This window comes from Erigeron canadensis, chromosome 1 (genome assembly GCF_010389155.1).
Source record: "Erigeron canadensis isolate Cc75 chromosome 1, C_canadensis_v1, whole genome shotgun sequence".
Taxonomy (NCBI): Eukaryota; Viridiplantae; Streptophyta; class Magnoliopsida; order Asterales; family Asteraceae; genus Erigeron; species Erigeron canadensis.
In genome coordinates, this window is record NC_057761.1 from 52784643 (window position 1) to 52856731 (window position 72089).

At 31.9% G+C, this 72089-nt stretch overlaps 8 protein-coding genes across 10 annotated transcripts; 6 read left to right on the forward strand and 2 right to left on the reverse strand.

The window, feature by feature from the left end:
• The first annotated feature begins 1032 nt into the window (after positions 1–1032).
• On the forward strand, positions 1033–3091 carry LOC122585274 (GATA transcription factor 9-like). Its single transcript, XM_043757393.1, has 2 exons — positions 1033–1398; positions 2183–3091. The coding sequence occupies exons 1-2, from the start codon at positions 1102–1104 to the stop codon at positions 2912–2914; spliced, it is 1029 nt and encodes a 342-aa protein (XP_043613328.1). The 5' UTR covers positions 1033–1101; the 3' UTR covers positions 2915–3091.
• A 4827-nt stretch (positions 3092–7918) lies between these two features.
• Positions 7919–12014, reverse strand: LOC122584983 (protein NONRESPONDING TO OXYLIPINS 2, mitochondrial). 3 transcript variants are annotated; one of them, XM_043757079.1, is made up of 3 exons: positions 11796–12014; positions 11559–11677; positions 7919–8157 (listed from the first exon to the last, which is right to left on the reverse strand). In XM_043757079.1, exons 1-3 carry the CDS (start codon positions 11927–11929, stop codon positions 8132–8134), a joined length of 279 nt encoding a protein of 92 aa, XP_043613014.1. In that variant the 5' UTR covers positions 11930–12014; the 3' UTR covers positions 7919–8131. The 3 variants fall into 3 exon arrangements, with proteins under 3 accessions (XP_043613014.1, XP_043613012.1, XP_043613011.1); XM_043757077.1 differs by having other exon boundaries at positions 11496–11677; XM_043757076.1 differs by having other exon boundaries at positions 11485–11677.
• Positions 12015–13551: 1537 nt separating this feature from the next.
• LOC122594864 (mitogen-activated protein kinase kinase kinase 1) lies at positions 13552–14175 on the forward strand. The gene has a single exon (XM_043767167.1). It carries the CDS (start codon positions 13552–13554, stop codon positions 14173–14175), a length of 624 nt encoding a protein of 207 aa, XP_043623102.1.
• Positions 14176–18147: 3972 nt separating this feature from the next.
• LOC122585193 (ultraviolet-B receptor UVR8) lies at positions 18148–20491 on the forward strand. Its single transcript, XM_043757305.1, has 5 exons — positions 18148–18274; positions 18373–18534; positions 18720–18755; positions 18900–19012; positions 19094–20491. Exons 1-5 carry the CDS (start codon positions 18187–18189, stop codon positions 20348–20350), a joined length of 1656 nt encoding a protein of 551 aa, XP_043613240.1. The 5' UTR covers positions 18148–18186; the 3' UTR covers positions 20351–20491.
• Positions 20492–22103: 1612 nt separating this feature from the next.
• On the forward strand, positions 22104–28840 carry LOC122585591 (nuclear pore complex protein NUP85). The gene is made up of 18 exons (XM_043757715.1): positions 22104–22579; positions 24187–24289; positions 24400–24510; positions 24639–24722; positions 25486–25557; positions 25660–25716; positions 25791–25910; positions 25987–26187; positions 26286–26396; positions 26481–26518; positions 26604–26760; positions 26841–26999; positions 27083–27229; positions 27316–27386; positions 27485–27572; positions 27663–27719; positions 27807–28025; positions 28469–28840. The coding sequence occupies exons 1-17, from the start codon at positions 22149–22151 to the stop codon at positions 27999–28001; spliced, it is 2202 nt and encodes a 733-aa protein (XP_043613650.1). The 5' UTR covers positions 22104–22148; the 3' UTR covers positions 28002–28025; positions 28469–28840.
• A 5218-nt stretch (positions 28841–34058) lies between these two features.
• On the forward strand, positions 34059–35120 carry LOC122594873 (F-box/LRR-repeat protein 2-like). The gene has a single exon (XM_043767178.1). It carries the CDS (start codon positions 34059–34061, stop codon positions 35118–35120), a length of 1062 nt encoding a protein of 353 aa, XP_043623113.1.
• A 5583-nt stretch (positions 35121–40703) lies between these two features.
• LOC122584399 (probable transcriptional regulatory protein At2g25830) lies at positions 40704–50062 on the forward strand. The gene is made up of 7 exons (XM_043756581.1): positions 40704–40864; positions 41109–41272; positions 41639–41700; positions 47400–47556; positions 47868–48145; positions 48909–49029; positions 49728–50062. Exons 1-7 carry the CDS (start codon positions 40774–40776, stop codon positions 49818–49820), a joined length of 966 nt encoding a protein of 321 aa, XP_043612516.1. The 5' UTR covers positions 40704–40773; the 3' UTR covers positions 49821–50062.
• Positions 50063–51108: 1046 nt separating this feature from the next.
• LOC122586050 (carotenoid cleavage dioxygenase 8 homolog B, chloroplastic-like) lies at positions 51109–54197 on the reverse strand. The gene is made up of 6 exons (XM_043758162.1): positions 53910–54197; positions 52366–53109; positions 52041–52234; positions 51692–51881; positions 51478–51580; positions 51109–51254 (listed from the first exon to the last, which is right to left on the reverse strand). Exons 1-6 carry the CDS (start codon positions 54195–54197, stop codon positions 51109–51111), a joined length of 1665 nt encoding a protein of 554 aa, XP_043614097.1.
• Between the last annotated feature and the right edge of the window lie 17892 nt (positions 54198–72089).

The window sequence follows — 72089 nt, forward strand, 5'->3', positions numbered from 1 at the left end:
ATATATATTACCTGCCAAAGATAATAAAATCATAACCAAATAATGTTAGTGGTGCTAAATAGTGTATATACCTTCCAAAATACATAGAATCTTAACTGCCTTAAATTAACTAATTTAATAAATCTGATAAGTAACACAATCTAGTATAATGTTTTATGATCAGATGAGTAATGATAATAATTATCAAGTTGTTCAAAAAATAAAATAATTTTTTTCCCCAAATAATTATCCTTGTGTCATATCTATAAGACTATAAGTCATGTAATTCACTATATATATTTTTTCTAATCGTATTCTTTGATTTTATCAAGTGTTAAGTTATGATCATATATTTAGGATTATTAGGAGAACTTTGTAAAAAAGTTATAAATTTTTTTTTATCAAAGTAAATATTTCATAATAGAAAAACAATTGGGTACCTAAAATAGATGTCGCTTGAGTAGAAGATTTAGACGCATGAGATCGATAATAAACATGTGCTAAAAAATTGAATAAATTGTGCATGTTTTTAAACAAATCACTTAGACATTTATATATATCGTTCCTTTTTTCACGGTATGAAGAATTAACCCTTATCACAATCATGAAATTAATTTCCAATTTCATAAAAAAAAAAGAAAAAAAAAGTTTTCTGTAATATTAATAAATTTTTTTAGTAAGCAAAAACTATCGACACCTTAATTACCATATGTGGTGAAAGTATGAGGACACCATCTGTAAACAAAATACAAGATTGTATTTGGTATTTTTTCTAAAAACAAGGTATATATATATCTCTTTGTTGAAGTTAGGTACTGTAAATCTAAATTCAAATTATGCATATATTTACTAATTTCTATTTAGATATTTAGAGATTTTGTTGATATAAATAAAATAAAGTAAATAAATGGTGCATGTTCATAGATGTCCACCCATGCCCCGTTTGAAACGCAATTAAATTCTCTCATTTTCTCACCTCCCCCCACCTCCCCTCTTTGAATACTTCACTCGATCACAACACACACTCTCACATACCCCTTTCTCTCTTTAATTTTTTTTGTTTTTTTGCTACGTAATATCAATTTCTAACATATAATAATTCCCAAATATCTAATTTTCTTAATGGAAATCCAAGAGCTTGTCCAAGAATCATCATCACCATACTATGACGATAATAACGAAAAACGCCATTTGGAGGCCAAAACAACGGACGCCCATTTCGTTGTGGATGACCTTCTTGATTTCCCTAATGACGACGTGGAAGAAGAGGTGGCGGGTGACACGCCGTCCACCACCACAGATTCTTCCACCGCTCTCGATGATAGCTCTAACTCGTCACCGCACCATGGTAGCCTTGGTGGAGATGAGGAGGGTAGTGGGAGCTTTGTCGACACTCAACTCTCTAACCTTTATGTTCCGGTACGTAAATATATTATTTATTTGCTAGTTAATTAAATATTTATCATTCTTAATTACTGATTTCAATTCAAGATTATCATTTTCTGTAGTTCGTGTTAATTAGAAATATCCATGCGCAAATTAATTAACGTTTTTTAAATAAAACATGTTTTAAGTGTAAACCATGCATTTTGTATATATTGACGGAATAAATGATTTAATTAAACTATATTATAAGTGTACGTACGTACCATATAATTAAAACATTTATCTATGTATATATATGAAGTAAATATAGGTGTAAAAGGGCCTGTTGTTTTAATTAGTAGTCGTCTTCGCTGTAAAAAGGAAAATAACTTGAAAATTTTTTGTTTGTGGAAAATATATTTTGTACTCGTATAGATTACGAGGAGTGTCTAATAAAGTAACTAAATTGCGTACGTACGTATATTAAATGACACAACTTTCCCAGTGGCCGGTATCATATTTTTTCTACTATATACAATAAAAAATCATATGAAAAATAATTCTAGTACCATTAATTAATAATGAAGCACATAACCTGTGTTGATATACATAAAGTTCACGTTGGACCATATATATATATTATCATCACTTAGGGTTCACGTTCTTGGTATAGCTTCTAGTTAAAGAAAAGTTCACATTATCTTCTTTCTTTTTTTTTTGTTTATGCGAAAATTAAAGGTGAAAAAAGCTAGAAAAGTAAATTGTGGATTTCCTTAAAATCATACATGCATATGGTAACTAATATGTGTATGTGGATAATTTGTTTGTTTGATGATAGAATGATGATTTAGCTGAATTCGAGTGGCTATCCAATTTTATGGAGGATTCTTTCTCAAATGAAGACTTGCAAAAACTTCAACTAATATCCGGGGTAAAAGCCCCATCAAAATTTGGATTTCATCATACTACTACTGCTACTACTAAAGAGAACAACAACAAGCCAATGTTCAACAACGATATCATGACTGTCCCTGGCAAGGCACGTACTAAACGTTCTCGGGCCGTCTCATCCAATTGGGCCTCCTCTCAACTTCAAGTTATCTCTCCCATTGCCCATATCTCATCAAGTTATCATCATGAGTCAAATAATATTGTCTCAAAAGCATTTGGAAAGAAGAAATTGAAGACGGCTACGACAAACGATAAAGAATTTCACGATAGGTCATACAGAAATGAAGATGGAAGAAAATGTCTCCATTGCGCAACGGACAAGACCCCTCAATGGCGTAGTGGACCCATGGGTCCAAAAACATTATGCAATGCTTGTGGGGTCCGTTACAAGTCAGGTAGACTTGTACCTGAGTATCGACCCGCTTCAAGCCCCACATTTGTTTTAACCAAACACTCTAATTCCCATAGGAAGGTGCTTGAGCTTCAAAGGCAAAAGGTGCAAAAATCACAACATCATCAACAATTTATGCATCAACAAAATGCCATGATACGAATGCACGATGGTGACGACTATATGATGAACCAAAATACTAATCATGATTACCGGCAGCTCATTTAACACATTTCTGGTGTGGGAAATTAGTCGGGTCAAAAGTTGGTACTCATAGCTCTTAAAGTGAATTAGATTATTTAATTACATTTTAATTTTAATTTAGATTATTATGTAATAATAACTAAGGGGGTTTTGTAGTTTTATTTGAAGATATAATTTTAGACCATCATATTATTTCCCGTATAGATAAGTTCTTGTGGGAAAAACATACCTCATGTTAATTTTTGCTCCCATCCTTTTATTGATTTCAATACTTTTTTATTATCTAGATTGTTTCTAAGTCTTTTGAATAAACAAAAAATAAAGTGTTAATAAGATGAGCAAATATTAAGCTTTTCTAACACTCTTCCATTTGTGTTCCTTCATCATTTGAAAATTACTCCGTGTATAACTTCGTGATCAAACATAAGTTATGAAAAAAAGTATATATAAATGAGTAATTGGTCTAGTAGTTCAAAAAAAAAAAAAAAAATTTAAATACTAACGATTAATATTTACTCGTTGAAAAGAAAGAAAAAAACAGATTAGTGTAAAAGTCATATGCTCATATTTGCGTTGAAATAATACGTGGTCCCCGTAAGAGAGTAACGGCAACGGTATTGCAGTAGTTAAATGGATATAATATATGAGGTTATTAAATGTAATCAAAAAATGGTAAGATCGTAATAAGTATACTACAAGTTGTAAGGATAAAAAAAAATTAAGCTTTAAATTTCACCAATATGATTTTATAATAACTAGTTAATTAACTCGGGTTCAACCCGGACATATTAATAAAAGTTTTGTAACAACATGTTTTCGTCACTAAAGTTGTAACGAAATTAATTGATTGGGTAAATTCTTAAATTTTTATGTTATAATTAACTAAAACATTTTATAGTTTTGATAAGAAAAATTTATATAGCTACCTTTAAATTTTTGTATCAAATATACTTAGTGTACGTAAACTAACAAAATAAATATATTATTCATAACCTCAAAATATTATACTTTATGTTTCAACAAAATATAATTAGTTTATTAACTTGCATAATAATTTAAAAACTGTTATGACAAAATTATGTACATGATGGAAATTGTATAAGGTATTAGAATAATAAAAACATTTTTTTTTATTTAAAAAATGACATCATGAATAACAAAAATAAAAGTGAAATAAATCATAAATGAAATAATCAAATTTTAATTTACATGAAACTTGGGCTAGAAAAGAAATAAATTACAAATCATAATTTAATAAGTTAATGATTTAAATTTTAAATAAAGATGATGTCATAAATCAAATAATAATAAAAAATAATTAATATAAAGAATTCTAATAATGACAAATGTGTATTAGTTAGAAAATAGTGATGTCATAAACATTTTGTTTTATTCATATAAGATATTAGAATTGTGCTCGCACGATGTCACGACGATAGTGGTAACGGCCGCGAAGTGACGACGGCGATTGTGGTATTATAAATATATTATGCGAATGATCTATGTTGTTAATTATTTCATAAGGACATTATAAATATATTATGTGAAGATGTTTAAATTACTGAATAGAAAAAAAAATAATATGGTTATTTTAAAGTCTGAATTACTTAAAGGGGAATGATAATTTGTTTTATATAAGAGGAAAGACACATACTTACACAACACACCTTATAAATCTACAACAACTTCTAGTCATGTACAACAATGCATGTTTTATACAGTAATAAAATATGCGCTATAGTATTTACAATTATTGTAGATGATTAAAAATTGTTGTAGATATATCACCACCCTTTTTTTATAGATCTATATAATATCTGGTTTTTACTTTTTTTTTCTTATCTTAATTATTACATCAAATTTCTAAATATTGTTTAAAAATGATCATAAATTTATTATTTTTGTTTAAATATGGTTATCAAAATTTGATTATTTAAATCATAACAATTTAAGAGTTTGATGATCATCTTGAACAATATTTGAAAATTGATAGTAATAAAAAGCTTGTATGAAATATATAACGTGAACAAGATATAAAAATCTGATAAGTTTCAAACAAATGATACATGATATTACTAGATACATTTTGAAAACAAGTTCGATATATTAGAACATTAAAAAAACTTATATTAATTTTATTTTATAAAAGTCATTCGTGGCTTGGATCGAGACTAGTACATGTGCATTTGTTCGATTTGGCAAAGAGAAAGAATGAGATTATAAAAAAATCCCAAGGATATAAAAATAGAAGATATTCATGTGATCATGTGCCTTCATCAATATCAAGATGAACTTTGATTTTTTAAATAACTGGTTTTAATAGTATCAATCAATTTACAGCAATATTTTACTAATCGATCATGTACTATAATGTAATGCACAAATTCATGTATTTTGGTGTAAAACTTAAAAAGCCTCGATTAGTTATGTTATCAGTGTAGAATATAAATGTGTTGTCGTATAAAAAGATATAGTCATGAATAAAAAGTTTTGTAAATTAAAAATTAAAACATCCATAAAGAGTAGGGATGTACTTGGGTGTAGACTATATGTGATTAAAGGCGCCTGGTATCCCGATCATGATTTTGGTAAGCCGACCAGATTATTAATGATAGGGGGCCCGCTTTTTACTCTATCATATATATCATTATAGACATGGGGGCCCACACTTTCTGGTTGGGATACCAAAAAGTCTGGTTGGGATACTAGGGGTGTTTATTAAATTATCTTAATGCCAAAGGTTAAGGGTACCATACACGAATATTTATATTGTGTAATGAAATATTTGTATTGAATTTTCAGCTATTACATGTACCTAACAACTTATATGATTATCACATATCTCATTTACATCCAATAACGGGATTTGAATGTTCATTACAATGAATATTGTAGTAGTTAATATACAAGATAAATATTCGTGTAGTTTATTAACTTAAACCTTAATTTAAACTATGAAGTATTTTTTTTTATAATTTTTACTCAAATAATTTAAGCTTACTAATTTCTCCAAAACTTAATAAGTTATTTACAGAAAGTCATGTGAGCTGGCTTTTTAGCTTTTCACTTATGTTTTCAATTTGTGTCACTTTGTTAATTATGACCTGGTGTTATTTATACTAGAAAAAACTTGGACCCCGCATTGCGGAGTCTCAGTTGTCTTGTTGAAATGGTTACGTTATTTTGGTGTATTTGTATTGAACCTTCTACCACTTATTAGTATATATATACTAATATATTTCAACAAACTAATATATTTGTTGAAATAGTTACGTTATTTTGGTGTATTTGTATTTGAAAGTGTACAATAACTCATAAAGTAATTCGTAATGGAAACCAAAATGGGATACGATATAGCAAAACCTTAATATATTAGTTGAGAATTTAACCGTATCCAATGTAGCAAAATGCAAATAGTAGTACGGGTGTGCCACAAAAGTTTAGATGAATCAAAAGAAAAATAGTGTCGAGAATAAACCAAAAAGTAACCCATAGTAGAAAATTCTAGACGGATGCGATTTAGCAAAGTACAAATAATGGTACGGGGTGTGACATCAACGAATAGCAACTTACCACTTAGGCGAGTTACTAATCACAAAAAAAGAAAAAACGGGATCCGATATGACAAATCCGAATAGTAATACGGGATGTAAAATCAACCATTGATCCGATGACACGTGGTGAGTAATGAGTGGTGACATGTGGCGGAAAATTAAAGGGCATGGCACTATTCATAGCCATGCCCTTTAATATATATAGTAATTGGCTGTTTTGTAAGGCGAAGAAACACGTATATAGCTTTTTTCCCCATTTCATATAGTTAATTTCAGATGATATAAAAAATTTCCCTGCAAGTCCTATAGAGATAGACGCCTTTAACAGCCTACTCATTTGTAAGTGAAAGAACATGACCTTTCTCGTTAAACACGAGTGTATCAGGATCCACTGTGAATAAGCTTATCCAAAAGTAAATATATTCTCTACTGCTAGTAAAACCCTATTACCCAGAAGTCTTAGGTTCGAGACTTCGAGTGTTATGTTAAATATTTTAGGGGTGTCCATATGTATTTAATTTCTACATATAGTGGCTCTTCTAGATATCTGACTTCATCAAGGGGTTCAAATTAAGTATCTATTCTACGAGGGGCTTTATGATTAAGACAACTTATGCTAAACTTCTCAAAACTTCTCACGAGAGTAATTCATACATTTAAAAAAAAAAAAGAAGCTAAACTTGAATGTTAAATGTTTTGCTAACTTATTATGAAAAAACGGAGGCCTGCCAAAAGTCATTATACCGGCAATATTCCAAATGGAGCCCGTTTTGAGAATCTTAACAGGAAATTCTTGTCCATATCATCAGAGTGAATCGGCCTTCATGGTCTCCCATATTGAATGAATGAATGTTAACAAAACAAGACGTCAAGACATCATTATATTTGTTCACTTTGGCACAGGTAACAGAAACCGGAGAGCAGTTCTGAGTGTTGAGTGAGATTAGAAATACCCATGCTAAGGTAATGACACTCAACGTGTACAAGGCGAGAGAATGAAAAGAAGAAATTAACATGGATAATGGTAAATCCTGACGCACACCAGTTCTATAGGGATGGTCGTAGAAGACTATCCCTGTGATAAAGACAAGTTACACGAAGTCTACTGGAGAAATGCGGAGGGTGGAGACTTTGTTGCTATGCGGGGAATATATTTTCGTACAGTGGTGATAAAGAAGCCAAAAGGCAAGTTTTACTAGATCATGTATTGACCAACTTAGTGCTATAATCTTGCCTGGAATAGAACGAATTTATTGGAGGTGTAGATCCAAGCTCACATTTGTAGCAAAGAAAGCCATGAAAATGAAAATGTCAAAGTTGTACAACAAATTAACAATCACATAGGCTTTCCAGAAAGCAACTCAGCAAATAGACCCTGCTTCCATTCAGTTTTTGAGTGTTTGCCAAAAAAATGAATTCAAAAAAAAGAGGGAATCAAGTTTAGTAACAAAAGAAAAGAAAAAAAAAACTAACATGGCAGGAAAATATAACAATAATATTTAGGGATGAATCCAGACAATAACTAAAAGTGAATGAGTAGGAATTAAAGTATCGCAAGGTATGCTTCCATTATACAAAATTGATGCTAAAATCTTTCATATTCATATATATGAAAAAGGACTTTACCGAGCTACCACTCTTGTTAAACAAAAAGCCACCAATTGTATTTTTAAGATGAGGCCCTCCCTTATCGCGGCACACTGAGACCCATCTCTGGATCGAAAAATAAAAAAGAAAACAAAAACAAAATGGGTAAGTGAAGATTAAAAATGCACACTTGAGACCAACTAAATTGTATACGAACATATATAGGCAAGATATACGATCGTTAATTGAAGAAATCCAACCAGATAAGCTGACAAACATCCATAACCAACATATAAAGGCTGAAGTTTATGACATAACACAAAATCCGATTATGTAGTCTAAAAAGTCTAAAAACTATTCTAGAGTTGGTAAACCATAAGTCCATAACCATTGCTGGTGTCGAGATAATTTTAGAAACCATCAATTTTGTAAGAAATATGCTAGAAACATAATGAAGTTCACATTGATTAGTAATAATCTACGCATGGTAATATGATCCATAATAGTCCACTACTGAATTAGCTTAAAACTTATAAGCAAGATTAATGCAGTTATGACGTGGTTTAAAGCCAGAATGTAACTTTCATGTTGAAATGAACAAAATCTTCATATCCCTCTCCATCTTTCTGACTTTCTCATTAACTTAATCTATTACGAGTATTTTTTACTACATTGAATTCGTTCAGCTTAGGAGTAGCCTAATTAGGTGTGCTATTATATGTTGTAAGTCCAAGAGTTTATAACTGTAAATTTAGAAAGAAAAACGGAAAGTAGACGTGGCAACAGATATAAACTTCATTGGAAGGGATATTGATATTAACAGTACCTGAACCATTCCTCCATCCTAATAAAAAATAAAAAACTGTTAAACACCCTAAACAGTTACCCTAGTTTATCAACACCTCTAACGAATAATTCGCCAAAAAAAAAAAATCAGAAACAAACTTTGCCAAATGCGGCATTGCGGCCTATGTATGGTACAAGCTGAAGGGTTTAATAACACATTTCAGTGAGAGAGAGAGAGGGAGAAAGAGGGGGGGACACTGCCATGAGTTCCTTTTTTTCTATGTAGATACATATTGCAAAAGCAGACTTCTAACAATCAGCTTTCGAATGTGAAGTATTAACTTTATTAACTCAACAAACAAATTACAAAAAAACAAACGACCACCACTGAGAGTTGACCTCTAATTAAGGGTTTCATTTTTCAACTCACTTACCACAAACCAAAAGTAGATTGGTATAAACTATGGTGAGAATTTATATTATGGAAATGAACTGCATTGTTTTCCATTGAGTCATTGACCTTTCACTAGCATTAGCCCAATCCAGTCTGGTACCTTTATGGTAAATTTAAATTGTGGGATGAGGAAGAGACTATTTTACAAGTCTACAACCAAATGAAAAAGATATGTAAAACATCGAACAAAAGAATTGGTGAGAAAATCCACTACCTTTCTAATATAATCAAAAACCTCAAGAGAAGCATTCTTACAACTCTTTGACCATGTTGCTTAAAGATAAATAGAACTCTTCAAACAAAGGGTAGGAAAAGTTAATCAAAGGGAGGCTTAAGTCGACCACCAATCCAAGAAAAAGACGGCAAAATCAACATATATAAAACCCAATGAATTCCGCCCCAGCTTCATCACATTTGAGTTTATGCTCCAGCCTTTGGAAACCCCAGCCTAGGTCACTTATATAATCAACTCTTTCGAAGTACATCAACAAGTATGACACACACGGCTCACTGCACCTTTTTCGAGACTTGTCTCAGCAAATAAAATGATTTGGTTCTAACACCCAGCTTATTATCTTCCATGTTTAACCACATCATTGGTATTTATACTCGTATTTTATACTATAACGCATCTCCATCGATCGTTTGTTGTGTACCAAGCGTTTCTTGCTTGGCTATGAAAGGCACCTATTTTATTGAGAAATGGAACAATGCCTTGTGGTATGACTGAACAAAATAGGAAAAAAAGGGTATCGAAGTTTGGAAAGCCTAGTCGTACACCTCATGTGCAAGGCTCTTTTCAAACCTTAAAAAACTTGATACAACTATTATTCAACCAATTGGCAATTCAAAAATGTTTACCACAAAACCAAGACAGAAATGTATGAGAAACTAACTATATATATACGGAGGCAAAATAGAGTATAAAGTACTTGTGAATAGGTTAAACAAGAAAAATGTCAAAATTTGTAAAGGAAAAAGCCAAATCATATGTATGAGTTTAAAATAGGTTTCGAGAAAGAGTCTGATCCCGTGTGTTATACTACCTACGAATGAAAACTTTATAAATAGTTAATTGTAGAATTGAGCTAGACAAGGGGATGTCATGATTAAGTGATTAACACCAAAGATTTCGAAAAACATAATGCTAACTTGAGTTGAATCAGCTACGGGTAGATTCTAGTCTCTCACCATCCCGCTTCCTACTCCCTTTTCTCTCTTAACATGAAAAACCTTGGGCTTGCTATCTGTTTTTGATCTCTTTTTATTCAACGTAAGAAAATGGACATAAATTAATCCTAAGATCGTCTTGGGTTGTTAACACAAAAAAAAAAGATGATGTTTTATTGCATCAAACCTTCCAAATTTCTCTCTGATTTGAGCCATATTGTTTTTAGAGTTTTCTACATAATGAAAATACGGATATAAGAAAGAATGATGGATGTTTGCCCTGGGGTGGGTTTCTATAGTGTAAAGGAGTGAGAGATTTCACCACGTGTTAGATCTCTCACAAATTCTTTTTGGCTATGCTTTAGTGTGGTTATAGACTTGGAAATGGCATTTTTGAAGATGACGTGTAGTCCTAAATTAAACTACTCCACTCGAACACCAAGTAACACATTTAGAGTTACTTTTGTTAGTACCATAGCATAATTTGCATACTTCTTTTATAATAGCATAATAATTTCCGACTCACAGTGCATACCTAGTTTAAACAATGCCTGCGAGTTTTCCTTTAAGCGATAACAATTGAAGGCTTATAAGTAGTACAATATCCACAAGTTTCTTTTACATGTTGATCAAGGTACTACTTGCTACCACATCCCATTTACTCTTGCTCAATATTCATAGCATTTAAAAAATTCCTGCACTCCTTCTTTTCCCATGTCGGCATGTTGCTCCTATAATTAGCCCCTTATAGCCAACCCTCGCCTATTAATCCAACCCATATGGATAAACAAAATTTTTTAAAAAAAAACGAGAAGGATTCTAAGTGGCACAAAGTTAAAACACCTTATATATAATTATACATAAAGTTGCTTACGTTTAATACACATCTATGCACTTATATTATTCACTAGCAAGGTAGTTCCTAATCATAATAACGAACGGAAATGGCATTGCGAATAAAACTAAAGCAAACAAGCATCATCAATGATCACATTAAAGAAAACAAAACGTAATAAAACAAAGAAGTACATATGTATGCTTACAGAGATTAAACCTATAACAGAGAGAGGGAGAGGGGAAAGATGTCAAACGCCCGGGTTTGCACTGGAAAGCATACCCTGTGACAAAGACCTTGATCCCTTTGAATCGATCCCGAGACACGAAGTTAATCGAGCCGATGAGACCGCCGAGTGTAGTGGCAACAATGATTGCACACAACCTATTCGACTAAATGACCTGCACATACATAACAATTATATATTCATTGAACAAAATGTATTAAAAAGAAAAGAGAGAGAGAGAGGGATTGATTAAATGGGAAATGAGTCTATCTATCGGCAGAGGTAGGCCCTACCGGGAGATGGGGGTTGATAATGGGGAAGAACGAGGGGCGAGAGATGGAATTGATGAGGGTTTAGGAGATGGATTGGACATTGATTTGAAGAGTGTGGAGGCTGGTCTAGATATTGAGCGACATCGATACGCCATTTCTTTGTAAATGTAAACGAGGTTTTGATTTTATTTTAGGGTTGTGAAATGGGGAAAGGGTTTTAGGGGAGATCGACAATGCAAAATTATGCCAACGCGGTGATTTGCGTCTTTAGAAAAAGTCATCTACTTAATTAAACTTACTTTATTAAATTATTTAAGAAAAATGATAATGACAGCCCTTAACAACATATTACATGCTTAAAAACTTGTACATTGTATATTAAAAACCGTTCCCTGATTTTTCTAACACCAAGTACAAATTTTAATGCACCCAATTAGTTTTTACTAACAACCCTAAGGGCTGTCACTAACAAAAACCCATTATTTAAAGTGTTTGTTTTTATGACTTAAAAAATAAATAAAAAAATAATTGCATTGATTTAATTTATAAAAACATTATTTATTATTTATTTTTTAGTCACTTAATGATTAAAAACCAAACAAACCCTAAATCAACAACACCAATTAAAATGGAAAGTTATCAAAATTTTATTTTAAAAAATTAATTATAATTTAATAATAAAAGTTGATTCAAGGGTGGAAATATAAGGGTGGAAATGAAAGAAGATGAGAGAGAAAAAATATAAAATGCATTTTTAAAAATTTTTTAAGGATGGAAAGGGCATGAGTGAAGAGGATAAGAGAGGGGAGTGTAGTTTTTATTTCAAAAGTTTCCCCTCATTTTTGAGGTGATTAAGATGGAAAATTTCTCTTTCTTCCCCTCTCCTTTCTACCCTTAAGTTAAACTAAACAATACAATTAGATCGGCTTTAAAGAATCCTCTCCCAACACCACATATGAGGGATAGTGAAAATGTGCGATTTTTATCTTTACTAATGAGTTAATGATAAGGATTATTAGCCAAAACATGAAAGAAATAGGTGTATAGTTAAAAGATAATAATTAAATGTACAACATAACACACGTACCACATCTAATATCCAACAAAATTAACATATAATTAACAAAATTAACATATAATAACTCACTTGAACATATTAAACACAAGCATAATATATATAATCACATAAAACCAAAAATAACAACTATTAAGAGGGACCATACACAAAATTAAAAATAAATGTAAGTTTTTCTAATTTGTGTTTACAAAAAATATGGTAAAATAAAACAAATGAAATAAAATAAAGATTTTCCATAAAACACTCACAATGACATATGACACAGAAACAATGTCACTAATTATTAAATGTTGATTCATGAGTTAGTTGCATACAACACAAAACTTTCAATTGAATTCTCTTGACTTCTATGTAACTAACTTAAAAGGCACAACATGACTTGCCTTATTGACAACCTCAAATCCTTTTCCATGGTTAACCACCTTCAAAAAAGTGGTCCATCTTTGAGCTAGCTAATTTACACCCTGTTCATTTCTCCCCTAGCTAACCAAACACAAGCAAACTAATCAATTATATATGATATATCAATCTGGGCATAACCTTAGGAAATCATTTTCAGCAAAACCTTACAACTTTAGTAAGTCAATTTCTCTACTTTTGGCATGTATTCAATTCAATACAATCCAGTGACTTCTACTCATTGTATAGATACAATAATATAAGTCCAATAAACGTATACATACACCAGCCACAAAAATAATGTCATCCCCGGCACTACTAGAGCCCTTCACAGGGCTCCGCCTTCTCCACCGTGCCAACTCTGACTTTTTCATCCTTGGTGCCACCGGAAATGTCTATACCATCACACTCTCCGCCACCCCATCATGCACTTGCTCTGATGATCCGAACGGCGCCCCATGCAAACACATCATCTTTCTTTACATCCATGTTCTTTCTGTTCCAATCAACGACCCTTGTCTACGTCGCAGCACACTTCGCCCGTGTCAACTCACACGTCTCTTGTCCACCCCAGTCTCATGCAAAACACTCGCGAGTGCACCGATTAGGAAACGTTTTCTTGAACTATATCGTCTTCGGAATAACAGGAACGAGAAAGGGATTAAGGTATCGGTCAACGTTGAAGATGGGTCGATGTGTCCTGTTTGTTTGGATGAGCTGGGGGTGGATGGTGGTCGGAGATTGGTGGCGTGTGCCACGTGTAAGAATCCGATTCATGAAGAATGTTTGATGGCTTGGAAGAAGAAAAGGTCAAGGACAACTTGTGTGATTTGTAGAGCAAGATGGAAAGAGATTGGTGAACAAGGGAAGTATATTAACTTATCAACATATGTTAGTCAAGAAGAAAATTGTGGGGTTCAATAGCTAGCTAGTGTTTGTTAATTATTGATTAACTGATCATAATATACAATTTGCTTTATCTATTGGATTACGTAAAATTTAATTGACTATTTTCATGGCTTTAGTTTCAGAAAAAAATGGTTTTTTTGTCTTTATTATCAAAGTCCAAAAAAGTAAGAAATCTACATTCAAATGACTTGTGGTTTGATTCTTAATGAGATGGTGAAATTCTGCTGCCAATCTACTGTTATTTACATTGTGGTATACGTATACTTAGTATAGAGGAATGAAGATGAACTTTCCATTGCCCATTTTCTATATTTAGGCCCCAATCCCTCGACATTATATGAGAAAGGTTACGATATAGACATACCTTATCTCTATCTAGCTAGGTAGAAAGGTTATTTCCAGGTTTGACCTAAATGATACACTAGGACCTCGAGCCTTTGCTTGAGGTGAAGATTGAATATCTGACCTATGAAATTTTTAATGATTGATACTTTATATATTAACAATATGAGACAAAGTATCCGCGCATTGCGATGATGAGATGGTGGGGGTGATAGGTCATAGAGTATGATAGATAATAAGAGGTGATAGATTATTATAGAGTGTGATAGCCAAATGCCTTAGCCGTCCAGGTTCCGCCCTCGAATTTAAAAATTCGTCGAAAGTATATCGAATGACATCTCTAATGTAAGAGTATGAAATTTTAAGAACACCCATATAAATTTTATAATTTATCGATATATTGTTTTTGAAATAAAAGATTTTGAATGAATTAGATGAATAAAATGATTTATGGAGCAGAGAGAAAGATAGGTGGTTGAAATTTGAGAAAGGGAGAAAAAAAAATGAGTGATTGAGATTTCTTTTAAGGGTATTATATGATTGTTGAATGTTGAAAAGTTAAAAAAAAAAAAAAAAAAAAAAAAAAAAGTAGTATAGATAATTAATGTTTATGCAGAGTTGATGTTGATTAATTATGGAGGTCGTCAATCTAAACAAGAATTAACTAACATCTGTTACAAGATTTCAAAAAAACTACTGTCATATAAGTGAAAAGGCCAAACTTTTATGTTTCATATATTGTACGTTTATAACTTTTTTCAAAACTTCAAAATAAAGATGGCAAAGTTAGGCATTTTAATTAAGCCTTACTAAAAGCATATTACAGATTTACAGGTTATGATGAAAAGAGAAAATGGAAAATGACAAACAATGTATTTTTTCCGTTTGAGTAATGTAGTCTAGAAACATATTTTTAGCCGTTGCCATATGCTCCACGGAAACTTAAGTAGTTTACGAAGGGATAATAAATTTTGGACGAATGTCTATAGTAGGAAATAACTAAAGTTATGTGTATTGTATATAAACAACTTTAAAAAAATGTTTATTGTATGTAAGAAAACATATGTGACAACCATATAGAGGTGCCACTTGTCTGATTTTAATTGGTTGAATACATTTTCTTACATACAATAAACATTATTTTCGAGTTGTTTATATACAATACACACAACTTTAGTTATTTTATATTATAGACATACGTTCAAAGTTTGTTACATTCAAGATACTCTCGTTGAGATATAGAATAAACAAATTAAATAATCTTGACGTAGCAAGATGCGATTTGTAATTACATATGGTGGTTTTTATAGCCGATAACGAATTGTAATTTTATTTTTATCCGTAACTTTAGATGTGATTATGATTTATTTTCAAATACGTACAACTATGAGTTGGTAAGTATAGAATGGGTACGGCCGGGTTAGGGGAAGCTCTGCTTGCACGGGTCTAATTATCACAAAGAGTTGCAAATTCTTGTTTCCAAATTTGTCTTTTATTAGTACACTAGCTAATCAACCCGGGTTCAACTCGGGACGCTTAATTAAAAATTTAAAACAAAAAAATATATAGAAATATGTATTTAATTTGTTGTCAATACATTATAATTTGATACGGAGATAGCAACATACTTGTAAAGATGCATTAATACATAAAAACCGATTAGGGTGATGAAAAATTAAAAAGTAACTATCATAAACCAATGGTAAATATGAAACTAAAGTTAAAGAGTTAGGATATTATCTTTCATATTAATTAAAAATAATTAAGGTTAAAAAAATAATATAAAAAAATGGCATATTGCCTAATATAAAAAATAGTTTTTAAAATAAAAGAAAATCTATTATGACATCATATATTTTTAAAAATAGTTTAGAAAAAAATAATGGCATGCCACATAGGTAAAAAGTTTCTAGAAACAATCTTATTTTATTTATATAAGAGATTACATATACATGTATCTGGTTTCGATCAATTTCACACTTGGATTTTCATATAATCTTTTTGTTCAAACTTGAACTTACATATATAGTTGTCTTGGATTAGAATTGGTCGAAACACTTTATAATAAAAAGGACCACATGTGTGACTAAAAAAAATTGTTCATGATAAGAAAGCTTAAATAAGTCAGAAGTAACACTTAATACTGTCATTCATGGATTATGAATCTCAATATTATTCACGATGATATATATAAGGTGCATATTAAGATGTGAATAACCGTACCTATACCTAAGATAGAGATCATGTTTTCAGGTTATATCTAAAGTAAAAAATGACATGTAACCTTTTAAGGAATAACAATTGAACCCTTTATCCATGTTATAAAGTTAAAGATGTTAACTATTTGATTTGAACTTTACTAGCTTGGTATGATAAAAAGTGTCAGAGAGAACCCCATTTAAATTGTTAGTCAACATGAAAGAGATATGGAATTTGTAATCGATAACTACTTTACTTAGAGATTTGTTATCAATACTTTTCAAGAAGTGTTTCATTTAGAATTGTTGTATTTAATCTGTTTATTAATTATATGTATTTAAGTTAATCCTTGATGACACATGTGGGCTGCGGCTCATATCTAGCGATCAACAGACGACTTATTACTACGATATTTTGATTTTCTTTATAGAAAATTTTCAGGTTAAAACTTTTTAGATATATATTGGGGTGATCGTGAAAAAGTTGGGAAACATTTACCGACATATCTATTCATCAAATATTTTAAACACGGAAAAAGTTTGAAAACATTTACCGACATATCTATTCATCATATACTTAATAATTAAAACCTTAATGCATTTAGTCAAATTTTATTTTATTTTTTACTTAATAAACAAAAATAAATGTCAATTACCTATTTTTTATTTAAGAGAAAAACCAATATGCTTCTAGCAGTAGGGAAGAAACATGTTTCCCCCTCACAAACTCCCCTCATGAAAATCACATATATATAAATACAAATCTTTCCCCCCTCACAAAATCATGAAGGTACGGTGCTTCTAACAACATACTTGTTACCCCATTTACTTAATACATACATATATTATTTATACATTCAACAATTAATTAGCAAAATAAAGAACGGGCTAGTGAGATCTAGTGCTATATTAAATTGAAAAGCCAGTCATTGTTTTATTAATATTGTGAAAATGATTTATACTTCAAAAATGAATGTTCTGGTAATATATAATTGAGAGGGGAACTTACAAATATGACAAATGTAATTAGTGGTTAAACCATCATTATCTATGGCAAATGTAATTAGTACCTAAACCAATTTTAAATAATTAGTAAACTACTGTATTACAATGAAGTAAGTAGAGTAATAAATATCAAAACTACAAATTTGTTCAAAATATATAGTACATGTTAAAAAAAAGGGGTGTCTATAAGACTATAAACTATGGAAAATTGTTAATCACAAATACTGTTTAGTAAAAGTAGATTTGACAGTTGTTTTTGTTTTTTGCTAGAGTTTAATAATGACCAGTAATTTGCTCAACATTAAGCAGGTAATCACGTATTATTCGATTAGTAGTGGTTGCAAATTTGATAACAAATTGTACCAATCCTTCAGATATATATAAGACTGTTGCTTTTAGAGTTTTAGAAACTGTATTTTTAATTCCACCATCTTTTCTTATAATCAACACAAGAAAGTCATACATATACTAGCTGGAGATCATGTCAGAAACCGGAACAAATATTAATAATTCCGGCAGGAAAGTAATTTCAGTAGCTGCTGGGGAAGCTCACACGCTTGCTCTCACCGGTGATGAAATATCACATATCAAGTTGAATCTGTTTTCATGACAAAAATTTGAGCTTATATAGTAAATGTATTGATTGATTTTGATGTTCTGTTTGAAGGTGATGGGAGTGTTTATTCATGGGGTAGAGGAACTTTTGGCCGGCTAGGTACTGGTTCTGAGCTTGATCGGCTTTTTCCTGTCAAAGTTGAGTCTAGTTTCACAGAACGGGTCAAGTTCGTTGGAGTTTCAGCTGGTGCTTATCATAGTCTTGCTCTTTCTGGTAAACTTTTATTATATTGTACCAGATGACAAGTCTATATGCATGCACATCTATATACATATAGATATAGATGTTCCGATTATATATTTTTAGCAAAATGTTATCTGAAATAACAGATTGGCAAAACCAACTTTGTTTGAATGGACTGCATGACTTACCTTTAACTTGCACTAATTTTGTTTCAGATGATGGTTTAGTTTGGAGCTGGGGTCAAAATACTTGTATCCACTCGGTTAATTTTTCATGTTTATTAATCATGCTTCAGTTCTAAGAAGGGAAGTTGGAATAGATCATATGGCAATTACGTTTTCGAAAAAAATCAAAAGATACTTGTGTGGATAATTTACATCCTTGACAGAAAATAGATGGTCAACTTGGGGTCAACGGAGAGAATTCTTTGGTTCCATCTCTGGTTAAGGGGTTCCATGGGCTAAGTGCTACAGATGGCTCGTTAAGAAAGAGTGATACAGCACTTAAGGTGTCAAATTAAAGTACTTTCTGCATATAATTTCAATGTTTAAAAATGTTTATCACTAATTACAGTAGTTTTTACTTCTAGATATCTTCTGTTAAGGCTGGAGGTATGATGTCACTCGCAATAGATGATATCGGGTCTCTCTGGATATGGGGCAACTGTCCCCCACAAGATGCCCCAAAAGAAGGTGAAGAATTCTCACTTCTACCCACATACATTCCAACGCCCGTGTGGAACTTCCATGGGCAAACTGTGGTCAAAGTAGCATGTGGAAGCGAGCACATTGTTGCATTAGTAAGCACAGGCGAAACACATAAAGGCGGTGATCTTGTATGCTACTCGTGGGGCAATAACAATCATGGGCAGTTAGGCCTAGGAGATACAGAGATTCGGACAACTCCTCAAATAATTGAAACATTTGACTCCGAGTCTCCTTGGGTAGCATATGAAGTAGCATGTGGGGCATTCCACACTTCTATACTCGCGTATAAAAAAGAAGACCTTGATTCTTTGAAATGTGTCTGCTGGACTTTTGGACTAGGCGAAAATGGGCAGCTAGGTCTGGGAACCACCAAAAATATGTCACAACCTAAAACTGTTAAATCGTTACCTCTTAATGTATGGTTAGTCTCGGTTGACTGTGGTTTGTTTCACACGAGTGTGGTTTCATCAGTTGGGGATGTTTGGTCATGGGGAATGGAAAACGGGCTGGGCCTTTGTAATGAAGCCAGTTTTACAGAAAGTGAAGGTGGTGATGCTCTTATCCCACGTTTGATCCAATGCAAGGAACAACACGGGTCAAAGTTTTCCGACCCTATACAAGTAGCTTGTGGTGCAGCCCATACTGTTCTTGTTACAGACAACGGATATAAGCTTTGGTCGTGGGGGAGAGGAAGAAGTGGGGTTCTTGGAAATGGTCAAGTGAATGACTTTTTTGACCCAGATCTTGTGTTATGGCCACCCCTACATGAGGATTTTGTGAAAATGGAACCACAATCTATTAGTATTATCAAGAGAACTGCGATAATAGATGATGATGACAAGAGCTCCAAAGATATCACAGAAATTGAAAAGAAACTAGCTATAATGGAACGTTATGCTAGCATTCTTCATGGTTCGATATTTGGGAAGCCTTTTGAAGAGGAGAATGATATACCAGTTTCTCTGCAGAAGTCGGGCTCGTTTGATTTTGGTAGAGAGTGGGAGAATATGTTGGAATCATGTGATCAAGGTAAGCTTCTAAGGTTAGAAATGTTTTATCGTGGCATGCTTACGGGTGTTAAAGACAAGATCATGAAGAAAAAGATTAAGGAGATGATCAAGGAGTGTATCGAATCTTAGATTCAAGAAACAAAGTAGTGCTCAGTAAGGTATATTGATATAGTGCTCACTTGATTTGAATATTTTGAAGGTTCTTCTATAGCATGTGTTTGATGTCTGTAAAGTTCTAAATAGCAATGGATTGAAGGTTATTCACTTGTAGATAACTGTTTAAAAATATGAGTTTTGTATAGCGAGTTAAATAATGGATGCATCTATGATCTTTAGACACAATTTCTATTTAGATTTGAAAATTGAAATGGTATATAACTATGAAAGGTCAAATGAATGAGTTTTAGACATACTTTTAAATTATTATTTTTTGCTTAGCAATAATCATCAATGATAATAATAATAATATAAACTAAAGTTATACTCGAATAAAAGTTGTAGCAATTTAATGTTTACCCAATCATAACAATATCAGTTAAATCATACTAGCACGGTACCCGCGTAATGCGGCGGTATTGTGGCGGCGACGATGTGGTAGTGGGGTCACTGTTGGTGGTGGAGGTGGCGTCGAGTGGTGTAGATAAGTGGTGTAAAGATAATTGATAAAAGATTAATGGAGATATTTTTGATAAATAACTGATATTGTAATTTAATCTTTAATGGTATTTCAAATAATTCCTCCATAACTTCTAAAGAGAAGGTTGTTTTATTTATTAAATAATATAAAAGTATAGATTAGGTGTATAGAAGAATTAAGATTAAGAAATAAGGGTATTTTGGGTATAAAAAAATGCTGAATTTCCTAAAATAGAATAAGTCAATATGTTTTATAAGGGTTTATAGATATGTTTTATAAGAGTTTATAGATAAGTCCAAACAAATCAACAAGTTTTGTTAAGCTTTTATGCGTGTAGAAACTACAACTCTATTTCTTTGATCACTACCATGACATGAATAGAAAAGGTGTTATAAAATAATTGTTAAGTAATTTAACAATTTATCAGTTTCAATTTCATATGATTGTATAAATCTCGTTAAAAACTCATGTTACTCATCAATTACTAAAACTAGATGAATGTCCGCGCGATGCGGCGGCGATGATGATAGTGGTGTGACGGTAGAGGCAACGGGTGATGGTGACGACGAATAAGATGGGTTATCAATATCAATATGTAAACACAACAATCAAAAATCACCCACTTTTCTTTATTTATCAACATGTAAACAAACTTGTCTACCCGTATTTAAAAAAAAAAAAAAATGAATTGTAAGTTATTATATACAAAGCTAAATAATCAACCAACTATCGATAATCTTATTCTAGTTTAGTTGCATCATCATGGAACCTCGCTTTCATTTCTGTATATCTATTGACAGCCTCTTTATATCCATTGGTATCTTACCGAGAAAAGCAAAGTTACTTTTAGACATTCTAGATATTTTTGAATATACAATTGTGGAAATAAGTAGTTCTAGAGAGTTTTTTCCAGTATTAGCCAGGACATATTTGACTAAGCAGTTCGTAACAGTTCTTAATGGAAGTATACATGTAATAAGTTAGAGGGTAGATTGGACATTTCAGGTTCTTACTCCCTTAAAGCCAATTTGTTTTATAAGGGAGTATAGATGGGATTTGACTCAAAACAGAAATCTTTATAAAGCCATCGTATGTTTTTACTCTTAAAAAAAAAAGTAGTTTCTTTCCATAATTTTAAAAGTTGGAAAATTATTTGATCACAACTCAAACTCAAGAGTAAAATTATGAGTTTTCACCGCGCACGTTAGTCTAGTACTCTATAGTCCACCTTAATCAGTGAAAACTCAAAAACCCTTGAAAAAGCCCTAAAATCACAACAAAGGCAAAAAAATGCCCGGCCTTCCAACACCGCCCACCGGCGATTCCTCCGCCGCTGAAATCATTCCTTATTCCCCAAACACAGACACCACTCCTACACTCTACACTCTCCACCACGGCTTCACAACCCCCCCTCGCATCTCCATCTCATGGTCCCACGGTAACTCCCTCCGACTTTCTCTCTTCCGCTCACCAGAAAACCCGAATAATGATAATAATGATAATAATACTGATGAAGAAGAAGTTGAAGTTGGCGGAAAAGTAGTTGAGTTGAAACTAACAGGTGAAGAAGATTATAATAAAAATAATGGCGAGGATAGTGCACGGTGGTGGCGTAAGATTGTTTATGGATCGGTTTCTCCGTTTGCGCATTTGCAGAACAAGAAGAATGCCATGGCGGCGTTATCCGATTTACGACATTCCGTTCCCTATGACGGAGAGTGGTAAAAAATTTTTATCAAATTAATTCTTGTTACTTAAATTTGGCTTTTTTATGCATCTATTGGTGTATGTATATATCCTATAAATGTATTAGCATTTTGTGTAAGCATAACATTTCTTCAGCATGCCCTTTAGAGATATTAGGTATTCACATACCCTAACCGAGATACAAACAATTTCTTATTAGCTTATTTAAAATAGTTGGGGAAGATTTGGGTGTGAGTTTGTTAGTGTTAACACTTTAGTTTTGCCAACGACGAGAGCTAAATGTCACTGTAACAAATACCTTCCCTACTAATCCGAGTGTGATAGGATTCATAAACTTCTCTACACTTCAAAAGAGCCTCAAAGTTTACAAAGTTTTTCGATTGATAATATATAATAGTATGATGATATCAAAATAAACTAACGGATCACCTTCTTCATGTCTACTGCCTACCAGAAACACCACCAAACACCAGACTACGAGAACTACTACTAGAGATGCGCTTAAGGATGAAGTGTACTAGCTTCAACATTATACTGTTCTGCTGTTCATAATCTAAACCCCCCCTCAATATCTACATTCTGGTCATTATCCTCCATGTGAACAATATTCCCTTCCACATTGTGGTCTTCATTGGCACTACTGTTAGTTTTTCTTAGTAGCGCCACTAACAGTAACAATAGTCTCACTGACGGTAGTGGCAGCGACGACGAAGATGGAAAAGATAATGTTGTCGGTGATGAGGATGAAAGTCGGAATGTGGATATATGAGGGTTTTGATGACAAACATCATTGTGTTGATGCTCAGGCACCACAGCCTTCTGATTCAAGCATCTTTGGTGGTGGTTCTCATAGTATGTTGTCTGGTGGTGCAATCGATAGCTAGTATTCTGGTGTTGGTGATGCAAACTGTACGTATGTGAAAGAGGGGATTGCTTATTTTATTTTAATATTATGCAGTATGCACTATTTATCAAAAAAAAGTTGCAGCCTTCAAGGCAATTTTTGAAGCGTATGAATCCTATCACTCGGGTTAGTAGTAAAATAAATTTGTTAAACTAACGTTTAGTTTTTGCTCTTTACAATATTCAAGAGTTAACACTAACAAGCTCATACAAATAATTCATATAAGTTCAAAAGAAAATATCTGTATGTCAGGCTAGGGGTATCTGCTGGTTTTGTTCAGTATCGTTAGAGGGCATATTGTAGAAATGTTATTTGTTAGTTTTCTCTTTTATTGGTATTTGGTAGTGTATAGTATACAGTATTATGTATAAGAACATAGTTCCTGAACCCATTGTAGTTGACTTTCGATATTTATCGCACGGTAACAGTATTATGTGACTTTGTTTTAGTTATGATATGCAAGAGCAGCCTCATGTTATTTTTCATATGGTAAAGTTGAAATTAAACAATAGAATACAATTCAAGTGACATCTAGTTGTCTGGTCATGTTAAAGTTAACAAATTGGATATATAATATAAGTTATAAGAAAACTTGGTTTAGTTTTGAGTTTACGAGTGTATGATTGTACAGAACATGCAATTCTAGTCCAATATCAATTTGTATGGTTTTCCTGGAAGTCATTTCTTACTTAGCGTTGTTACACTTGATGGGATCAGGTCAAAGTATGTTCTCGAGTATAGCAAAGAAATAAATTCTCTTTTAGGGAACAGGAAATCTAGTACTACATCGTTAATTGAAGATCCAAAGACAGTATTACAGGTATTTATTTGTATTGTTCAGTTTTTTTTTTCCATTGTGGTTTCTTGTGATTGCTTTATCTAACCTCGTGAGTTAATCTGCTCGTTTTGTTATAAAAACTTGAAAAACAGAATGTTGAGGAGCCAAGCGCTTTGAAAGCTGCATGGGAGTTGCTGCAAATATTTTATGCTGATAAACAATCTCAGCCTTGGATCCTTGAACAGCTTGTTGATTGGTTATCCGTAAGGATAATGACTTAATTCTTATTTTACGGGAGTAGTCGTAGTTACTTTTTACATTTTTATTGTTTTCTTGAGGTAAGTTTGGTATATTGAATCATTGATGATTTTAAGGATTATACTTCTCTCAGAATTATGATAGTCTATTCTCGGGACAAATGCCAAGTGTTCATTTAAGACTGGCGGAGTTTCAAGCAGACCTTCTCAATATACAGGTTTGAATTTGATGACATATGGTTTTACCTTTGTGTATAGTTTAATGTGTTTAGATTTGTACAAAGTAATATACATTTATATATATATATAGGGGGGATGGGAATATAAGGCTGTCGGGTATCTTAGCTTAGGTGTGGAACACTCACATATTGTTTTTTTAATCCATAAAAATCACGGGGCCCATGCATTTATTCATTAAACAAGAAATAATAAAATATTAGTATGTGAGGGGTTCCACACCTAAGCTTAGGTGCCGGACAGCCTTATATTCCCTTTTCCCATATAAATATATATATATATATATATATATGGGGATGGGAATATAAGGCTGTTAGGTACCTAAGCTTAGATGTGGAACACTCGCATATTGTTTTTTTAATCTATAAAATTCATGGGGGCCCAAACATTTATTCATTAATCAAGAAATATTAAAAAATTTGTATGTGAGGGGTTCCACACCTAAGCTTAGGTGCCGGACAGCCTTATATTCACTTTTCCCATATATATATATATATATATATATATATCATGGTTGTAAATCTCAGTTATCTCGGCCGATATATCGCTTATCGGTGGTCGACCGAGATGATATATTCCCGATAAATCCGATATGTCTCCGATATATCCCCGATATATCGCTTATCGGTGGTCGACCGAGACGATACCAAAAAGCGATATTTACAACCTTGATATATATATATATATATATATATATATACATACACATACCCACATTTCTGAAAATTCGACTTTTCTCCTCAGGCAGTTGAAAATGAGCCTGCATATTGGCAAGCAATTTCTTCAGCACTTGCAGTTGGCTGGCTAGACATTGTGGTAAGCATGTAGACATAATCACATGAAGCACAAATCGTATTGTGAATGTAAAATGTATCCATATTGATGATATTATTTTACAATTCATAATGGCAATTGCAGGTTAAGCTATTGCGTTTACATGGATCTTATCAGCTTAATCAACTAGGGACTCGTGAGGTTTGTTTTCAAGTACTGATTTCAGAGTTATATGCAGCTCAGTATAGAGAATAACAATGCAATTGCTGTTCCAGACAGAGAACGGACTTGTAGAAGCAGTTGCAGTTTTAGTCTCAAAAATGCCACGCATCCGTGCGGATTTACCAGATGGGAAGTTAGGTGAATGCTATTATAACAAGTCTGATTTTATGAGGGTAAGCAGCATATATAAATTACTCTAATATAGCATTCTAAATGGAAATTTTAGTAAACACGCATGTTACTACCTAGGCATGGGAGAAATGGCGAGTACAAATAACCAAGCTGGACTGCAGTGCATTCTGGCTTCAATGCAATCACCATCAAACTAAAGTAAATTTAAAGAGTTTGCTTCAAATCTTGTTGGGAAACCCCAGTATTCTCTCTAGTGCCACTTATCATTGGGTAGAGCTATATATTGCCCACTTTCTATACATCAGACCCTTCACTTCGGTCAGTGGTTTTATTCTTCTATCACATGTTTGATGAACTTGAATAACCCATGATTTAAATTAATGATTTATGCCATCAATATGCTTTTATATGTTCAGGGATTTGAAAGCATGAATGCCTTAGCTCAAAAATGCATCCAGTTAAAACCTACGACTAATCCCCATAAGCTAATGAGACTGCTAATTGGTATTCTGGGAGAAAACACAGAGGTAATGACTAATGAGTGACTATAAACATTTCACTTCACCAATTTGTCACAAGTGTAACATCTTATAACTCTACTCTTTTTACAGGTTGTATTGGCTGAGTGCTCAAGATCATTTGGTCCCTGGTAGGATAGTTTTTTTATTTTTTTTTTATTTTTATCGTGTATATGTCTTATTCATAACTTCAGTGTTTACAACTTTTGGTGGTAGGATGATTGCACATGCTACAGAGTTGGTAACAGCGGGGAGTATTGAGGCAGAAATTCTTATAAAAGAAGAACGTGATAATTTAGGAGGAATAAGCATTGAGGAATCACATCGACTTGTTTATGCTCAAGTGTTATCTTCTCATGCCTTAACTTGGCAAGTGAGTGCATATTCTTCTTAGGCTATTTGATCATGTTAGTTGCGCCTTTTTTCATATTGTACCATCAATTTTATTTGCAGATTGCTCCAATCTATCTAATATCTTGTATGAAACATGGAGTTGGCTTGTTGGAAATCTTGTTGTACAAGCAGCCTGTATATCATAGTCAAGTTCTTCTCAAGAACATTGAGATATGTCGTATGTATGACCTTGATAATGTGAGCTCCAATGCTATGAAGGTAATTTGTTTGTGGGTTGTCGGTTTCTTATAATTTTTGTAAACTCTGTATATATATTATTAAATAATTGCTACTAATAACAGATTGCTGGAGTGCATCACTGGAAGCATGGCAGGAAAGGAGCTGGAGTCTTTTGGTTACAACAAGCTCAGGATGAAGTACATCTCAATCAAATTGCTCAAAAGTTGTTCGACTTTGTTGGGAAGTCAATCTCCGATGAGAGTTTTGAGGTACGTGTGTGTATGGGAAGGATTAATTGAATTATTGGTTTTTGCAACATAGTTAATCAAACCGATGATCTGTACTATACCTGCAGCAATGGGAAGGATTAATTGAATTATTGGGCTCCGAATCTAGAACTGCAGGCGGTCTTGAGTTCCTTCACAAGTATGTTATTGATTTTATCTTCGGTTTTATTCTTCTTTTTCTCTTTCTCTTGGCGCTCCACTTCTTGTTCTGGTAATTAGATAATTGGTGCTGCATAGGTATCGGGACTTCAAAAGATCTTTGCAGCAGGTCCAAGATGGCACTTTTACTGATGCTGCCCGAAAAGCTAGTGAAGCTCTTATATCGGTATGCTGTTACATATTTTATTTGATAGATTTACACTTCATTTTACTAACATAATAACAATTATGGTTTATTTTTTGCTCTGATACCCAGCTTATGAAAAATCCTTCTACGCCTCAACGATTTTGGCTGCCTCTTTTGTTTGATTCAGTAAGTGAATAGTCATTATTATCTTGTTTTAGTGTTGATCATATGTTTGATTAATGTGACCACAATGTTAATTGGTTTTCTTTATAGTTGAAGTTGCTCAACTGGCTGGAGCGTCCTCTGCTAAATGTATCTCAGACTAATCTGCTATTGAATAAATTGCAAGAATTGTCTATGGCAAAGCTGCGGCCTGATTTTGTTGAGGTAGGGCTGCCGCCACAGGCCCTGAGCTCTGTCAGGCTGGCTCTTGCCACTAATTTAGGGCGTGCTATGCTTGAGGAATGATCTGTTCTCACAAAATGTCAAGCGGTATGTTTGTTTGCTCTCATTAGCTATGATGTTATGCATATTCTCTGTACAATCTTTTCTAAGTTTTTGTTGGTTGAATCTTCAGTGTGTTGAGATAATTTCGTGCATTAACTTTGGATCATAGTTTTTCTACTTTTAGTTGCTGATGATAAATATACTAGCTCTTCACTTTTTCTTAGTCTTACAGTGAATTATATGTTGAATGACTTTGTTTGCAGTCATTTAAATATGCAAGAAACCTTTTTTTATTTCTTTTATAATTCTTGTAAAAATGTGATTGAGTATATGTAAATTTGTGGGATTTTGTTAGAAAAGTGGCTAGGCAGGATGGTATTGCGACAAAATTTTCTAATATCTTATCAAAAGAATGTTAGTCTTAGAAAATTTAGATGGAGCTATCTCGCCTCTTATTGCTAGGTTATTGATTCCTTCTTCTGTAACAGGTAAAGTAAAGATTCTATAGAGGCCGACGGCATATTTCATTTGGTTGCTGCTGTAAATTTCTTCTTAGAAGAAACCGTAATACATCTTCCTGAATCAACTAGCAAACGTATATCCATCCATCTGTGGAGTTGTGGTCGATAAGAACGCTATTTGTGTAATGCCTTGAAGTTTGGGTTGTAAAAATATATCTTCATTGGTTGCTTATTCTGCAATACTATGTGAAGTCTATATTTTGCAACTATTTCTTGATATTCTAGCGTTTGGTTTCAGGTGTTACCTTGATATTTTGTAGAATAACGAAAACCTGAATATCATAACATGTAGAACGACCATTATAAGTTGCGTAATTTATAAAGTTTCCATGCGCTGCATATCATATGTAGAACGGCAAAGTTTGCATTCCTTGCGTATCATACTTAGAACGGCGAAGTCTCTATGCCCTGTTGGAAAGTGTTAAACTTTTCGGTGTTTGTTTAAGCAAAATTGCCAGCAGAAAGGCAAGAGCTTTTTATTTTTTTTCTACTGAACAGAGTCTTGAAATGTGATTTCATTACTGATTTCAGCTTAAAGTGGGGAATTGAGGGATTTAAACAAGTTGTTTTAACTCCGCGTGATCATTGACCAGATTAGAGATGATGTTATTCTCTGCTTAAAAGATATGGGTTGTTTAACATATCAAGTGTGAAGATACGGGTTTAATAGCTTAATGTGACAGGCTGGGGAATCCAAGCGGGAGTAGTGAGGGAGTTTTCGATGGAGTGGTGAATTGCATACCAATGGTGATAGCACTCTGCTGGTCATATTGTATTGCTTGTTGGCTACTTGCCCATATTAACTTAAGGTCATTGTTTGTATTTAGCACAAAGTATTTAACTACAGTAAAAAACATGCTGCTGTTGATGTTCACTATTTATTTTCAAGTTAAATATTTATTATTATTATTATTATTATTATTATTATTATTATTATTATTATTATTATTATTATTATTATTTTGGTAATGCCTACCCTTTTGATAAGTAAAAAGAAAAAGAAGAAAAAAATATATATATATATCATAAGTTCATAAAAGAATATATAATTTCTAGTGTTGGGGGTAAAAGATGGAAAATATTGTAAAATAGTCAAACTTAGGATAGGATGTGAAGTAACATCAAACAGTGTTAATTTTTTTTTTTTAAAGGTGAATTTCGCTTGAGAACTTTGTGTCGCGATTTGACAGTGGGAGGTCTAGCTTACGTTGTCTTAACCGGGTCCTCGCTAGAGAGCTCCCTCAGAGTAGAAATGTCTATTTCAAATACCCGATGGGGGGAAAACCCCCTACTAATTCGCCCGAAGGCACGACGATCAATAGGGGTAAACCCTGCCCCCTCAGACTTGAACCTGGGTATACCCAAGTCAAGCCTTCATAGGAAGACTTCCTATGTACTTCTCAAGTCTTGAACCCAAGACCTCTTGCTTGTAGGCAAGTGCTCAACCACTTGAGCTAACTAGAAAGTATCAAACCGTGTTAATTAACATTAGTTGTTTAACGTGCAAAAACCACATAAATGAAAACCTAATTAATAATCCCAGATTAGTGGAAGCAGGTGATTTTGTTCGCTCAGAGGCTCGAGGTAATATATTTATCTTTCTTTTTAGTTCATACTAACTAATTCTAATACAGTAATATTCATCTATAATATAATTAAAAGAGGGGGTTAAGGGTACACTTGGCATCCATAATCCTCCTCCTTTAGCCTAATACTCACTCCTTATTAATCTTCTATTTTTCTATATTTTTTTACATACAAATTAATCCCAATAATTAATTCCATACAAAAAAATTACCTGATCACCTATATCGATATTATTTGTTAATTAATCCTAAATTTATTAGGAAAGAGTACTATACCTTTTTTGAAATATTTAAGTCATGCTTATCGACGTATCCATGAATTAAATTCCATCACTTTAACTTAGTATCCTACAAACTAATTCTCGGTCAAACTCCATTATAAATTCCTGTGGGTAAGTTTCAGTACAACTCTTTGTTCCAAACTTTTAATTAGAATATCAAAATGTTTGAGATGCTCTTTGTTGATGTAAGGGTATCTGTTTTTTAAATACACTTTTTGTTTCTCTTTTTGTTGAGATTAACTCTAAATCGTTTAGTCTAAAATTGTTGTTTGTGTTTGTAGTAAATCTAGATATAACAAACTGTAAATTTTTTATTTAACTAACGTTGAAAAAAAGCGGGTAAACTGGAATCAATATTTATATGGAGTTAATTTAAATATGTTCATTTTTTTAGTTTTTGTATTGATTAAGCTGTGATATTGGTCATAGAGATCTAATATACTTGAATTTCAAAATTTTAACTTCGATTAATATATTTTATGACTACCCGTCCAATGGACGGGCCTGAACACTAGTATGCGAATATGCGATGCATGATTTACCTTTATTTAGCTTAATATATTTATTACGTAGGTTAATAAAAGTTTATATCCCATTTATATTATTTCTTGATTTACATAGTTATCCAAATATAGAGTTAATTATTAAAATGGTACCTAACGTTTGCTCCATATTACTGGTTTCATACCTTTCATTTTGAAATTACGTTGATCATACCCAATGTATGCAAATCTCCACTCGAACCATACTGGAAGCTAACGTCGTCATGTGGCCGTTAAAAATCCCCCCACATGACTTGTACGTGAGAGGTAAAGATGTAATATCGTGTTTCTTAATTACTTAATGGGTACCTAACGTTTGCACGATATTGTTGGTTTCATACCTAATGTTTCTTATTTACTTAAATGGCACCTAATATTTAGTTATTATTTTTTTTATATTGAAAGGTGAATTCCGTTTTAAGCCAATGTCTTAAAAACTGGTATTTTAGTCATACTGGTGTGTAAAATTTCTGGTATTATCGGTATCACCGGAAATACCGGCCGGTACGACTATTTATAATTTGTTTTATTTTTCTTTCATAAAAATTTTCCAAAACTTGTTACAATTTAACGAAAATAGTTAAAATGCATTTATAATCCACTAAAAAATAATATCAAATAGATTTTCATAACAAAATATAAGTTTAAAGTTCACAAATAACTAAAAATAACAATAAAGTATCATAAAAATAATTTTAAAAATTTTCTTTTTCGAAAATACCGGAAATACCGCCATGGTAATACTGAAATATTCTAGAATACCTGAAATACCGATCAGTATTTATTGCGATACGAAGCTTAAAATAATGTTTTAAATACCGATAAATACCGGCCGATATTTCTGGTATTACCGTTGCGTATGCCCAATATTTTTAAAAAAGAAAATTTGAATTTTTTATAAAATTATTTTTATGATACTTTATTGCTATTTTTGGTTATTTGTGAACTTTAAACTTATATTTTGTTATGAAAAACCTATTTGTTATTTTTTTTTGAGTGACTTATAAGTGCATTTTGACTATTTTCATAAAATTGTAACAAAATTTGAAAAATTTTCATAAAAGAAAAACAAAACAAATTAAAAATAGTCGTACCGGCCGGTATATTCAGTAATACCGATAATATCAAAAAAAAATTCCACACCAGCATGACTAAAAGACTAGGTTTTAAGACATTGGCTTAAAGCGGAATTCACCTTTCAAAATAAAATAATAATAATAAGAACTAAACATTAGGTACCATTTAAGTAATTAAGAAACATTAGGTATGAAATTAGCAATATCGTGCAAACGTTATATACCATTTAAGTAATTAAGAAACGTGATATTACATCTTTACCCCTCACGTGCAAGTCACGTGGGGTTTTTTTTAACGGCCACGTGACGGCGTTAGCCTCCAGTATGGTCCGAGTGAAGATTTGCATACGTTGGGTATGATCAGCGTAATTTCGAAAGGAAATGTATGAAACCAGTAATATGTCGCAAACGTTAGGTACCATTTCAGTAATTAACTCTTAGGGTTAAGTCACTGGATGACTAATGTACTTTTGCTCTTTTACATGGTTGCCCATTGAACTGGAATATTAATATATATCACTCACATCCATTTCTAAATTTTACATGGTTGACCATATAGTGACCTGATGACCTACAATGACAAGTTAAATGTTTTTTCTATTTAATAACCAGATTTAAATAACAAAAATCAAAGTTTATCGAGATTTCTTAAAGAAAAGAATTCATGAAAACCCAGATAATATATGTTCATAAAATCCAGATAATTTTCTTTAAAAAAAACACTTAAATTCATGAAAAATTCTAATCCAGAAATCGACATTATTGTACATCCAAACATACTCATATATCCAAAAATTCGACATTATATATTCTAATCCAATCAACAACAATAATCCTAACTAAAATCTGAAAGAAAAAAAGATTCGAGGGCCATAGGGCATATGATATCTCAACTTTGATATTTAGTTTTATGATTGAATAAATCCCGAATGAGAAAGTTCTGGTGGAGATAGATAGCCCACAGGTCATGAACTTGTTTTCTCCGACTGTAACCAGGAATAAGCATTGAGCAACTGCAGGTAACATAAATGATGCAAGTGGTATCTATGTATGATGATTGGGTCTAAAGCTTCTTTTTTTTTTTTTCTTTTTTTTCCTTTTTAAAGGTGAATTTCGCTGAAAATTTTGTGTCGCGATTCGACAGCGAGAGGTCTAGCATACGTTGTCTTAACTGGATCTGCGCTAGAGAGCTCATCGAAGTACAAATGCCTATTTCAAGTACCCGGTGGGGGAAACCCCCTACTAATCCACCCGAAGGCACGACGATTAATAGGAGTAAACTCTGCCCCTTCAGACTTTGATCTAGGTAAACCCAAGCCAAGCCCATAAAGAGACTTCATTATGTCCTCCTAAAGGTTTGAACACAATATACCTCATATATTTCAACCATTGAGCTAAAGCTCAAGGACGGGTCTAAAGCTTTTATTGGTGACTTTTTTTTCTAGTGTTTTCAAATAAGTCGTGTTTTCCGTGGGTAAAATATGAAAAATATTACGAGTAATAATTTTGTGCAATACGACGTGAACATCGTTATGCCTTGTTAACATCAACGAAAACCTAATTAATTTACTTAGTCGTTTACGTCCAAAACCACATCATTGAAAACCTAATTAATCCCATATGAAAACAGGTTATTTTTTTCGCTCAGAGGCTTGAGGTAATTTATCTTGTTTTGTTACTACTTCATTCTAATTAATTATAGTAATGCTCAATCAAATGTGATATAAACGATTGATCTTAATATTAATTTTAAGTAGGGAAAATCGAATACGCGGTAGTTGACAGTTACACACACATATCATAAAAATGATTGATAGATTACAAAAATTAATACCCCTGATTTTCAAGGTAACTTCATTAAAAATGTGATGGAACATCCAAGCTAAGCCCTTTCAAGTATCTACTAAGTAGGTGTATACAGTAAAAATTTATATCTAATTTCTATTATATCTTAGATTTGTTGTAAAATAAGTGTATTTTTTGTGTATATTTCAGTTTCTGAGGATCTTTCTTATGAACTTTAAGCCTAATAAGTACTCAACTCATATTGATTGCTTAACCTCTGGTTATATATGGATGGGTTTGGAGACGACTTGCTACTCTCGATTTTCAACAGAATTCACAACCAAGGTGATCGAAATTCTTTCTCTCGAGTATGTAAGAAATTCTGGAAAACATCATCATGCGTTCGTTACCAGCGTAGGTTACACATAACGTTTCCTGAATTCTTGGACTATATTCTAACGGTCGCTGCATCCCCAAATCTGAAAACCTTTGAATGTCATAAACCACTCTCAAACCAACACATGAGTCTCCTAGCTCAGTGGTGCCCTAACCTCTCCTACCTCAGTATCAGTTTAAATAAATGTTTTGATCCTCATGACCAGGCTGCTAACTTTGATGATGACGGTCTGTGTGCAGTTACAAATGCTTGTATGCATTTGTCTAGTGTGCTTCTGAACAGGAGGTTACATGTTAGTGATGTTGGAGTTGCTTCTCTATTTGTACGATCGAATTCTTTAACACGTTTAGATTTGAGTGAATGTGTTAATGTTACAGACGAGTCACTCAAAGCTATCGGAGAATCTAGTCATTTACAAAGTTTGAGTTTGGCAGGCTGTCGTTGGATTACTGACTTGGGTTTGGAGTATTTGGCAAAAGGGAAAGTGCGTAGTTGCTTGTGGAAACTTAATCTGGCCGAATGTGATAGGATTAGTGATGATGGTATCGTCTTGTTAAAAGAAATGTGTAGCTTGCAGGACCTGAATCTGTCAAAGTGTGGGATTAATGTGACAGACCGGGGGGTTCAAACTGCAATGTCCCAAATCCCGGGCATGTTTTTGAATCTGTCTTGGTTGAAAAAAGTGATGGATGTTTCAATATTTGCTATTGGTGCGAATTGCAGGAATCTGGTTGATATCAGTTTAGTGGGTTGTGAAGGTGTAACGGGTAAAGGTTTACTTGCTTTCGTAAACCATACTTCACTACAAACTATTGATCTGTTTTCGTGTCACCATATTTCTACGAAAGATGTGGAGTCATTTATCGCCGCCAGGAGAAGGTATATCAAAACTATAATATATATTCGCATGCCAGAATCAATGACCAGAAAGTACTTTACGGGGTGGGACTGATCAGAGACAGACAGACATTATGTTGTTTGGATGGGAAATAGTTAAGAGGCTGGCCAGTCATGTTTATATATTGGTTCATCCGATCGAGCAAGCATTCTATGATTAGCATTTCACTTTTGATTTAATTGTTTTAATTACTTTGTTCCATTTCTAGCATCTACGTACTGTATTTGAGATATGATCGATAAACATTGATTCTTCTCAAATGAGCATATGTGGGAATTCTCATATTTGACAGCTACTTTCATTAATTTTTGGTTGAAGTTTTATTATTTATAAATATTTAGTCACATTTTTCATGTTTTTTATACGACCATCAATTGAGAAGGATATGAACAAATAACATATTTGTTATGATCAATGACATATTCATAAAATAAGATTAAGATTCTTTATTTACAGTCATACTCTTACGTTTTTCAGATTAACACGAAGTTTCAAGTTACACTTATTAATTCACCACCCATATTTTTAAGGTCGTTTGGTTCAACGAATCTAAACAAATTTAGTCGAAAGGAATTTGAATTGCTTTCCCTGTCATATTTTAGATTATTATATTATATAAAAAAAAATTTGATTTGTTTTTTCTAGGGTAAATTACACAAATGATACATGAGGTTTGTTCGAAACTACAATGTTCACATCTATAATTTAATAATTACGCGAGACATACCCATCATTGTCAAAAACTTACACTGACCATACCTATCGCTGACAGTCGTCTATTTGACCGTTAAGTCAAGTCACGTGTCGTGCATGTGAGGTATCAAATTTGTAATTTCGTGCAAACTTTAGGTATCGTCCGTGTAACTTACCCTAAGAAATTTTTTAAAGATATTTTATATTTACATTTTATTTATTAAAGTAAGTATATATTTTATACTAAAATTCTCACACACACACACACATATATATAATGTGTTTTTTATTATTTTTTGTATTTTTAAATAGGTTTCTATTACGAAGAATAATTTATAAAAAATAAAAGAAAATAATATAAAAATAAAAATTTTAGTGGTTTTTATGGTTCTAATCCTAGTTTAAATCACTATACACATATAAACATAATAGTAATGTTATATATAATAATAAATGCATTATTGTATTAACTATTTTTCTTGATATATTTTTCATTGAAAAAAAAAAGCTATTTTTTAATAATAAATTTCATATCTTAACTCAAGTATAAATGAAACTCTAAATTCTTAATAATTATTTTTAGAATAAATTACAAGGATAATACCTGAAGTATGCTCGAAATTACGGTTTTGATACCTCGCATGCATCGCACATGACTTGACTTAACGGCTAAATAGACGACCGTCAGCGATAGGTATGGTTAGTGTAAGCTTTTGACAACGATGAGTATGTCTCGCGTAATTTTTAAATTGTAAATATGATTAGTGTAGTTTCGAACAAACCTCAGGTATGGTTTGTATAATTTACCTTTTTTTGTATACCTTGAAATTCATAACCAAACTATCGCTTGGGACCACCGCATGAGTGAAAGACATGGATCAAAATATTGGTATTGTATGAAGTGTGTTTCAGAAAAAGTAGTAGACTTGTTGGAGTAGCAATACAATTCAAACATTTGTGAAACGTTGGTTATATCAAAAGATGTAAAGTAACGTCCAATGTCATTTTTGACGGGTTTTGTGTTTCAATACTTCATAGTGTATGAAGAGATTAATATGTAGACAACTTTACCCTTACCATGACGGTGTAGAAAAGTTGTTTTCAGATTATATCAAAAAAAATGTGTTTTAGCTAATTCCTTGACCTATATTGGCAAGAGTAATAATATTATCTAAGTCGTTAAGTTGGTTGATTAAACAAAGCAACACTATCGGGTCTTTTTACAATTCTACTAGCTCTACCCATAAATTCAGTTATTGTATATGACCCAATGCAAGAAAAGATATATAACATCAATACAGCATGGTTCAAATTCAAGGTTTATAATTATCATTATCATTATCATTATTATTATTATTATTATTATTATACGAGTAATTATTATTATCTATCACAAAAGTTTTTTGTAACATGTTTTTAATATCCGTATCCATTTTGACCCTTGGTTGTGATAACTTGACGAAATATAATTTTTTTTAACAATATTTCTTAGCAAAATCTTTTATATAAAATGACAACATATTTATTTTATGTTAATTACTATTAAAAACTTAATAAAATTCCATAAAAGGGTAATCTTTTTACACAAATTTCCCATTAAAGGGAACCTATATAGTTTTCATCTATTTAAAGGATCTCATTTTTAAAAATTTCGCAATAAAGGGAATGTCGTTAGTTTTTAACACCAGTCATCTGTTAAGTGTCACTCCCACTGCCACATCATTAAAATTGCTTACGTGGATTCATGTCTATTTTTATTTAACTTTTCCAAATGAAGATATGATTTGTGTAGTAGAAATGTAAAACACGTCAAAAACTTCATACTCAAAAGTTCATCACATAAATTTCGATTGTTTAAAAAGGCTTACAACATAGCTAGTATCTCTCAAAGAACCGTAAAATAGGTGTCTGGATTGACCCACTGCATCTTCGGTAGTAACTTTCTTCCTATTAATTTTGCAAATTGCAATGATGTTGACTAGTTTGATTCGAAAAAAAAAATCTGAAAACGTGAACAACTCGGCCAATGGTATGCTCATTATTAATCAAAAGCATATGAATCAATACAATTATCAGTGTAACCTCATTAAGCAAATGCAATTGATAGAAAGATAAGTATATTTATATCTATATATATATATATATATACACTAACATAAAAGGCCTTCTCGAAGTTAAGATTAAAGAAGCGTATCATCTCTTCTGCCCAATAAAAGGGTGATACGTCATCCTCTCTTCCCAACGCAATCCTAATGACGTGGCAGTCGTGACGTGACATTTAATGGAGGGCTGGCGTTAAAAGCTAACGTCGTTCCCTTTATTTTGAAACTTTTAGAAATGAGATCATTTAAATAGACGAAAACTAGATAGGTTCCCTTTAATAAAAAATTTGTGTAAAAAAAGTACACTTCTTATGAATTTTCCCACACGATTAACTAGTTAATCAACCCGGGTTTAACCCGGACTTGTTAATTAAAATTTAAAATTATAAAATATATTAAAAATATATATAATGTTTGATATTAAAACATTATAACTTGATATAAATCTAGTAATTCAACTAACACAATAATTATATAGTTAATAAATCAACTAATACAATAAAAAATTTTAAAATAAAAATGACTACCGCATTAAGTAAATAAAAAAAGACATTTTGTTTGTAATATTATATAAGAAAAGATGTTTTTTCATTTAAATAAATAATTAAATCTTTTATTAAACATGTAAAGGGCTATTTCTATTTTATTTATATATATATGACATTATAATTAAATAAATAAAAATTTAAGGTGAAATATGGATTTGCTACATCAAAAATTTTCTAAAAATAATTATAGGAAACAATCTTGTTTTATTATATGCTAGGTATTTTACCCGTACGCTGTGCGACAATTTTATGATTGATTTTAGTTATTTTAATATTCTAATTTTAAAGATGCGTACAATTTGATATTTAGATAGATAAAAATTACCAATGCTTTTTCACAAATGTACAATGAAAAAATAAATACTTGAATAATTTACATATAAAAATGCCCTTCTAAGTAAATATCATATGCATAGTATAGAACTAAAATCCCAAAAAAGAAGTACATATAGAATTGTCATGAGGTTTGCAACACAAACAAAACTAAAATAAACTCGTATGTAATCACTGAACGACTTGTTTGTTATTCATATGCTAAATGTATTTATCAGTCTCATGTCAGTCTCAAAAACATTATCAAAAAATTTAGATTATCTAATATCAAAACAAAACACTGAACAAACAAACAATAACACAATCAGATAACAATATCAATAACCCATCAGAATTTAAAATGAGTTTTCACAAAATATAAAAAAACAAACAAAAGTAGAAAAACATTATCAAAAAATTTAGATTATTTAAAATCAAAACAAAATACTGAACAAACACACAATGAGATGATGATATCAATAACCCATCAGAATTTAAAATGAGTTTTCACAATATAACAAAAAACAAACGAAAGTAGAAATCTTTATTTGAGAAGTAAAAATCTATGTTACCAAATTATATTCAAGAATGTTAGTGCATCCATTTATGAAAGCTTCAAAATTCTTCAATATACTCGTTCAAATTCATTATTATAAGTCATCACACCCACCGCCTAATTTATGATAAAAGGCCATAAAACTTATCAAATTGTTAGACAAAGAAGAAAAAAGGAGTCACGTACCAACCAAGAAAAAAAAAACGGATTCAGGATTTTTCTTTATTACATTAGTTAATACTGATATATTTATATAATTTTATAGCCATAAAGATTTATGCATATTTTGGAAGAGATTTATATAGGATTTGATTTGATTAATTGATTTGATATTAACTTATACGGAATAAATTTGAACCGTAATATGAATAGATATCTATATTATAACACAAAAATCTTATATTATTTTTCTTAAATATATATAAATAAGATAAATAATGTCAAAAAATTTATGGAGATGCCATGTAAGATTTTATCCTATGTGGTAATTTTATAAAATAGCTTTGAATTTTTAAAGGCCTTAGAATCGTTCGAATTTTTACTGTTTTAATAATTATATTGATAGAGATATCAACAATTTTCGCAATGCTTATACCCGTACGTGAAAAGGCCCAAATTGAAAAGTTTCATCTATTCTGTGAAATTCTCAAAATCAAATCAAATTCAAGTTATTTTTTTGGGTTAAAATTGTAATTACCTCGAAACTTAACCAAAAACAAAAAGCGTCTAAGGGGTGAGTTATTTTGAGAACCATAAAAAAAAAGAACGCGAGAACCAATCTGGGCCACACATCTCATCTTCTTTTTTCTCTCTCATCACTTTCATCCAAATTTTTCAAAACGTTTTATCTCACAAACCGTGCATCGTTAGACGAAAAAAAACCATGGGTAGTCTTAAAATTTCGTCCTCTTTCATTAGAGATGCGACTTGATATACTTTTGATAAACTTTTAAATTTCAAATTTTTTTTTACCTGCACATGTGTAGGACATACCTACACATGTGTAGGATGTATAACCTACACATGTGTAGGATGTGTATAATGTATACCCTACACATGTCCTGCACATGTGTAGGACGTCCTACACATGGATAGGATATACATCCTACACATGTGTAGGATTATCGCTAAAAAAGAAATTAAAAAAAAAATCTAAATTTAAAAGTTTATCAAAAGTATATCAAGTCGCATCTCTAATGAAAGAGCACGAAATTTTAAGACTACCCGTGCTTTTTTTTTCGTTTAACGATGTACGGTTTGTGAGATAAAACCATTTGAATGAATTGGGTGAAAATGAGAAGGGAGAAAATTAAATATCATCAAGATCAAAATCAATAGCCAGAATTGATTGTGGCGTTTTTTTTTTATGGTTCTGATTATAACTTTCCTCAAACGTCTAAATATTATCTTTAGTCCGTCTTCTAAACCTTTGATAAATCTTTCAGTCTCAAAATTTTCCCAAAATCAAAACACATACATATTGAGCAATCCATTTAATGAGTTGTTCGACTAAAGCTTTTAGTACACTTTTGTACAGATTCTCAACTGGGGTTTCCCTTAAACCCCTAAATTCATTCTCAATTCAAGGTTAAACCCTAATTTTCAAGATTTTTTCTCTTGAATATTGTTTTTTTTTTTTTTTTTTTACCAAGATTCATCTGGGTTTTTCATCTTATGCTAAAAGATTCCAACTTTAATTATATAATGAAGGTTATATTTTGTGTACATTTGTAACCTGAATAGGGAAAATAAATATCTCATCTGTTTAATTCCACTATATTTGATTTCATTGATTTTTATTGTTGAAGTTGTATTGTTTTTGGTTTTGAAGGGGTTGTGCGGTTAAGCAAGAATCTATCTTCTTCAGCATTTTATTCATCTTGTTCAAAATGGGTTACTCCAGTTGAGTTTAAACCTGTAAGTTCCGTTAGAAGTATATGGACTCGGGGTCCGCTTTGTATGGGAAGAAGGTCCTGCAAAATCGCAGGCAGAAAGGTATCGTCAAATATATAAAAGTTACTAGTTTAGATTTTTACTGGATTTGTACGTATTGTTTGTTAGTGTTTCTGCTGTTAGGTTTATTTCAAAAGGTATACTCTGTATGTATTTTGAATGTGAAAAAAGGAAGATGATATATTTGAAGAATAAAGTCATATGGGATGTTCATCGATCTATTACGAACATGTAGTGTGAACATAGTGTGATATAGGGATGCAATTTCATTTGTACTTGAACAATGTTTAGCTATGGGCTATTTATATTTTCATATCAATTATGGAGCATTTTTTTAAAACTAATGGTAGTTGGAGTATGATTTTTCTATTTATTGTTTAATCATTTCATCATTAGGCCTAAATGCAGGGGGCACAAGATGCAAAGAAGGCCAAGCTCTATGCAAAGGTCGGAAAAGAAGTTGTATCTGCGTAAGTTTAAAATTTCTGTATCTATTATTGTTTAGAGTTTAAGGCATGATGTTACTTGGGCACAAGTCTATATACTTGCAAAAGATACTTTTACAATGAACTTATGGGATATCGTATTTTCTAATGCATATCTTCTTTTATTTATCCCTATGAAATATTTAGTTTTTTAAATGGTTGTGTAACATGGATGGAATGTTGCAACACCTTTAAGCAACACAGGAATTCGTTAACACACTTAAGTTTAATTACGTCTAGTTTGCGAGGATGTTGTACCAATTTCTATATGTTATCAAAGTAGGATGTTTAGGGTAGCAACTTATTTTCTTTTCATTCTTAAAATATTTATGTTTTTCACTCTTTCTAACTGTTCTCGAGATTTTGTTTTATACATTGGTTAGCCTTTTGATATTTCCGGATCTTCTATCTCCGAAGGCTTAAGCATATACACCAACACCCCCCGAGACTTTGATGTAAATGATCTCCCAAATTTTTTCGTATGATACCTTGGTACATTTCCTAGTGACAACATCATTCTAGAAATGTTGTCTGGAGTCATTTGTATATGTAATTTATTAAACGATATGTTTTTAAACGAAATATTGTCAAACTAGACCAAGTCAACCAGAGAGTTGACTAAGTCTAACTAGACCATGTCTAGGTCGACATTGGAACCATAATAGGTCGGGCTTTGTGTCTTGAAGCTTTTTTACGGTCCATATCATTTAGTATAAATAGGAGATTAAACCTTATGTTTAAGGTTAATCTCTCCCATCTTTGTTTTCGGTTTTTGGTGAGCTTGTGTTATAATTGTTATTACCGAATTAACACAAGGTTTCATATATCTCATTCGTATATTGTTCTTCGTGTTTGCTTATTGCATATTGTTGAGTGCTAGTGTTCGAGACTTTCCGTACTCAGAAATTAGTTATCTAATCTCGTAGATCCGTTGGTCAAGGGAATTTCAATTGGAATCAGAGCTTTAGATCGTGTTCCTTTAGTTAGGGGTTAAAGCTTTCGACAATTGTAAGCCGTTTTTTGGTACGATTCTTAACGGTTTCGAGAGATTAAGCATGAAACAAGGTGAATTCGTTTTTGAGAATAAAGCTTATTTCGATTTCAAGTGCTATAATTACATATTGTGTTTCAAATTGTAACAAATTTTTGTTTTTGTTTGAGTTAAAGCTTTGAAACTCTAACTTGGTTTTGAATTCGAAAACTTACTTGAGTTTAGGTTTGAAACTTTGTCTTTCGAATTGTAACGAAGATTTTTATAATTTGCTTCTAAGACCATCTTTTTCTTCTTTAGTTGTAATACCTTTTCGAAGAGCTTGCTTTCGTATATTTCTAATCCTAGAATTTCAAGATACTCTTCTTTAATTGAACTTCAACCGGAGCAGCTTTTTGATACACAATCTCTACAACCTCAGCTTCAACATTTTTATCAGCAACAATCTCATCATCGGAAATGATCTGATCTAATCCGCTTCATCACTCTGCACTTTATCAGAATCGCGAAAACTTTCAGAAGTATGAGACTCCCCTTAAGATGTTAGCTTGAAATGCTTATGCAGAAACTGGAATCTCACGACTCTCCGATGCATTGGGATTACTGTCTCCATCATCACTACGAACATATGAAAGATCATCATTTCTGCAAGAATTAGTAGGCACACCACTCTTCTTAGATGCCTTTTTCGAATGCAACTCAGTAATCAATTTCGGAACCAGATATCTTAAGACTTTAACTTCAAACTGCAAGTCGGAAATATCTGTCTCAAACTGAGCAATACGTTGAGCATTAATTATCTCAGTAACGGTGGGCAATGGAGAAAATCTTAGAGGAGAATGCACAAAAACAGTGTATAAGTAGAGAATTGCATAGAAACCACAGTAGCATCTATAGCAGAATTAGAAACAAAATCAATTTAGGAATGTCAACTTGAAGAGGTGGAATAAAAGTAGATATGTAATTACTGAAGTATTCCCCTGATAATGAATCTTAACGTTAGGACGTTTTCGAAAAGGCAACTTTCTAACGACTTTCCAAGAAGGATTGTTAAGTTCAGCCTCGGATTATTATCAAAATCATCATCGTCTCAAATTCTTTTCTTACGCTTCCCAACTGGCAACACAAAATCACTACGCCCAATCACACTAGCAGTAAAAGCATCATTCGAAATAGAAGTTTGTTTCCAACGCTTAAGGCTGATGTTGACTTGCAAGTTGAAGTTACAATCTTAAGAAATTGATTACAGAGTTGCATTCGAAAAAGGCATCTAGGGGGAGTGTTGTGTCTACTAATTCTTGCAGAAATGATGATTTTTCATATGTTCGTCGTGATGACGGAGACAATGATCCCAATGCGCCTGGGATTCGTGAGATGCCATTTTCTTCATTGGTATCTCAAGCTCAAGGTGCAGTAACATCTCATGAGGAGTCTCATGTTTTTGAAAGTTCTCGTGATTATGATAAAGTGCATAGTGACGAAGCTGAAGATTTTGAAAATATATCTGAATCTATGGATGATCTGACTAAGATTTTTAACGCCGGAAATCTTTTAAGTGATCAAGAGGTTGATTTAGATCAAATCATTTCTGAAGAGATTGCTACTAATAAAAATGTAAAAGCCGAGGTTGTAGAGATTATGTAGGGGTGAGCAAAAACCGAACCGAAAAAACCATATAAACCGAAAAGTCCGAACCGAAAAAACCAAAAACCATTGGTTTTGTTTTTCTAAAAACCGAAAGTTATGGTTCGGTTTTGGTTTCTAATGAAAAACCGAATCATAAAAACCGTACCGAACCAAAAATATATAGTGTTTACTTTATTTTATATTTATATCAATTTATTATTAATTTTTGCTAAATATGTTAATATACTTGCATTCTTAGGTGTATATAATAATATCATTTATATGTTTTTAAGTGTAAATATACAAGAAGATTGATTTGCTTTAATAGTTGTATAATTATACAACGCGTAAAACATATAAATAGTTATATATAAAATTTGTTTCAAGTTTGTACAACTTACTTTTATGAATTTGTTGTCATTGTTGTAGTGTTATTGCTACTAATATTGTTTTGAAAACTTGTTGAAATTAATTATGGTATAATTATAAGGTATAAACTTATAAACTTTAAGCTCAATTTGACGTAAACCACAAGTGGTTAAAAACCGACTAAAACCGAACCGAAATAGACCCAAACCGAAACCCAATGGTTTTAGTTTTCAAAAACCGAATTATAACGGTTCGGTTTCGGTTTTAGTCAAAAACTGAACCAAACCGATCCGTACTCACCCCTAAGATTATGTATCAAAAAGATGTCCAGTTCAAGTTCAATTAGAGAAGATTGTATCCCGGAATTCTAGGATTAGAAAGATATGAAAGCAAGCTCTTCGAGAAGGCATTACAGCTGAAGAAGAAAAAGATCGCCTTAGAAGCAAATTAAAGAAATCTTGTAAGATTGTTTATAAATCCAAGGTAAAGGATTCCATGTTACCATTTAGGGATGGTCGAATTCTGAGTTGGTTTTATGATCTTGAATTTGTAAAACGAACTTTTGGTGTTTAGTATTATCCACCAACAAAGATAGCTTTGAGTTCTTTGCCAGAAAGGGATTTTATTGATCTTTCAAAAGCGCCTTTTTATTACTGTAGTAATTGTGGATTTGCTGATTATATTGTTGACTTGACGAGAGGGGATATAAGAACCGGAAATTATCGAAATTTCAATCCGAAAAAAGTAGATCTGGTTACTAAAAAGCCAAAAAGTAACCAAAAAAGACGAGTGGTTTACATTGCATTCAATGTTTGAAGGAAATTCCTTTTAAGGAAATGGAAGTCAAATATGTTGTTGAAAATGAGGTGGTGGATGATGGATGTCAAATCATTTGAAGTTGTGGTTCAAGATAGTGATTTGAATGTAATTCTTAGAGTATATCAACGTGTTCATTTTTTATTAATGTGTGCAAAGAAGATGAATACTCGTATGTCCATGGGTGTTCAACAATATTAATGCATGATAGAGTTCTTGTTAGAAAATGATATATATACTAGATTCTGAAGACTACCGAAGTTCTCAAGATGTTGATGTCAAGAGGGAGTTTGTTGGTACATTTCTTAGTGACAACAACATCTGAGAAATGTCGTCTTGAGTCATTTGTATATGTAATCTATTAAAGGATATGTTTTTACACGAAATAAGGTCAACTAGACCAAGTCAATCGGAGAGTTGACTAAGTTTAACTAGACCATGTCTAGGTCGACATTGGGAGGTCTAGTTAGACAATAATAGGCTGGACTTTGTATCTTGAAACATGTTTACAATCCATAGCATTTAATATAAATAGGAGATTAAACCTTATGTTTAAGGTTAATCTCTTTAGTCTTTGATTTCGGTTTTTGGTGAGCTCGTGTATAAATTGTAATCGTAATTGCCGAATTAATACAAGGGGCTTCGTATAACTTATTCGTATATTGTTCCTCGTGTTCAGTTTATTGCATATTGTTGATTGCTAATGTTTGAGACTTTCCGCCTCAAACATTAGTTATCTAATCACGTAGATCCTTGGCTAAGAGACTTTCAATACCCTTTGCAGAATGTCATATAGATGTTGCAAATTGCAATATGATGTTAACAACACATAATCTTGAACTAACAAGAACTTAGCTAAAGTCCTTGTGGAATTAAACAATGATTTGAGTTTGATGTTGATTATCATGTAACGATCTACCATTATCAGTTTACCATAGTTGTCAAAGGCATGCGGCTCTTGCGCGCAGGCGAAAAAGCAGGCGAGGCCCATCCTTAACGCCTAAAACCCTAGGCCCAAGGCCCACTAACTGTAGGAAGCGCAGTTTACACTTTTCGATATAGATAAACTCTTTGTTCCATAGAAAAAATCAGGTATATTATGGGGATATCGCAACAGAATCTTTGTTCCAAAAATCACTCAATATATATCATTATCATCATTCATTGACAGATTGACTTTCTCATTCAACAAAAAGGTAATGTTTCTTCTGTTTTTATATTATTAAGACTCTTCTGCTATTTTTATACCCTCTTTAGCCAAAATTTTCTTAATTATCATTTGTTAGAGACACTGAATATTTATATACTCTTTTGTGCTTTTATTTCTCGGGTCCGTGTTTTTTTGCGCCTCTCGCTTAGGCCCCATTTGGGGTCATTGCGCTTTGAGTTCGCTTTCACCTTTGACAAATATGGTTTGAACTAGTCTCCATCTTTTGAATTTTATCTAGTGTATCTTTTTGTTTTCAGTTTAAGCAATCTGTATTGATCATGTCTCTCAGATTACATTAATGATTAGATAGACATTATTTCACCACTATGTATCTGTCAATCCTGTGTCGATCCAGATCCAAGAATTTCACGTCTGCATGGGACAGTTTGGGGTTGGGTAACTGTTCAAGTTGCCATATGTAATATAATGAATAGTAGAAACGCAAAGGGTGGGGTTGTGGGAAGCTTGCAAGTATAAAGTTAAGATAACATGTAATGATATCATACCATGCATATTATATGCTATATAACTCTTTTGTAGATGGATGAATATGTGGAGTGTTTGCTTGCTTTAATGTTTGTATTCTTCACTTGCATCTTTGGACAAAAAGATTTATCGATCACAAATCCACAAGTTTTGGTTCTTACAAACATACTTACCCAATTTATGTAGTGTCAAGAAAGGTGGTCCAAGCCCAATATCAAATACAGCGCTTGCAGCCATTCTTGAGAAAGCTAAGGATCTTGACATTCCAAAGGAAATCTTAGAGAGGAATATCAAGAGAGCTTCTGATAAGGGTCAAGAAGCGTATATTGAGAAAGTGTATGAGGTAATGAATTTATTTATTTATTTATTGTTCTTAACAAATAGGTGTAGATTAGTGGGGACACCTTTCACCCCAAGTGCCATCTTGGCACCAGCCATTGTCCACCCCACAAGAATGGCTCCGGGCAATTCCCCTGGCACAGCGGGTCACCGCAAAAGGCCAGGTTCGAACCTGAGATGTGTGAAGTAAGTCACTCCTCGGGCCCATGTGTTTGTCGGGTGTTGGTATGGATTTATCTAACTACAATTGGTTATTTATTTTATCTCTCAATATACACAATCTTAAATAAGGTGACTACTTTTTTTTAACCTCAGGTATACGGTTATGGTGGCGTAGGTATAATAGTTGAGGTTTCAACTGACAAAATTAATAGGTCGGTGGCGCTTGTTAGAGAAGTGGTGAAGGATTGTGGTGGAAAAATGGCTGATCCTGGATCTATTATGTTTAAATTCAAACGGGCTCGAGTTGTGAATGTAAAAGTTACTGATGCTGATAAGGACCAGCTATTAATGATTGCTTTGGATGCTGGTGCTGATGATGTTATTGAACCTTCCATGGATGAAGATGACTCTGAAGAGGATAAGTCTGAGAGGTATATATATATATATATGAGAAAAGTGAGTATGGGGCTTAAAAGGTAGGGGTGGTTGTCGATTCCGGCAGGTTGGGTAACAGGTTGAAAACGGTTCAGATTGTGTTAGGTTGGCCCAAAGCATTCTTTTTCAAAAAGTTTTATTGAATAAAGTAATTTAAGAGGTTTTATATATTGTTACTACACTTGAGCAACTTTCTATTCGTTCATCCTGTTGGACCCTTACCGATAAATTAATTTTACAAATTTACCTGTTTGAGATGTGTCTGTTATAGATAACATAAGCCAAGTTAACCCTTTACAGGTAAGTGGATTAAAATTGCCATCTCTAGAAAAGAAATGTTTTTGCCTTTTTGGTTTTAAAGCTATTGCGATCCCAAGTTCTTTACTAAGTTTTATTTCGTATTCTGCCATTCTGGCCCACGTATTATTAAACTTTGTTTTGGGAAAAGATCCCAATTTCCAAGTTAGGATATACCCAAGCTATCATTGTATAAACTAAATTATTGATTTCAATATACATTATACAAGATTCCCTTGTTTTGTCAATATTGAAGGTGTTTAATCTGTCTGACAAATAGTCAGGCATTATTTTCCTGGAAGTGAGGTCATTAATAGTCAGCATTTTACTTAAACTATGTATAATAAAACATTGCGACTCTCATGAGTCGCACAGAATCCTTGTCTTATTTGTTTATCTTTATGTAAGAGTACAGGGACCGAGTTTTTTCAACATTGTTTAAATGCTATTTCATTTTTGTAGATATTATAAAATTGTAAGCTCGTCGGAGAATTATGCTGAAATACTATCCAACTTACGTGAGGAAGGGATTACTTATGAACCTGATAATGGATCTGAGTTACTTCCATTGACCTCAGTTGAGGTATGCTAATACTATTGGTTAGATATTCATGCATCTGTTTTATTTTTATTTTTACCTAGCTACTGTGGTATTCAGGCTTCAAACTTATCTTGCATTCCTTAAGCACAAGTCATTTAAAATGATTTTTCGACATATAAGTTTTGCAGAGTTACCGATCACTTTCTATACAAAGTTTGGTGAGCACCCACCCAAGTCATACTTTAAAACATCCAGTTTGGATGATTCTTACATCAAAAGTCCGGGTTTTAGATGTATATGCAGGGACCACAGGCTACCGATACACATTATTATTCTTTCCCCATATGATAAAATATTGTTTACTTGTGTATATTGTTGTCACATTCCTGGGCTTTAGTGGGGATATTTAGCAACATCACCGCCAATTTAATATTTTATAGTTTTGGGGATATATATGTATCTGGTTACTGACCATCTACTAAAAAACTGTATTCTTTATTACACGTTACACATCTGTACTTGCATTGCTACAGCTTTGCTTACAGCCAGAACATGAGTAAACTCTTTTTGCTGTTTCTTAAGATAAATGAACAGCATAAAGCTGAGTTAAAAGTTAACACAAGCGGTTATCACAGCTCTAAAGATGCAAACTGTTTACTGGGATCTCTTATAACATATTATGACAACTTGGATATATGTAAAGAGTAATTATAATGGTTCAGTTGTAACGTAAATTGCAGGCAGACGATGAGGCTAAAGAGTTAAACAAGGAGCTTATGTCAAATTTACTTGATCTTGATGATGTCGACGCTGTATATACCGATCAGAAATGATGAAAAAATAAGATGAACTACAGTCTGCGTTTTGAAGTTTAGATGAGAATTATAATGCATTTGTACAATTTTGTATGAACCATAGCCCCTGAATAATTTAATTATTCATCGCGAGCATAGAGCTGATATCACTTCAGGAATAAATGAACCGTCTAGATTGTTACGTTTTGAAATCGCCAAATTAATATAATTTATGTTTGCAACTTTGCATAAATCATACTATATACATTGGTTACCCTGAATGATTTGTTTTTAATGATTGATGACTTGATTTTAGAACTTAACTTTATTGAATTTTGTATCGTGAATGATAAAAATAAACTGTTTATATGAGAAATTTGTACGGATGGGACAAAAACTACCTCAATTGGTATAACTAGGAACAAGACTCGATATATTTGTAAAACTAGGAAGTCTGGTGTTGTAGACACCGAACTTGTCCATGTATATTGAAGTTCGGTGTCTACAACACCGAACTTGTCCTACGTGTAACTAAGAAGAGATATGAATAAACTGTTGCAGCAATGGAAAAGCACCTCCATGTGGGGAAGTTCGGTGTTGCAGACACCGAATTTCAATGTACGTGGACAAGTTCGGTGTCTACAACACCGGACTTCCTAGTTTTACAAAAATATGAAGTTTGGTTCCTAGTTACACCAATTGAGGTATTTTTTTCCCCATCCGTACAAATTTTTCCTATTTATATATGTTTTAGCTATAGCTATATAATACTCGTAGTAGTTTATATGTTCGTCAAGTGTAATGGTGTATATGTTGTATTCAAGTTAGAATTGGTTTGTTATTACCATATATGGTAATGTATATTTCCTTTGTTCGACCCCGATAAAACAAAATAAAACTATCAAAATTATTGAACGTGGTGACTGGTATAGAATGTTTGGCTTTCTGCTATGTTAGTACTTTCTAAAGATTTTTATTACTGTTTAAATTGGTATTTTTGGTTTTGTTCGCAGATGAAACACCTGTGCAATGTGCAATTGAATTCTTTGAGTGGTGTCATAATAGATATAGTATATGTAACACTATTGATGTTTACATACATAGAAATAGATGTATTTCAAAACAAAAAGACGTAATATAGTAGGCACCAATTACTACCATTAGTACTAGATTTATACATGTGTAGATATAGATTTAGTATTTGTAAACAAATTAAGCAATAATGTAGGCACACTCATAACCAAATAGTAAACATGCACACTAGTGCTACCTAGCTACTTAGCAATCCGGCCTCAACCTTTTAGCTAGCGTTGATTTATGGTCTTGATTAGTTCTTTGGAACCCAACATCCATGAAGTCCATATGGTAGTCCGTACGGAAATTTGGCTCTTGCGATTTCTTCAAACGTTGACCCGTCTAAGATCAACGCGTATCCTTCCCCATTTTTATCACTTATCACAGATATCACCACTCCTGTAGAATGTATACACGACTTAAACCTTATGGGTGGTAAAAAAAAAAGCTGCTTTAATTAAGTATAACATAAATATATGTATGTAGGTTGCAATGTATATATCATAATCATAATTTTGGTATATATGTCAAAAAAGCTTGTTGCACAGATCACTTATTTTCTTCTCTATTTTTTGGTTGTAAAATGACAGTTTTTGTTGAAACACGATTACTACAAACTCACCGTCGTCTTCCTCTGTTGCACCTGGTCTAGCCACGAAAAATGGCTCAGATGGGACTGCACCCTCATCATACCAGTTTTTCGCCTTCCCGTCTACCAAATCTATCTGTTTAGTATACGATTATAGCATTAATAACAGAAACAACTTGAAGCTAGCGATCGAATCTGGTAGTAAAGTTTTTTGTGGGATGTGCATTAGAGGTAGGTAGGTGGGTACCTTAGTGAGAGTGTTGGGGAAGTTACAGGGGCGTTGAGCGCCACAAGCATAAGCATATCGATATGGTTTCCCTAAAAATGCAGGGTTAATGCTGCACATATCCATCCCTCGTCCATGTTCATCTGGATTTAGTGCTGCAAATAACTCCCCTTTATCACTTCCATCCATTGGTATCCTAAATCGGCCGACCCTATATATGAAATGAAATGATGCATATATAGTACTTCAAAATTAAGGGTGTTTTTACATATTAATGGAGTTATAAAAAGAAAACGTGCAGAATCATTCAATTAAGTCTACATATATATATAGTTAGTTAAGAAAATAATTAAGAGGCCGGATTGTGTACCTAGCATCAGGGAGAACGTCTTCTCCAGTCCACGAACGCAGGTTCTCAAGACGGAGGTTGTCAAGGATGGTGGTGTCAGCAGAATGCTCACAACAGTCTGCAATGACTCCGGTAATCCTCCCTTCTTCGTCTGTTTCTTCGTACGCATTGATGAAGTGAAATGTCACAAACAGAGGAACTTCCACACTTGCAACCTATAAATAAAAAATAAATCCCCATATCTTAATTAAATCAGTAGCGAAGCTAGAAAGACTTGCTTAATTATTACGATCATTTGATTAAAAAAAAAGTTATAAATATTTATGTTAGATAAATTTGAACTTACAATTTTGCCACTAGCTTTGCACATAACATGCATATAACCCTTAGATTCAGGATACCACCTAAACTTATAAAGTGGTGTAGGTTCAGCCTTCAGCAAATTTTGGGCACAATACCTCAATGGCATCTCTGGCACAATCACGTAATGTTCCGTCACCGGAAAGGAGTGCACCCACCCCGGGGATGGCCCACCACGACAATCAACCCGCCCAATCATCTTCCTTTCATTCGTACCCGGATCCATCCTGACCACCGTATAACCAGGGTTGATTAAATCTGGCAATAATGTTATAAATTCAGTATCAGTGACTATGGGATGGGCCGAGTGAATCAACCCACCCCATGAGTCACTGTACTCGAATTTCTCTAATGTATCCAGAGTATCTGGATCCACCACGATTGACCCTTTGATGGTTTCGGTCAAACAAACCACCCGACCGTCGGCTAACTTAACCACACCCGTGTTAGCATTATCGGTCAAGGAGGCACCCGAAAACAGGTTGGCTAAGTCACCAATATAAGATAGGAAACTATCGTGCTTAGGGACTTCAGAGAATTCACGGTAACAGAGTTTGTTGCTATTTTTTGCTGCTTTATAGGCTTCAGATTCAATTTGCCGGTGACCCATTTTGAGGTGGCCGTTGTCAAAATGCAGGCCAACAAGAGTGGCATAGCCGTCGAAGAGATGGCGGAAATCATAGTCGCCGAGATGCCATAACCCTGGTCCGTTTCTTAAGTACGTACCACTCTGCATGAAATTAATTAATTAAATTGGGTCTCATATAGCTTAACTAGCTAGTCAGCAATATACAATTAACCGTATTATAATAACGCCACTATTGCTCATATGGAATGACAAAATATAGAAAAAGGTTTGGACTATTTTTTTTGTTTGGTTCTAAACCATGTGCGCGCGCATAGGTTAATTTTAGAGAATCTAATATTGTATGAGGTTTAGTTTGTAATTGACAACGTTAGTTAGTTTTAATTAACCGACCAATAGTCTTCTATTTAAAGATTTTTCTTTTTATAATACCATGATATAAAAATCTAATAATATATTATATATGGTAATAGAAGTGCATTGGATAAAGTCGTTATTTACCGATCTATTAAGAATCTGTTTCGGTTGAGCTAAATATTACTAGATAAATTTTCGCATTTTAAAGTATAACCTATAAATCAGATTGATGATGTAAAAACTAAAATTCATATAAAGTTTAATAAATGTTTTCATTTTTTCTTAAGAAATTTATAATTTATCTAATACTTTTAAACATGGGCTAATTAATGAAGGAGCACTTGTTAAAAAAAAAAAACAAAGTTATAACTAAAAACTTATATACTCGTACGTCATACGAAGCAAGAATATAGTCAAGTACGTCTTCGGTTTAAATTACCATATGTTAAATTTACTATAACTTTTTGTAATTGTTAATTATAACACCCCAAAAAAATTGTGAAGGCCGGTTTAATGAATTTGAAGTGTTTTAATTTCAAATATTTACATAAACTAATTGATCATATATATATACTCGTATATCATACCAGCCATTTAGGTATGTCTCCTTCAACAACAAGCTCGCCCTCCCACCGTTCTTGACGAATACTAGTCCAAGCTACTAGCTTTCGGTCATTCACCACTTCTTTTTGAATCGGAGATCGATCAATCCCCGGCAAATCGGTGGCTACATTCACAATCATGGTTTTAATTTTCTTGGCAGATACCATAGGTTTCACAAAGTTTGACAAAACTCCAGCATCAGCGGATGAGACTGCCATGCTAGAGGGAAACCCATAGGTTTTGGCTGCGGGTATCGTAATCAAAGAAGCCATATATAGGAAGTGGGCCGGGTCAAGCTATCTATCACTTGTGTTGATACTTTGTGTTATTAAAGAGGTGAAGTGTTTGGGCTTTTATATAGGTTTTCAAAATTACACTTATAATTCAAAGGTATCTTATTGGTAGAATCTATTTTTACTAAGAGACAGTGTTTACATTTTAGATTTTTCCTAATCAACAAAATCAACCTAATATAATTCTAATATGATTGTTAATTATCTGTACGTTGGCCTTTAATGCATTTCGTTTCTTAGAAAAGCTTGTGACTTTAATAACAAACAATCTCCATTTTCTGTGGGAGAATATATGGAATTTGACAACCTACTTTGTACGGTGTAATATAATTAAGAAAGTGAAATGATAAATATAGCCTTAAGGGCTGTATTTAACGTGCATATAAAAATTTGTACCTTTCATATTAAAAGTCTGCCCTCTGATTTTAATGGTAAATGTACAAACAATTTATGCACCTTAAACACAACCCTTTAGGGCTGCATTTAGCAAACCCTATTAAAAAAACACAAGTTTCATCAAACTTATACTACTTTTTTTTTCTACAATCAATTTATTCTATTCCTATTTTTAAAATAAACAAATGTTGAAATGTAATCATCTAAAACACCACAATAATATCTAATAATATCTAATTAGACAGTATCCGGAGCTCAAACTTCGTATGATACAAGACTCTAAAAAACTCTCACGATACATAATCCACTATATATTAATATTAATTCAGAATCAGAAGTTCATCAATGGACACGTAATGGAGCCTTATTTAATTGGCAACATATATATTGCACAGTTCATTATAGATTTTTTTATATGATGACGTTGTAGTTTTTAAATTCTTGCTACAGTATATATAATTCATGCAATCCCTTACATGTTTGATTAGCAGGAGGCATGTCGCCCTTATATAGAGTGCCTCTCTAGTAGTAGTCTAGTACAATATATGCAATGAAAATCTAAGGTCAGATTTAGTTCACATATTCTAATGAAATTTGATGGAAATAGAATGAGATTCTATTTCTTAGTGTGTTTGGTTCATTTAAGACAAATGAATATCATTCTATTGGAATGTAAGAATTTCATCATTTGATGGAATCTTCATTCCTTGAGGATAGGAGAAAGAATCTCACTCCATTCGTTACTTGAATCTTCAAAAAATTAAAAATATTTTGTCAAATTTCATTCCTTCAAATTCCAGTTCCATTGAAAGATTTCATTACTCCTAAAAATATTCCGTGAACCAAACACGCCCTAAGTAATTAACCACCAAAACCATAACAACATTACTCGATTCTTTCATTGTATGAACCGAGAAAATGAGATCTAAACAGTTATACTCTTATATGACGATGAGGAAACTTTCCATAACAAAAATCAAGAAATTAACCATAACTCTTTTTTTATTTTCCTAGAATGCCCAAGTGGCGAAAGGCACGTACGCTTATGGAGCTTTATATACGAACCATTAATTCACGATATAAATCTCCTAAAGTATAGTAGAGGCACTGCATGGGAAAGGAAAATTTCTTGACATCCTAGTGAAAACCGGTTTTTGGCCGCCACTTCAGCGTATGTACAAGATGATTTCTAGCTTTAGAAAAAAAAGTAGATCGATGCGACCGATATCGATCTTAGACTATGTTTTTAAGCTAATATCCTTTCACTGGATCTCTAGCGATAATAGATCCAAAATTGTAAGAGCAAATAGGCTAAGTTGTATTTGCCATGATTAATTGTATATGTAATTGTTGTCATTTACGTCTCTAGCTTTTTACAAAATGGTGAATACAAATTGTCGTTTGAAAAAAAATAATGTAGTTAACACCATATGAATAGACTACAGGTTAATACAAGCGATAACTTTTTATAAACCAATGTTAGTTTAAATAATATATGAGAGAGACGTTTATGTTTGACTAGAAGGGGTAGTATCTAAAACATTGTAGAACCAACAACAAGAACGGACATAATGTTGAAAATGACTACGATTAATATCATTATATATATAAAGTCCATCCAAATATAAGAAAGGAACATTTGATTGTATATAACTATATATATATATATATATAGCCGTTATATACGGCATGCATGGTGAATTGAAGGTCGACCATGTTGGGATTCAACATGATGCCACATACGTTATCATTGGCATATATGGTTTCTTTGCAGTCATGACAACCACGGTGTGATGTTATGTATTTTGAAATAATCGTTAGATATTAAAATCAATCAAAATTTTCAAAATCTTTAATTTGTTAGGAACCACGTTAGTGTGACCGTCACTGATCATGTATCATTCCTGATATGATAATTGACGATAATGAAATCCCTATGTCTAGGTATATATATGATGAGCGTATTTACTCTTAGAGACGTAGAATAGGGTTTCCCATTAGGTGATTGTAAATAAGAGGACTAATGGTATACACATTAAACACCACAGGGGTTGAATGTGTAATTATTAAAGGGTGGTAAGTGTAATTACTCTCATTATAAATAGAGGGTAATTAACCCTAAGTTAAGGTTAATCACACACACATAATCCCACACAAATTCGTGTGTTTACTCCTCTCAAATTCGTGCATAACATCACAGCCGAATTATCCATCTCATCTTAACTCAATCATCTTGTTTTGGGAACCCGAAATCAATGACAAACATGTTTAATGCCTTTACAGGTTTCACGGGATCATCTGGTGAGTATTTTCCCTTGAATCAAACCATGTTTATTCCAACATAATTTACTTGTAAACGCATTATGTATATACCCCGAAAACTTTTTATACTTATAAATCTATAATAAAAACACCATCGATCAAACATATTTCATCTCGTCACAACAATTAATATCTGGCCATTAATATCACAAAGGAAAATGATAAATCATCCTAAAAATTAGCCAAAAATGCTCCTAAAACTTCAAAAAAGTGACATGTGGTATCTATTAAGGCATTAATTCTATTTTCTAATATTGCCTCATGATTTTACCACATGTCTTCATCTAATAGTTAGAAAAATTTTTAATTAGGTCATTTTATTAGAAAGATTAATCATTTTCCTATCACAAATTAAAGGTCACAACGTTACACAATTTTAATTAATCAACTTCTTACCTAGCTTCTTCGGTACGTTTCACAACAATTTAACACGACCAACATAAATTTGCCAATTTCAACACATCGTGCAAGCATTTTTCTAGTATTGGTTTAGTTAGGGTCTACGATCAAAGAGAGCTGGTTGATATAATATTCTGTAATATATATATTTAGTCAGTCGCTTGTGTTCAGAGTTCATCTATTGTGTTAAGCGAAGTTGATTTTAAGTCACTAACGAATGTATGAATTACAGTTCTATAATTAATAATGAATAAAAGAGTATATTCACAGGCATATTATTCTTTTTATGTATATAATATATAAGGGAATATGGAATATATCTTTCATATATAATAAAAAGTATAAAACATATATGGTTGTATTATTATTTCGTATGTCGTTAAAAATATATTGTTAAAATAGCACATGTTTGTTGTCATATCCCATGTACTTAAGCGTACTGTTATGACTCATATTGTTATACTAATACTATATGTCTCAGTGTAATCCGAAGTTATTAAATAAAAACTTTAAGTGTAGTTAAAAATTTAAATTCAAAAGTGAAATAATATATGTATTTGAATTCTGAAGGTCATCTAAATATTCAACATTCTTTTTATTAAAGCCATCTATGAATTTATTAAAACTACAATACAATTACTATATATATAAGCCATCCAAGTATATATATTTGTTTTCATTTTATCACTTTAGTTCATACTGGAAATTTCATTAACGTAAGATGATACAAATGTCCATCTTCTTACGTAATAGTAGTACAAGTTATAGCTAGGTGAATGCTACATGTGTAAAAATTACTATAGAAGCACTACTTTTATAATAATTTACAAGAGTAAACGACATAAATCGTACATCTGGTTTGGTCAAATAGTCACGTTTCATCCCTGTGGTTCAATAACGTCATTGATCGTCCTTTATAGGAACAAAAGCTTCGTGTTTAGTCCCCACCTTCGATAAACCCCCACGTAACTCCCACGTGAGGGGTATTTCAGTACTTTCAGCCTTCCCTCTTTGTCTGGACACAACCCTTTATCGATTTTATATCACTGCTACAATTTTCACAGTGAGAGTTTATAAGCCTACTGTCAAACACTTTCATTATATGAACCAAAAAAACATTGGAAAAACAAAATTATTTAACATTATCTTCAAAACCCATCAATCTTTACACCACATATCATACCTATACATAAACATATAGATACATCAAACTCTAAGCAATGAAATATATACATATATATTTAAATCGAAGGGAGAAGGGGAGGAAATAGTAGTGGTCACTACATCTTCTACATCCATGGCGGATTTATCTTTTTGTTTTGATTGTTCCATGGTGATGTCACAAACGCCGGAAAAATGGATTCAACCACCACCACCACCTACCAGATCCGGCCACACGCCACCACTAGCACCAAGATCCGGCCACCCAAAATACTAGTAAATAATTGAGAGAAAGTGATGTAAATCAATATGCAAAAGAAGGATACATGTAACGAAATAAAAAAGGTTTCCTCAAATCGATGTGGCCGTTTTGGCCGGAAAACGCAGGTGGCGACGATAGTGGCCGGAAAAATGCAAGCGACTGATAAATGGAAAAACACAATCGGCCGTTTTGATGTAAATCGATCTTAGATGAATATGTTTTGTGTGTTTATATTGATATACATATACATACGGATCTTATTTTTCCTTTTTATATAAAGTAAGATAATGATGTTTGACTTTGAACATAGATTTAGATGTAAACATAGATATGACAAATGGGTTTTTTTGTGTCATTTATTTTTATTGTTGTAGAAACTAGATTTAGATGTAAACACAGATATGTAGAAACTGGGAAATGGGTTTTTTTTATGAAGCGATGATTATGTTTAGAAAGTGGAGATTAAAAGTGCAGGGCTAAGCGAAAATTGCCCCTCACGTGTGTGTCACGTGATGGGGTTATCGGAGGTGGGTTGCCGGTCAAATAGTCAAAGGACTAAACACGAAGTTTTTGTTCCTATAAAGGACGATCAATGACGTTATTAAACCATAGGGATGAAACGTGACTATTTGACCAAACCACAAGGACGATTTATGTCGTTTACTCTAATTTACAATATACGAGTATATTCTATAGACATGGACAAAATAAGTAGTACACTTTTATATTAAATTTCCAACTTTTATATTATTCGATTATGTGCACTTCATCATTTTTACAAATTCCAACACGTTTTTGACAACCCGTAGAGATAATAGCAAACACATATGAGAATCAAGTGTGAATGAGAAAACCGATCCCATTCTTGATGGGTTTAAAGTTTATGGTGTGTTTGATACTAATACTTGTATTGTTCCTAGACTCCTAGTTATAAACTTTACGGGCTTTATCTTGGTGGCCCAAATATCTTTTGATGGGCTTTTTTAGTTTGACAAAACCAACCAACTTTGGGTTTGTATAGAGAAGGGTAAAGGCCGAGTTTCAATTTTAATACAGAATTTATTTGTTTTTCTTTATAAAAAAACAAATAAACAAATGTAAGTATGTAACCTAGCTACCTAATTATTCACAATTTCTTTCGATGTTACATTAAAATAATACTCAAAATTCCAGTTAATTATTATCTCAACATACATGACAAACTAACATTTTAAAAGCTATCATACATATAACTTTTTTCAACTCCGTATCTTTGCTAAATATTACTCAGTTTAAACAATAATTGATCATTCATAATAGTACCAAATACCAATAGGGCAATACCAATACTAAGACAGTAATACTGTCCTAGCTAGTTACCCACTTTACAGGCTTTATCTTGGTGGACCAAATAATTTTTGATGGGCCTTTTCTTTAGGCTTAAATAAGAAACATATACGTATCCCAAATTACTGTTATAGTTTTAAGCCTGAGTCCACCATTTTACATGAAGTACGCAGTACGCAATACACACAACACAGTTAAGATCAGCTGATCAAGTATCATAAATTCCTTTTTTTCTTTCTCTTGTACAATAAGCAGATTTTTATCACTACCAAAGTGTTGAAATTGAAACCAAAAGGTTGTCCATGAGACATCTTCAACTACACCATTCATAAAATATATTGAATCGAACAATAAAGTGCCAATAGAGTTGATAGTCTATTCGTATGATCATTGGGGTTCCACATCAGGGTTCGAGTACACTCCTCACATCTGTAGGAGTAGATTAATGGCGAGTTTTTTCAAAGTTCTTGATTATGTGTTAAGTATTTACTATGAAATTTCAAAAAAAAAAAAGTATTTACTATGAAATTTCAAGTGTATGAAAAGAATAGTTTGTCGTTCTAAAAACATAATAATAATAATAACAACAGAATTGAACAAGAAAAATAATTAAAGACAATAACCAAGTGGGCTTAAACATCCGACCGACATTAGATATTTCTTGTAAATAATGAGCTATTGTTGGTAGATTTGACTTTATTGGTTCTGGACTTTCTGGTTCAGTCTTTTTACTTTTGGGCCCAAATTATGCTATTTAATATTGTTGATAATCCAAACATGAAATAAGTCATAAAATTAAAATGTTGACTGACTTATTTAAACATATTTATAGATTTGATACTAGATTTTAGACCTGTGTCCAACTCTGGACACGGGGGCTTACGATATTATCAATATTAGATCTTCATACATATAAGTTATAAAAGCTTATATAACTTAAATGTATACGGTTTCAAGTATTATCAATAATCGCATGTTCGTCAATGTCATTATTACCTAAGACATTTTAAAGGAATTGTTTGCCATAGTCAAGACACATGTTACAATAAATATTCTATTATATAATTCATATTGATTTGGATTTAGTATTCAATAAACCCTCTGTTGTAAATCGTGCTTTAATCTATGATCGTCTTATATTATGTGATTCATATTGTGTTTAAGATAAGAATGTTGTATATCCTCATCTATTGTTATGTTTGAGATGGTATTCAGAGTTCATATTGTGTTTATATTAAATATTAAATTAAGACAACATTATCAATATTGTATCGGGATACTACTGTATGACATTTATAAATATCCATTTATAATATTATTTACATATAAGCTAATATTTATCTTTAGTCATGTATTCGACATTGATATTTTCATGTGTAAATCTATATTTGTTAATTTATATAATGGATGTGATTACGCTGATTGTTTAGAACATTTTAAAGATAATATAAATAATTATATATAAGTTAAAATCTAAAAAATGTATATAAAAACAAATTTAAAGAATATATTTTTAGAACATTGAACACGTATATTGTATTTCACTTTTTGAAATAATTTTATATAAATAATATTTCTTATGTTAGAAATTTTTTTAATCAATTAAATAATTAATTTTTTAAAAAAAGTTTATCAAATAGATGGCTAAATATAAATATAAATCAAATTTAGGGGTTAAAAAGTGTAAATTATTGATAGAAAACAAAAAAGTGTAAATTAATAAGACTTTTTCTACAAATATTAATATAATAATATATTTAGATAACTATTATTAGAATTTTTAATCTACAGTTAATCCAAAAGATGACATAAGCGAAAGTCAATTTGATGAAATTGAGCAATTTGATTGGTTAATAAGTCATTAATTTAACTGTCTTATACTATATATATAGATTAAGATTACTTATCTAAACGATTCCCCTGAAACTCTTTGTTACGAGACTATAGTTATTCATCGCCATATAATGTCAAAGAAATATTTAGGTTTGGACAAGGAAGATAAATTTAAGCCACTTTATTAGTTACTAGACGAAAGCCCTAGCGATACGAAAGGAACAATGGTAGCGTTGTGGTATTGGCAACGACGGGTGATGGTGGTGGTGTGGTCATTGATATAAAAGTAATTGATATCAAAACAGTGGTATAGTTTTTTCAAAAAGTTTAGAAATAGACTTAGTAATTATTTAATTAAAGGTATGTTAGGTATAAAAGAAAGCTTTTGAGAAAATAGGGGTATTATAAGTATTTTAAAGACTTAAAAGTTTATAAAAAAAAAAGTATGTTGTTTGCTTTATTAAGTAAGAGTAGTATAATTAAAAAAAGTTATTAAATTGTAGTGACTTATTTATACATTATTATCAAGACGCTTTAAGGTGCCTCTTTAAATTTTTTTGATAAACCATTAATTTTTTTTCTTGATGGCTAATTTCGTTGAATAAATACGATTCATTATTCTTTAATATTCATGTTTAATAAAATGTAACTGATTCATACATTTTCATACTACAGAGTGTAAAAAGTTAATTATCTGAATAGTTATTTTTGAGCTTTAGCTCAATGGTTAAAAAATCATCCCCTCGTGTATGAGGTGTTGTGTTCAAGCCTTGGGGAAGACATAGGAATTAAGTTCCTTTATGATGGTTTGACTTAGGTATACTCAGGTTCAAGTCTGAGGGGGCAGAGTTTACCCCAATTAAATGTCGTGCATTCGGACGGATTAATTAGTAATGTGTTTTCCCCCATCGGGTATTTGAAATAAGCATTTCTACTTCAAGGGAGCTTTTTAGCGCGGATCCGGTTAAGACAACGTATGCTAAACCTCTTAATGTCGAATCACGACACGAAGTTTCCAACGAAATTCACCTTTCAAAAAAAAAATATCTGAATAGTTATTAATCGATAATCTAGATTGTACAAATGTCAAACGAGTTTAAAGTAACAAATAAGAATATAAGACATAATCATATTATTACATAAAATTAACAATTGTTTTAAACCAAAAAAAATTAACTCCACTGCTTGTTAAAATTTAATCATATATAATCATTATTTTAGATTGTTCGTGTCTCCTACAACTCTAAACAAGGCTATAAAAGAATCAAATGAACGTGAACAAGCTCATATGTAATAAACATTAGATTAGAGTTGCTCGATCTAGTGTGTGATCCACAAAGCTATACGCTTTTAATGTGAATATTGATCCACAATCTGTTATTTTGTGATATACTATATATACTACGACTATTCACTTTGTATACATATATATCTGCCATTGTTAAGATTGGATAGGGTGTCGACCTTAATTATCAGGGCAATTATATTGTCAATGTCGAAGACTTTATAGAGACTAAATATTCTATAAACCATGTAGCACAATGAAATTTATGTCTTATTTGAAACTTATTATATGTTTGTGTGGCTACGGTTACTTTGCCTTTCACATACTTTTGGCCCTACCTGCTTGAACTAAAAGTACGTAATTAGAAAAATATCTTAGGTTCTACTATTTAATTATTATCTTAAAAGATACAATGTCGAAAGCAATCTAGTGGCAAGACTTTTTATAATATGTAAGAAGAGAACAGAATTAACTTGAACATTACTCGTCGATAAATATCTTAGGATATCAACTTTTACCAAAAAGATTATATATATGATATATCTTTTGGTTTAACTATATATATACGATCACTGGCACAATCATAATTAAAGGGCACTCAATTAACTTAAAAGGCACTTGTGTGTACATATATTGATGGCCAAATATATTTAAACTAACGTTGTATTTCTAGTTTGTCGTTCAGCAAAAAAATACTTCGTAATAATCGCGATCTTTGCATTTTTTGAGTTTTGTCTAATTATTTTTCCCGTAATATGTTATCGTACGTACATTTGGACGGACAATGAAGGGGTTCTTTTTTTCCTACTAGGCGTTGGGTGAAGGGCTTTTTAGCGTGGAATTAACCGGTTAAGACAATAGAATAGATCATCTGATGTAGTGATATTCGATCGGCAACTGTAAAAAAAAATCATCAACTTTAACAAGAACAATTTTGTAATTAAGACGTTCAATTATATGTATATTTATGATGATATTTAGGGTTTATTATAATATTTTTTCTCATTTTTACATTTATGTACTCAAGTTCGCGCGCGCGATCGGTTTATGCTTTTTTTCCTAGGTTTATATTTGGTACTTATAATTTGCGATTCTTATACGATATTTTAGATGGTTTAGAAATCAGGTTATATAACTAATATGATATTATAATAAGAAGAATCGCAATTCTGACAAATAATGATAAATCAACCTAATTCATATACCTTAAAATCCACATAACTTGACTTAATTACATCTTTAACCCCTTATAAAGAGAATTGAATTCTCAAAATGTCTCTTTTAGCATATTTATGGTTCTTAAGATGTTATTCTACACACTACAACACTAAAATACCATATATTTTTAAATCAATTGACATAATATTATAATTTATAATTTTCACACACTGTAGCCAATGTATCTCTCCAAAAAGATTGTTATAAAATTCCGTCGGAACGCACGGGCACTATGCTCGTATAATAATAAACAAAAGGGTAATGATAATTCACAACAAATGTATATCTTTTAAAGTAAGATGTAAATTTGAATAATGAAAGATGTCCTTTTACACACTACAACACTAAAATACCATATACTTTTAAAACAATCGACATAATCTTGTTATCTATATTTTTGACACACGGTAACCAATGTATTTATCCAAAAGGATTGTTATAAAATTTTGTTGAAACGCACGGACACTATGCTCGTATAATAATATAAACAAAAGGGTAATGATAATTCACAATAAATGTATATCTTTTATCGTAAGATGTAAATTTGAATAACGAAAGATTCGTTCTGAATGAATAATAGTTGTTATGAGTTTATTAATTTCTTAAACATAAATAAAAACAAAAGTTATATAAGGAACGCACTAACGACGGAATGTCAATGTCAAAACTTTTTCTTTGTAATAATCAAATACAGTATATGTCTTAACATTTGAAACAAGAGTTGGTGTTTAGTTTAATGATATAAATTAGGATTATCCCAAAATGAGAATAGATGTTATTCGTAGGGCCTACGAGATCAAATAGAGATTCGGTGCCAAAAGAGGTAAATTGACTTGTGGAATGCTCCGTATGATATTTCCCTTTGACAAATAAAAAACAAGCAAGTGTCACGATATGAGCATGCCGACAATCGTTGTCAACATACGCACTTTTACCCCGGCCCCTCTGAAATGCGTCGGGTTGTCTAACAACAGTAAAACAAAACTAAAAAAATTTGATGTGTAAAAAAAAAAAATACTTGTTCCATTTTAATTGTCCAATTTTGACTAGTCAAGTCTTTTTCTTTTAACTTTGACCATAAATATTTTTATTTGTGTTATATATTAGTTGATGAAAGTTATATCAATAAAAAGTACATGTCAAACTCAATCAATTCATATATGTTATATCAAGTGTTATTTAACACAAACAAAGATATTTACAGTCAAAGTCAGAAGAAAAAATCTTGACTAGTCAAAATTAAACAATTAAAATGAGACGGGGGAAGTAACAGACTTAACCACTCGCCCAGTGATCAAGTGTATCTTCAAAATTCACTAAGTGTGTTTCGGGAGTGAGTTTAACCTAAGTCTCATGTTCAAGCCTTGAGATTCTCATCTTAAAAATATTTTTCATAAAGAGGGGGTTGGAGGTCTCGAAATATCTGGTTAAAGTTGTTTCCGACACGTCTGAATCGGCCGGAATGCACTTTGAAAAAAAAATGGACTTAAATATGCGTTTAACGAAAAAAATTAAAAACATGATAAAATTAATATTGGACTTTAGAAAAAGAAATAATAAATATATGTGTGTGCGAACAAATAAAATGAATAAAATAATTGTATTATTAGGAATATTATTTAAGTATGTATATCATCTTTAATATATATTAAAAGATAACCTTTAAATAGCAATATGTAGTAATATTGACCCTCTATTAAATTTTAATTTTATTCTTTACCATTAGATCAAATTGATTATATCATCTTTGACTAAACTGTTAAATAAAAAGGATATTAGTTCTTCAACTTCAAATAATTTGTTTAAACTAGAACACAATATTAATTACACATTTTTATCTATCTAACTTTTAAATTATCAAATTTTTTCAGAATTATAATATCCATCTTTTTAAATTCTTAATAATTCGATAGGCCAAAGTATATTTATAAATGAGAAATTTTGTATTTTGGAGATTGATATTCTAAAATAATGGATCTTTGAGTATATTGATTATGAAGTTGTCATTAGAATCGTTATCTCGTGTTATATACAAAGTTTATATATATGTTAATGATTGACTAATATATAATTACTCTCTAATACTAATCTACAATATATTTACAAATTTTTTAATAACTATGTTATATGTAATATATATATATATATATATATTGTGTATATATATATACTTGAAGGTAATTAAAGAAGAAAGATATTTTGTACGAGTACTTTTTTTTTCAATGGTATTATGTTATGGGGTTTTGCTAAACAAAACTCTAAGGGCTTTCGTTAAGGCGTATTAAATAGGTGTGCACTTACCATAAAAATCAAAGGGTGAGCTTTTGATATGAAAATGTATAATCTTTTTATGCACGTTAAGTGAAACCCTAAGGGTTTCATTTAACATTTTCATTATGTTATATCAACAACTTACAAGAATAAGCTAGAATAACAAAAATGAACAATTAAAAAAAATGCATTTCACTCTTACCCATTCAATTTAATAATTAAAAAATAGTAGTCGAGATGCTTATCTTCGATTCATGGATGAACTCATGAACATCAGGTGTACGTAACTTGTAAGTGATTGGTCATTTCGAATCATCGAATGTATATAGACCACGTACGTACATGTGAAGGATATGATCACAAGTTATTATCAATTATTATTACGAGTATTTATCAAAACGAAAGAGGATATGATGCTGCATTTTAAATTTTTAATGAACAAATTATTGTACATACAAGCTAGTCGGATTGCGTGGAAAATATAAATCCATTTTTGTATCTAGATAGGGAAGTATAATATATAGTTTCGACATTTTTTTGCCGAAATAAAACCAGCTCGTTCAGAAGAAAAAAACAAAATATGATGTCCCCAGTCACTTTTCTGAATGCGACCATTCTTAAATTAAACTACAACTAGTATTTGTGTCATTCAATGCAATGACCCATCACCTTCATCTTCTGAAAGAGGCATGCAACAACTATCACTGACATTTATTTAAGTGTATTGTCTTTTGAGTAATGGGCGTATGTCTATATATACATATATAGGAGGATCGATAAAGTTTTAGGACCCTTACCAGTTATCACTTGTCCATAATGATAAGGATGGATTTAAGCTATAATTAAAATGGTTATATATCAATGTTCTCGTAAAGGGATAACTGTAGAAAATAGAAAGCACCTTTCTACTAATTCATGAAAATAGCAGTCACCTTTAAAAGTTTAATTTTTTAGAAATGAACTTTCATTTATTACCGAAAATAACAACATTTGACCAGAGGCGGTACCAGAAAAAAATCTCAGAGGGGGCAAAATTAAAAAATCCGTGAAATATAAATATAAAAGGGGTCAAAATGTTAAAAACTTATAAGAAATTTTTTAAAATCGATGAAAAATTTGAAAATACATGACAAAATCTAAATTTTGAGGGGGGCAATTACCCCCTTTGCCCCCCATGTGGTACCGCCCATGCATTTGACATGTGTACATGGTGACGTGAACATTTTTTGATACGAGACATTTTTTAATGATGTGGCATTCTTTATAACACAGAAAATAGAAAGGACCTTTCGAGCAATTTACGAAAAAAGCAATCACCTTTAAAAGTTTACTTTTTAACAATGAACTATAATTTATTATCAGATTACTCCAACACCTCGTCGATTTCTTCAACTAACTTAAAAACCGCCGACAGTTTGTTCGAGTTCGAGCAAACCTCTGGACTTCGCCATCTAGATCTATCTCATCCGCGGACAAATTCTTCTTAAACGAACCAAATCCGGCCTATGAAACTCTCGTCTCACCTTGAACATCCTCAGGATCTCTCTCCGACGAAAACGAAGACGTTTTGACATCTAATTTTAGAGATTTTAAATCTCAAGATAGACGAAGAAGATATAGATCTATGTCTCCTTTATGATCTTCATACACAGTTTCTCAACGCTTGAAAATGGAAAAGACTCAACAAAAATCAATGAAAAGAAGCTGAAATTAGCTTCAGAATAAAACAACGAGAAAAAATATCTTGTCGGAACCGAAACTGAAACGGAGCCATATTATTTTTTTGGGGGACATGACTGATAAAAATTAAATAGTAAATAAATAAAGAATAATGCCACATCATTAAAAAATGCCACGTAATCCAAAAATGTCCATGTCACCATGTACACGTGTTAAAGGTTGCTAATTCCGGTAACAAATGAAAGTTCATTTCTAAAAAACAAAACTTTTAAAGGTCATTACTATTTTCTTGAATTGATTGAAAATTATTTTTTTTATTTTATGCAGTTATCCCTATAAAAAAATACCAATGTAAGTATCATATTTTCAAACGTTGTTTCAATTCTAACATGCAATACATACCTTTTACCCAAAAACTACTTTTAAAAAATGTGTCTTTATTTGATTAATTCAAGTGGATAGCCACGTATTCACGTTAACCTTTTTTATTTTTATTATTTATTCTCTATATAACTAAAAGAAGATATGTTTTTTTCTAGGTGACATTTTTCTTTTTGTACCAACTAGGCTTTTTTCCTAGGTGTCATTTTTTCATAATTTTAAAGTTTTTCTTAGATATATTGACAATTAGATATATATTTTTTAATGCTCATGTGGCACTTCATTTGCCACGTCATCATTTGCCTACGTGGATATTTGTTTTTTTATAATTAATCTTAAATAGCAAATAAAAAAGCCAAAAAACAAGATTAGAATTCATGACTTCTAACTTTTAATATTATGCACAAACCACTTGATCTAACTTAATATTTGTTTATATTTTGCAAACTACGGTAGATATTCATTGAATCTTAAAACTAATTAAAAGATATTGATAATATATTGTCGATCTTTGTAACTTATCTCTTTCTATCTTCCTTTGTATTAATTATCTTTATACGTGGAATATAATATAGTTTAATATAATATAAGACTAGATTATGTTGATAATTACATCTAATATTTTACTACCCGATTATATTATCAATGTTAAATTAGATATTTACTTTATCAATTTCACACATATATTTTTGATATTTAAATCTATATTTGTAACTTATCTTCATATAACTAAGATTCTGTATTTTGATAATAAATGAGCGCAAAGATGTTTATATATTCTTTAGATCGCGTTTTTTTTATTAATTCAATGATAATTATCATTGTGCCGTTCTAAAAAAATGAAAAAATAATGATCATTGTTTTAAGTGAGATTGTTTTATATATTATATTTAATATATATAGATCATAGAAAAAGAATTTTATGATGCATAAATATTTACGTTTCATTAGTCATGTTTTAACATATTTGATAAGTATATATATATATATATATCTATAAATTAAAATTTTATTATTTGCATCAGTTGTAAATTGACTATTTTTTATATTATCATAAATTATGAGTAATAATGTAATTATCAGTTATTTTTTTATTTACGTTCTCAGTCAGTCCCGCACAACGTGCGGGTTTAATCTAGTTTAATATATACTCGTATTGGAGCAAAATTTGTATATTTGTCACTTGCATTGTGATGGATATTTGTTTTACCTTTTAAATTTATTAAAATGTTGTACAAGTAATTGTTCCAAAACACACACTTATGAACAGAGAACCCAATCAGATGTAGTATAGTTAAGTGATAAGTTACAGGATCGTTCGCAGGGACGTGTTGTTTTACCTAATTTAGTAATATGTGTAATTCTAGCGGTTGTGTGGTTATCACGATTTCCTATTAAACTAATTAAAAATACTGAAAAGTAAATAGAGGATGCAACTACTTGTTCAGCGAGAGGCTTAGTCTGAAAACAGTTTGAAAAAACAAATAACAGTAATTAAATTAAAATACTTGTTTGACGTCTCATATCTCATGGTACGACCAAATATCATCTTACCTACTTGTTATACTGTTGGAAACTTAATCACGGCTTAAATTCTCGTTAGATTCACTTTGCCTAAATAACTAGTGCTGTTGCTGGACTCAAATTACTTTATAAACAAATTCTCGTTAGATTCATTGTTTAAGCATTAATGACCTAAAGTTTGTGTTACTAGTTCATCTTTAAGTTACTCGGCTCTTAAGCTATTACTAGATAATAGTTATCTCCGATGACCACAGTGCTTGTTTCCAAGTCAAAGGATCGCGTCTGACATTGTTAAGCATCATGTTTTATTCATCCTAATTACTACAGTTCTGGATCCATCGGTTACAAGTGAATCACCTTTTACAACTAGTTATAGACAGCGTTTTCCATCTCCTTATGTATTAATCCCATTGTATGATTATAGACCGATCATCAGAATTAAATTAATACATGCAGATATAGAACCAATATTAATATGAAAAACTAGTAAAACATGGATCTACGATAAACAGTAAAACACACTCCAACAAATCTAACAAATAAAGTAAAATAAATAAATGTCTACATGATCACATCGATCCAAACAAGTATTCAGCTTACTAGCCTGACATTATTAAAGGAATAACAAAGTATGAAAAGATGAAAGACATTGTTTACCAACTGAAAGTAAAGTAAAAGAGTAGATATAGGTTGAGGATGAAGATCGAAAAGTGTTTGAAGCTCCAAAACCTCCTTGGAATCTACAAAGTCGACCTAGGGTTGAATATGGGCGGCTAGGGCTGCTGAATCGGCTCTCCCTATGGGTTTTGAGGGTTACTTCGACTTAAATAGTGTTCAAAGTTGGTTGCTGATCTGGGCCGCCCAGCGATGCTGGAATGGGCTCTAGCGGTGCTGGGACTGGGCTAGCGGCGCTGGCAGCTGCTGTTGCTTCTCGTACTTCTTCGTTTGGCTCCCGAATCACCTCCTGGTGTCTTGTAACTTCATATGCCTTCATCATGAGTTACTTGATGCCATTTACCCTCACTCACATCTTCCGTAAACATGCGATTCATTAAGTAGCGATAGTTCTGAAATATTAACTCATTTAAGACATAGAAATGAGGTCTTTCGATAAGGGTTTTTATCACAAAATGGACGTTCATCACATTGTTATTGTAATTGTAATATATTTGAGAGATTAGTATCCTGAAATGTAATAAACTTTAGACGAATTTTTATAGTGTGAAATAACTAAAGTCGTGATCATTTTATGTAATCATCTATAAAAAATGTGTATTGATGTAAGAAAATGTATCCGACCAATAAAAAAATAACAGGTGACAGCTATATATGGTTGCCACATATGCATTCTTACATACAATACACATAATTTAAAGATGATTACATACAATGAACACAACTTTAGTTATTTAACACTATTGATATTCGTCCAAAGTTTGTTACATTTCAGAATATTTTTCCTTATATCTATTTGAAACCAAAATAATATGTAATAATGGTTGACTTCATTGACTATATATTGTACCTTACATATATACTATTTCTAACCATGTAACATCAAATCATTTGTATCTTTCTCTCTTAGGTATGTCAAGGTGTTGTCATTGATTACAGGATTTATGTTTGGAGGCCACATCACATGGAAAGAATTATAAGGATCTGGAACACTCCAATCATTGAAAAAACACGATTGTGTTATCTAAATTTATATATAATTGATCAAGCTAGACAGATATGTATGGTCGTATACTTGTATTTGTATTGTATGATTTCAGCGATAACGATAATGCCTAGTTAAAAACAGAAACATTAA

Excerpts from the sequence above, each read along its gene's own strand:
- LOC122585274 (XM_043757393.1), top strand. The coding sequence starts at position 1,102 with ATGGAAATCCAAGAGCTTGTCCAAGAATCATCATCACCATACTATGAC. Across the intron at positions 1,399-2,182 it reads TCTCTAACCTTTATGTTCCG|AATGATGATTTAGCTGAATT; the intron begins GTACGTAAATAT and ends GTTTGATGATAG.
- LOC122584983 (XM_043757077.1), bottom strand. The coding sequence starts at position 11,929 with ATGGCGTATCGATGTCGCTCAATATCTAGACCAGCCTCCACACTCTTC. Across the intron at positions 11,678-11,795 it reads TTATCAACCCCCATCTCCCG|GTCATTTAGTCGAATAGGTT; the intron begins GTAGGGCCTACC and ends ATGTATGTGCAG.
- LOC122594864 (XM_043767167.1), top strand. The coding sequence starts at position 13,552 with ATGTCATCCCCGGCACTACTAGAGCCCTTCACAGGGCTCCGCCTTCTC.
- LOC122585193 (XM_043757305.1), top strand. The coding sequence starts at position 18,187 with ATGTCAGAAACCGGAACAAATATTAATAATTCCGGCAGGAAAGTAATT. Across the intron at positions 18,535-18,719 it reads TCATAGTCTTGCTCTTTCTG|ATGATGGTTTAGTTTGGAGC; the intron begins GTAAACTTTTAT and ends ATTTTGTTTCAG. Across the intron at positions 18,756-18,899 it reads GAGCTGGGGTCAAAATACTT|ATGGTCAACTTGGGGTCAAC; the intron begins GTATCCACTCGG and ends GACAGAAAATAG.
- LOC122585591 (XM_043757715.1), top strand. The coding sequence starts at position 22,149 with ATGCCCGGCCTTCCAACACCGCCCACCGGCGATTCCTCCGCCGCTGAA. Across the intron at positions 24,723-25,485 it reads CAGACCTTCTCAATATACAG|GCAGTTGAAAATGAGCCTGC; the intron begins GTTTGAATTTGA and ends TTTTCTCCTCAG. Across the intron at positions 27,000-27,082 it reads TGAGCTCCAATGCTATGAAG|ATTGCTGGAGTGCATCACTG; the intron begins GTAATTTGTTTG and ends TACTAATAACAG.
- LOC122594873 (XM_043767178.1), top strand. The coding sequence starts at position 34,059 with ATGGATGGGTTTGGAGACGACTTGCTACTCTCGATTTTCAACAGAATT.
- LOC122584399 (XM_043756581.1), top strand. The coding sequence starts at position 40,774 with ATGAGTTGTTCGACTAAAGCTTTTAGTACACTTTTGTACAGATTCTCA. Across the intron at positions 40,865-41,108 it reads AAATTCATTCTCAATTCAAG|GGGTTGTGCGGTTAAGCAAG; the intron begins GTTAAACCCTAA and ends TTGGTTTTGAAG. Across the intron at positions 49,030-49,727 it reads TTCCATTGACCTCAGTTGAG|GCAGACGATGAGGCTAAAGA; the intron begins GTATGCTAATAC and ends CGTAAATTGCAG.
- LOC122586050 (XM_043758162.1), bottom strand. The coding sequence starts at position 54,197 with ATGGCTTCTTTGATTACGATACCCGCAGCCAAAACCTATGGGTTTCCC. Across the intron at positions 53,110-53,909 it reads GAGACATACCTAAATGGCTG|AGTGGTACGTACTTAAGAAA; the intron begins GTATGATATACG and ends AATTTCATGCAG. Across the intron at positions 52,235-52,365 it reads GCAAAGCTAGTGGCAAAATT|GTTGCAAGTGTGGAAGTTCC; the intron begins GTAAGTTCAAAT and ends TTTTATTTATAG.